The following is a 60,948-nucleotide window of genomic DNA, read 5'->3' on the forward strand; positions in this document are numbered from 1 at the left end:
AAACCGCCATGGTTCCACATTACTAATTGGTTATTTGATCATGTAGGGTGCACCGCTGGATGGTGAAGAGACAATTAGGACTCCAATCACTGGACATTACATAAAGGGAGTTTCTCAGGGGTTGAGAGTTAGAAACCCCCTTTTTGGTAATTAGCACCTGTACGAGTGTTTTTTGCACACAGATTGTTGAGTTATTTTATGATACTTTTTGATCAAATGTGTTTTTCGGGAAATTTGCAATACCTCAATAAATATTATGATTTTTTTTTGTAATGGCACAGTGATATGAACCGTATCACCCACACCTCCTGGAAATATGTATTTGAAAGAATAATGTGGTACATAAATAATATTTTAATAATATATGATTATTTGTGGTTTTAGAGACATTTAGACAGATAATTCTGAGAGAGAAACAATAAAAATATAGATATGATGGGGATCACAGTTCAGTTTCAGTTTGCTAAGCTCTATAATGCTGCAACCAATCACAAGGAAACACAGCTCAAGCCCGACAGCAGAATTACACCAATTAGTCGATTGACAGAAAATCAATTTGCAGCTTTTTTTTATGAGCAATTACACATTTCAATAATCTTTAAAGCAAAGATGAGAGATTGACTGGCTGCTGCGTCTGAAACGGGAGTTTTTAAATTGAACAAAATGTCACTTTGAGCTCCACAGAAACATGTTTCCCCCCATTTATTTTTGCATAGACAAAACATTCATTGTCATTTAATCACCCAATTATGTTTTCCAATTCATCTATAATGACATATTAATTGCAATATTGTAACAAGTGAAATCCTGCAGCTGATGTCTAATCTCATATCACCATATCAATATTTCCCTGATAGCCTTGAACAGGAGACCGTCACAGTGTGTGTGTGACAGATGCAAAGAGACATGACAGGACCCTGAGTGAGATGTTCTGAGCAGAAAAGAGACAACAATTGTGCGTTTTACAAGTCAAATGCATCCAAATCGTGTGTGTGTGCACGTGTGCGTGTCTGAGTGGTTTAAGCAAATATTTTTTCTTTTTTCCCCTCCTCCGTGGTTGATGTAAATGATCCCTACATAGAAACACACCTCTGTTTTCTCATTCCCATCTAACATGCACACGGTTCAGGCACACACACACACACACACACACACACACACACACACACACACACACACACACACACACACACACACACACACATCTAGGTGAGTCACCTTATTAATATAAATCAGTGCAAATCAATCATCCTTTTCACAAACGATACCTTCACACACTCTAGGTTACAAATCAGACGTTCCCTGATACAGAGGAGCGTGAGTCCTGTCGGCCACTGAGACGTTTCTTTCTCCTCTCATCCCTCCGTCCCTCTATCCCTCCAGCAACCTTCCACCACTTTTATGTGTCTCGTCTTCCTCATCTGCATCTCCCATTCGCTTACTCCTTCCTCCTGGCCTGGCCTCCTCCACTGACCCGGTCCTCCCATCCCCTCGCTTAAAATATTGAAAATGGATTCTCGCTCGGCCTTCGCTCTCCTCTTCTCCCTCTCTTTCCTCCTCATGTTCCCATCTGAGATGAATCAGCAATCCAAACCGGCAAACATTTATACCAAACCTGAGTGTGTGTGTGTGTGTGTGTGTGTGCATATTTACACCACTTTCCACTGCAGCACAGCAGACGCTGCAACGAAGCAGTGTGATGTGTGATGAGTGTAAGCCCACTTTAGACAGACCCCTCTGGTGGGCCAGCATGGGACACCCTGAGTCATCAGGCCACCTTCTCCCTCCACTCCTCTGAGGCCCAGAGGAGGCTAATCACGTGCACCATGAATATTTCACGGCACACACACACACGCCTCACACTCCCATACTACACTGACCCGGTCGTAAAAGGAAGGGAGCAGTTTAGGCCCCGCGTCACATCTCTGTCCCTCGGTGATCACATGGTCCTTGACAGCAGCGGCAGCACCAGTGAAGGAGCCGCTGCAGTCTTCCCATGCATTGGTCATTCAATTCAATTCAGTATATTTGTATAGCCCAATTTCACAAATTACAAATTAGTCTCGGAGTGCTTTACAATCTGTACACATAGACATCCCTGCCCCAAAACCTCACATCGGACCAGGAAAAACTCCCAAATAACCCTTCATGTATGTGCGCGTGTGAGAGAGAGTGCGAGAGAGAGAGTGAGAGAGAGAGAGAGAGAGAGAGAGTGGAGAGGGGCGGGGTGCATCCTCATAGCCTACATCCATATTTTACCTTCAATCCTCCGGTTTCCCTCCTCCTCCTCCTCCTCCTCCTCCACCACCTCCTCCTCCTCCTCGTTTACTGCGTCTTCCGCATTCCGTCTCTCCGCGCCCTCGTGCACCCACTGTACTCTCCTCCCTTTATCCCGCTCCGCTCTGCCCGATGCATGAACAAACAAACAAAAAATCAGTCTTGGAAACGTTGTTTGGGCGAATACTGCTGGATTATAGGTCAGTCATTACAGCGCGATGTGTCCGACAACAACTGGGCGTCCTCCTCCTCCTCCTCCTTCTCCTCCTCCTCCACCTCCTCCTCCTCCTCCTCCGATGATCGGTGTACCGTGCGAGGCTCTGCTCTGCTGGACCTCACGCCCTCCCTCCGGTCCTGTTGAGAGGCTCGATGTCTTCCCCGCTGTGCCGTGTGACTGTGCGTCACGTTGATTTCATAATTCCCACGGGTTTCATGGCCAGAGACGGTGCCGTGTAGCAGAGATGGGCCTTAACGCTCCCGGTGGACGAGGAGAGGACAAAAACGCACGTTCACACAATAATTAGGCGCAAATTCTACGCACAGACCCGATGCCGCTCCGTCTCCCTCCGTCGATTTCTGCCGATCATCAAGCCCCGTTTGTCATCGGTGATCACGCGCGTCCCATATTACATCCTTGCATTTAATGGGAAAGAGCGTCGACGCGATGACAGCCGCTTTGCATATCCTTGACGAATCGCGATGAGGCGCAGCAGCAGCACATCAGGACGGATGTTGATGGGATGGATCAGGATATCAAAATAACAGGGGGAAAAGAGGCAGGGATCGTGTTAGAAAATGTCGCCGTGATAAAAAAAAATGATTTCAAAACGACAACAGCTGGATGAACCAGGAGAGATCAGGTTTCCCGATCCTAGCATCGCCTTGCATCCGTCCTTTTTCTCGTCTTCCTCTCCTTCTTCTGACGCTCTCTCACTCTCTCACTCCCTCTCCCCCTCTCTCTCTCTCTGTCTCTCTCTCTCTCCCTCTCTCTCTCCATCCACTGGACCGCTTGTTGCGCGTTCTGCTCTCGAGAGCGCGCAACGTAAGTGTGTGCCTTTGTGTGCACATGTGTGTCTCTGTGTGTGTGTGTGTGTGTGTGTGTGTGTGTGTGTGTGTGTGTGTGTGTGTGTGTGTGTGTGTGTGTGTGTGTGTGTGTGTGTTATGTGTGCGCGTGTGTGCGCGTGTGTACGTGTGCAGAGACAGAGAGAGGCGGGGAGAGGCTATATATTACCAGGTTTGTCTGAGTGAGCAACAATAAGCTGCTGTGTGGGAACAAGGAGAGGACTAATATGGAATGAACCCTCGGTGTATCTATACAGGTCTGAGCCCGGATGTAGGTTTATTATTATACGATGCTCCCACGACAAGAATATGCAGAAATTGGAGCTATTGTGACCGTGCAACATCCAACACGCACATAAGCATGCGGTCCATTGCACTAAAGGGAGAGCGTTGCTTTGAGCAGCTCTGACAGAACATGTTTGTCAGTCTGTCTATAACACTGGGTGCTTTTTAAATGCATCTTCGTGTCACCGCCGTTTATCGAGCACGTCAAACGTCCCAAATCAACCTGTCACAGCTCGGTGACAGCAGGGTGTCATTCTGGTTTCATCAACTGTCTCTGCAGAATCATGTTTACCCAAGCATGTTCCCTGCTCCTGCACTGCCGTCACTGGCATTGCTCCTCATGCAAAAAGAAGGAAAGAAGAAGAAGAAGAAGAAGAAGAAAAAGCACTCTTGATTTGTGTATTTGCATTTCAGGAGTAATGACAGTACTCAGGGTAGAGGATGAAAGACAAGGTAATTATGTGTGCATATTATTTGGTTTTGGTTTTGGTTTTAAAACCTAAGCCTCTCTTGTGTCCACACCTGGCCTCAATTACTCACCTGTCCCTCAGCTGCCCTGCCCATTTGTATTCTCTCTGGTTTTCCCTGTTCCTCAACCCGATTCTCTCTCTTCGCCGCTGTGTGTTCGTGGCTGTTCTATTTGTTCCAAAGACGATAACCTCCCGTCTTGTAGTCCATCTAGCTCTTGACTAAAAGCCTCGTTTATGCAGTCGACACGTGCGAGGAATTGTGCGCAGACTAAACACAGTCCTTAGTCTGAAAAGAGGATGAGTCATGTCAAAAAAAAATCCCTGATTATGTAGAAAAGCCAGTTTCTCCATAATTTCCCTTGACTGCCTTTGAATGGGCCTGATTGCTTCTTGTGTCGCCTGTAAAGTGCAGCGAGACTTCATCAACACTCAAAGCACAACAGTCACTAACAACATTATTGTAATGACGCTGAATAATTCATTGATTTTTAGATTACACATGACGTGTTTTGATTGGATGGCACAAATGATGGAGTAAAAGTTCATCGCATTACGGATGCCGTGTCGCTGAAAATGGGGAAATGGTTGAAATAATCTCCTGGGTGTAATAAAACGAGCCATTGTGGTATTTCTTGGCTCAGACGTGACCTTGGCTTGACTGTACTTGGCAGCTTTCAAAGACATTAAAAACAGACACTTCTCAGCTGAGGTTAGCAGTATTTAGTGCTTCATTTTGAGAGATTTACATGACTTTTTATTGGTTGTTGGCATATCACACCATTTTTACAAAAGATATGTCTGCGGCAAGATCGAAGCCGTTGTCTCTGATATAGAAAAGCAAGTCGCCAACACTTCAGTTTGATGTGCGAGAGAAATGTGAGTAGTCTGAGAAGAGATTTTATTTAAAAAGGTTTTGTTTGGTTGAACTGAACCGTGTAATGTTGGCAGCATCCTCAATCAATCTAATCATGGCAACTTTTGAGAAAAAGCCCCCCTTGTATCCTCTTGTTGGTCTGTATCACCATGGCGACCGTCCTCCATCCACCTCTGTATCTTCCCTTCCACCTCGGCTCTTCCTTCTCCTCATCTTCCACCTTGTACTCCAGCCTCCTCACAGGGTCAGTCCGGCTGCGCATGGACTTCCGCATCAAGTCCTCGCTGATCATTAGGGGTGAGGATGGAGCAGGCGGGGCGCAGCACCACCACGGTGGGCAGCTCCCCCACATTAAACATGACCTCCAGCTCCCTGTGGATACACACGCACATGTTCATACAGCTAATGAATTTAAACAGCAAGCTATATTTACATTAGAATAATCCACCAGCAGGTTGTGGACACGACTAACTGGCCGAGCCCACACACCTCCTGTAGGGGTCCTCATAGGCCAGGAACAGGCACTTCTTGGGCAGCTCTTTAAGGAAGCTTTCTGGCTGTTCCTGTGACTGGTCCAAAGTGACAGATGGAGGAAAATCTAAGATCACGTTGCCGGGAGATGGAGGAAGATAGACTGGAAACCATCCAAATGTTTGTTTGAATTTATACACTACCGTTCCAAAGTTTGGGGTCACTTAGATCCTATCTGCCTGATGGATCATCGAGGTCTGGGTCGTGGAATTCCTGCTCCTGACTACGCCACTGTCCTGTTGAGACTCCGCCCAATGTTGAGACTCCGCCCACTCCTCCTCCCCACCGCCATCTGCCTGATGGATCGTGGAGGTCTCCATCGTGGAATATGCCTACTATGAACTATTCATACACTCTGTCATATTCATTGAATGTATTTTAACTCTAATCTGTCCTTCTGTACGCATGACATCTATTGCATCTGTTCATCCTGGAGAGGGATCCTCCTCTGTTGCTCTCCTGAAGGTTTCTTCCCTTTTTTTCCCCCTGAAGGGTTATTTGGGAGTTTTTCCTGGTCCGATGTGAGGTTTTGGGACAGGGATGTCTATGTGTACAGATTGTAAAGCACTCCGAGACAAATTTGTAATTTGTGAAATTGGGCTATACAAATAAACTGAATTGAACTGAATTGAATTGAATTAGAAACAAATTTGAAATGTCCTTATTTTTCAAAGAAAATCACTTTTTCTTCAATGAAGATAACATTAAATTAATCATAAATTCACTTTATACATTGTTAATGTGGTAAATTACTATTCTAGGTGGAAACATCTGGTTTATAAAGAAATATCTACATCGGTGTATAGAGGTCCATCTCCAGTGTTCTAATGGTACATTGTGTTGATCGCCTTAGAAGACCAACTGAGGGTTAGAAAACCCTTGTGCTATTATGTTAGCGCAGCTGAAAACAGTTAAGCTGGTGAGAGAAGCTATACAACGGGCCTTCCTTTGAGATAGAAGTTTGAAGAACAAAATGAATATTTCAAATAAAAATCATTATTTCTAACCATTTCAATGTCTTGACTATATTTTCAATTCATTTGATAAAAATAAAAGTGTGAGTTTTAATGAAAAAACACAAAATTGTCGGTGTATATTCCTGCCTTGTGAGGACATGTGGTTCTCACAAACATAGGAACACACGAGAAGGAAATACCTGAGAAAGAGTAAGAGAATGATATCCTTATCCTTAGCAAGCGATACGATGGGAATATTCCGTGTACATGATTACACATGCACGTGAAGAACTTGAGCAAACTAATGTTTACTTATTCCGATGCGAGTTTAAACAACTCATAATGTGTGTGAGCGTTGTAGCTACAGGAGAACCAGCTGAGCAGCTGCGGTCCACATAACATTCATCTGTCAGTCGTTTGAAGAAGTCGCAGAGCGTGGGAGAAAACCGCTGGCAGCTCTCGCATGCGGCAGATGCCAAGAAGAGCACGAGGGTGCGGTTCTGCTTCCAGAATCTCTGGTTCTGTGTCCATCTCATCCCGGTCCTTGAACAGGGTCCTACAAACAGGTCCACCTTTACATTACATGTCATTTAGCTGACATTTGTATCCAAAGCCACTTAAAATAATGTTATATTCATACACTGTAGACACAGCTACAGGGAGGATTTCAGGGTTAAATGTCTTGCTCAAGGACACATCAACTCGGGCGGGGATTGAACCACCAACCCCCTGATTGAAAGGCGGCCCTGCTAACCTGTGCTTCCTAAGCCTCTCCATCCTTCTTCCCCTATCCATTATGGCGACTACAGTCAGGAAGTGATGAACAAACAATGTATGCACATTAGTTTCACGGAAAATCATGAAGAAGACACCAGAAACATATTTATAGAGTGTAATGAAGAGATCGAATACAGGTTTTTAAAGGCATTCTTATATGAGAAAGCAGACTACCAACCAAAACACACATGAGAACTGTTTGAAAAAGTTGCAACTCTAGCATACAATTATTAGATGACTATAAATGAGCTAGTGCGTTCCCACTCAGTCAGAAATACAAACCTCCCATTAATCATATGGGCCATCTCGCTTGCTGTTAAATGGGATAATCCTCACAGTTGCTTACTTATCACAAATATGATCTCCCCTCGAGGCCACAAATCCACAACAAAAAAAAACAGCTTCACGAAATATCTTTTTTTTCCCTCTTCTTTTCAAACTCGGTCGCAATTGAATCGGGTCCCCAGCCTGACACTTTATATCATGTTCCCTCGTTGAGTGTCTCCTGTCTCCTTCACCTTGACGTCTGTAGCTGCTCACTCCCTCTTCCTTTGTGTGTCGGCGCTCCACCTCCCCTCCTCCGTCTGGGAGGGAGGGAAAGACAAGGTGACAGAGGGACAAGAGACATAGAGTGCTCACAGTGTGTGTGCGCGTGCAGGTGTGTGTGTGTGTGTGTGTGTGTGTGTGTGTGTGTGTGTGTGTGTGTGAAGGCATGCGACTGAGCATAGAAATTACAGCATGAGAGACTTAGTTGAAAAAATAACAGGGAGACCTTAATGAAGTGACCTTTAATATTCAGTAACTAATAGAGGAGCAGAACCACAGGGGATATCTGGTGAGTGTGTTTGGTGAATGTTTCATACACAGCAGAGACACACACACACACAGAAAGTTTGTATGAGCAGAATATTTACTTTATTTTATTGCTTTTTTTTAGATACAATACAACTCATATTTGACAACTGTATATGTATATTTGTAAGTAAAGATTTGCTTTAAGAGACACACCATAATTAACATGGCAAATAGAATGCTATAAATAACGGACACACGGTGCTTGGCAAAATATAGATTTTCATTTTAAATACCAGCAGGCGCCAGCGCCTACATTTATTTTATAGCTGCAATTAATATGAATTTTTTTGGGGGGCCATTTGGGGGAAAAAGAACACACATCCAGCAGACACGGAGCTCTAAGCCGGACTTATATGGGCTTATGGACGTATTCATGGGATAAACTGATCACGCTTAGTCACTGTAGCTTGTCATTACTTGACAAAGTAATATAAGACTGGATAAGAAAAATATAAATTAAAAAATATAAATATATATGTATATATATATATATGTATAGTTTGCAGTAACGGTCGTAGCATATTTCTTATGATGACTGAATCTTATTTAATTCCCTTTAAAGTTGTGTGTGATCTGTGCAGAACGGCACAGTTATGCTACATGCCAGCATCACAACACAGCAGCTCCTCTCAGTATGCATTTATTTAAGTTCCGCCCCACCATGCAGACAGAATGTTTTTCAAAGGGTCTGTCAAGAGGTTGGAGTATCAGTGACAAAGGATTAATTATTAATGAGGCTGGATTTAAAGGCTTAAGACAACAAACACAAGACTATAATCATACGTATTTAAACATGTGTTTTTGGTTCTTTGATCCCTTCGCTTCTTCATCTTCTCCGCCATGTTCCTTTATCTCCCTCCTTTCTCTTTCTATCGCATGTTGCATCTTTCACCTCCTCCTCCTCCTCCCCCTCCTCACGTGCCCTTCCCCCATAGCTTCCACCATTGCTTCTTCCTCTTGTCGTCCTCCGTCTTGTACTTGAGTCTCCTCAGGGGCTCGGTGGCAGTTCTCATATTGAGGTTGTCGAACTCCTCGTTGAGCATGAAGCTCCTCTCGATGAGCTCCGCCGATTCCTGCCAGTCTCTGAAACAGTCGCAGCCAAAACGACAGATGTCCCGCACAGCATCCGGAGCGACGACGGAGCCGTCGGGACGGAGGACCACCACCGTCGGTACGTCCTTCACCTTAAACTTGGCCCGCAGTTCTCTGACAAGCAGAACAACACACACGTATAGCGATTAACACGGTAAGAAAAACCCATTAAAAAAACGATGCAGACTCTCTGCTTCTCTTCACCTACTTCCTGTATGGATCATCAAAAGCCAAAAACAGAACCTTTTTGTGCAGCTCTTTGAGGAATCTATCCTGCTGAGCCTCCGATTGGTCCAAGCTGGAGAGAGAGGGAGATGGATGGAGATGTGGGAAATGTATGAATGATTAAGAACACTGTGAATGTGGCTCACGTGTGTGCATCAAGGAGATAAAGGGGAAAGAAAAGGTACGGATACCTGATGTAGACGAGTGCGAGCAGTTTGGGGTATTCAATGTACGCGGGATCTTTCAGCCTCTTAAAGAAGTCATTCAGAACAGGCAGGAAGTCCCGGCACCTCTCGCACTCCGCAGATGCGAAGAACAGCATCAAGATGCGGTTTTCCAGGATCCCGACGATCTCTCGCTCTGTGTTGAGTTCATCCTGGTCCCAGTTGTTCTCCACCAGAACCCGGTCTAGGAACAGGTCCACCATGACGGCCCGAGAAGAGTCAAGGCCCTCTGGCGGAGACGGGATGGTGAAATACAAGATGCATAATGTGTGTGTTACCATTTAAATGTGTTATCTTTATCACGCTTCAGTTTCATTGCGTGCACCCCATATGCCGACTGCATCCCGAGGACAAAAGCTACACTGCTGGATATTTTTTAAGAGATCATTTGAGACTTTTGTCGATGCAGCCACAGGAATTTATTTCTTCAGTGATTTCCCAGAATGACTTTCAATATTCCCACAGAGTGTGAAGTCACCGCACTCAGTGGAGATCTATATATGAGTTTGGGAAGAGAGGCAGCAAAAGCACTTTTGGAAAGAGTATGGATTTTTCTTCTTCTTTTCTTGAAATTGTGAATACGCACATTGTGGTCGCATTGTATTGTGGTGCACGTTCTGATTTTAAAGGTATTAAATATTCACGACTAAATGAGACAAACATCGAAGTTTGTAAAAAACATCTGTTGCTTATTAAAAGTTTTGGCATACAATAAATCTGCTTTATCTGTGCTGTGTGGGTGTGGTTGCGTCACATTTGATAGATTTTAGCAGCACAAGAACACATCATGACTCGCTCGTTCAAATACCACTGGCCGCAAACAAAGACATGTTTATACTGGACTGCTTATATTTCTTCTATGTTCATCCAGAACAACAACAACATACTTTTTCCCATAGAACACATCTGTTTTGTTGCAGCTGAAGCCCTTCATGGTTTTTAAGAACAAAAGCAGCTGTTATTATCAGCACATTTAGCAACTAGTGATTCATATCCATAAAAATACATGAAATTGCATTTAAAAGAAGGTTTCTGTCCCTTGGAGAGTAGAGAGGCTTGTAATTGATGAGCGACTGATAACAACATTTTGTTGTTTAATATTTTTTCTTTAAATGCAGAAAAAACATTTATTCATCTCATCATTGTGTCCTAAATTGCCTTCATGTGGACAGTTATTATGGTGGCAACATTTATACAAAGGGACAAAGTACTCAACAGGTTTTCAGATATATAATGAAATCTGGGCACTTGATCAACAGACTATTACGGTTTTAATTGTCTTTTGTTTTTTATTTAATAGAATACTCAATTACTGGTGGATCACTCTGGAGAAATAAAGCATATTGTTTGATTGGTTGAGTTTTTTGTAGCAATAGGAAGAAGGAAAAAACTTGCATTAAACGGAAAGAAAGGTTGAGAAATGTAAACAGCTATTTTAAAAAGGTTTAATATAACTACCTATTTTAATTAAAGGTTCCCTTGTAAAGGACAGTGTGTAGCCTTCTACTCATTCCTCCCTGTCCAAAAACCATGGTAACGCTATTCGTCATGCTCAGAGCCATGACTCCTTATTATATTCACACTATTTTAAGAGCAATGGAAGTCAGACGTTGTTTGGCGAAAGTTTTTGTATGAGGTGGAAAAAAAACGTGCAATATGGTGAAGAGTGTTCAGCATGTAGATATGAATGGCTCGATCCAAGGTAATGAAAACACCACAATGCTTAGTTTCAGGGGATTATACACCGAACAAAACATGCCTATGAATATCATATTATATTTATGCTGATATCTGAAGCTAAACACTGGCCCTTTAAGTGATGCTGCTCATTGACAGACTGATGATCATTTTTGTGTTGCAACCGACTGAAGGACATCCAGTCTATAAAGTATAATATAAAATATATATATATATATATAAAACAACAGCACAGCCAGGATGAATCAGCCCTTTGCGGGATGCTGACTTATGGCTCAGAACAAAAAGTAAATTTAGTATATAGAAGTTCAGGCCTAACCTCTCTAAAATGTGCTTTATCTGACTCGGCTGCAGCCTGTATTTCACTGTGGCAGCAGCAGTCGCTGCAGGCTGTGAATTGACAGCGATAACCTCACAAATTAGATTTGGCTCTCTGGCCATGAGCTGTGCCAGATCTATTTGAGACTACAACTCTCGACGGAAACTTCCAAGCCTGATGTAGGAGAATATGTTTGAAATTGAGCAGCGTTGCATCTTACGTGGAGAAAAAAAAAAGAGGATTTACTGAAAGACTCTAAAAAAGGTCAGATCTTAAATCCTACATTTAGAAAAGTTATTTCACATTAATCCCATCCACTTATTGGAGCTCAGTCGATCACACCTGATATACACTTGCGGCACTGCATTGCTTTGTTAGTTGCCAATTAAATAGACCATCAATCTTGGTATGAACGGTGTCAGCCGCATATATACCACAAGTAATTTACCTCACCTTGAAACTCCTCCACTCCTACAAGAAAGAAATGTGTCCAGTTCCTCCTCGCTTTCAAGCCATTGTTCCTATTTCTTTGATTTTGCTTTATTTCTTCCTTTATCCTGTGAAGTTTGTTCTGTTTTGTGCACCTTTCACTGCCTCCTCGCCCCGTCTTTACCCGGCACTCTGTGGTCTACAGAGAGAGATTACAGATAGCTGGAGGTGTGGCAGTGCTGTAATTCCGGGCCAAATGTTGCTCCTGTGTGTGCGTGTGCGTGTGTGTGTGTGTGTGTAGGTGTGTGTGCGTGTGCGTGCGTGTGTACTGTGGGCTTTTCAAACTCCAGCTCAACAGTAGCAATCTTATTACTTAAAGGGGAGGTGGGAAGCAAGGATGAAGTAAAGGACTAATTGGATCGCAAAAGGAGGACTGACATGCAGGTTAAATGGTGCAAAGAAAGACAGACAGGAGACAAATAAAAAATAATAAAAGATATGTTTTATGTCAGCATCCAAGTGACGCCTCCTAACCGCTGCTAGTTGTAGACTCACTAATTACAGACGTCACTCATTTACCCCTCGGAGCATTTACTGATTCTTTTGCATCCTGTCATCGAGATGATTTGACAGCCAGGATGCGGAGCTTCGAGGAAATGAACCGAGAAGGTCGATAGCTTGAGTTGAGTCTGGTTTAACTCAACGCCCCAGCAGGTCCTACTGTAGAAAAGTGGCTATTGATCTGCAGGGCACAAGCAGAAAATACCTGAGTTAATCTCAGAGAGGGGGGAGTAGAGAGAGAGAGAGAGTAATATAATAGGATTAGTCTGAGTCACAGACGTGTGTCACTACAAACCACACACACACACACATATATATATATATATATAGACAAATGCCCATCAGCCCCAGCGGTTCTTTGTGTTTATATAGAATAGAGTAATACTATTTCTAATTAGCTGAACAGCAGGCTGCCAGTGAAAGCTGTGCTTTAAGCTAAATGTTAACTCGGCATGTTAGCATACTTTAAGCTAAATGCTAACTCGGCATGTTAGCATGCTTTAAGCTAAATGCTCACTAGGCATGCTAATGCCGAGTTAGCATTTAGCTTAAAGCCCAGCTGTGCCCAAGAACAGCGTGACGGTGTTGCAAGTAAAGGGTAATTTCGCCAACTACGATCTCTTTTTCTAGTTCTATGACAACATATTTGTTGCGTCAGGTGTTAACAGTACATTATTATCTGTGTAAATACAGCGAAGGAGGAGGAGTAATGGCGGCCTGTTGCTGCCCAAACTGACCATTATGTACTGGCAGGGAAGGCAAACAGCAGCAGGCATTGATTAAAGAAACGTCCGTGACCCACAATGTGTGTCAGTTATAGTCCAACAAGCTACATCCAGTACAGAAACATCACAACCAATCCTTCTAAAAGTGTTTATTCATTCTTTGGTTGAAAATAAAAGACACGCGTGTTGAAAGAACTAAACATGGAAAGTTACAAAAAATATATATATTCATTTGTTTGTCTGATCATCAAAGAAAATGCAACAACAAGCTGAATTTGTTTAATTAAAAATGCATCTTGAACTATGGGGGAAAAACTGAAACACTAAACCAATATGTAGCTGTTATCAGTGTAAAAAAGGTTTGACGTTAAATTTATAAAAAACACATACGGAAAAGTTATTAATGTAACACTTACAGAAGACAGTCAATAGAAAGCCTTCCCATGTAATCAAGGGATGTGAAGTTGTCCTTTAGAGACGTCTTAGATTTCGGCTAAACTGCAACTGTTTCCAACTCATAATTGTATAAGAAATTTACTCTGGATGACTTTATACATAATATGATTTTGGATACAACTGGGCGAAATACTATTTAAAAACATGTAACTACTATTGGACCAGGCTGTGATCAACGGAGGAGCATCTTCGCCTCATCTCTGAAGAGAAAGATCAAAAAGATGGATATAGAAATATAGAAGGAGAAGCATTAGTCACCTAACCTGTGCCCATCTACTCTTCTCCTGTGTTCTGTTATATTCTCTCCATCTTTTCCATCCTCCTCACCATCACAGCTTTGTTCCATCTCCCTCGTCCTCATCTCGGTCTGTGTCTCGTCTTCATCACAGCTCGTCCCTCGCGCTCCAGTTCTCCAGTTCAGACTGCAGTACGTCAGAGTTCTGGGCCTCGAAGCTCAGCTCTCCCTGCTCCTGAGTTTTCCTCGACGTGGCTCGGTCCCAGTCCGTTTCGACGGTCTCGTTGTCCCAGACCACCGATGTTTCCGTGTCGCTGATGTAGCCCTGGTCTCCGGTGTAGTGGGTCGGGTACACCAGAAGCGGCTCGGCAGAAAACGCACGCAGGTCCCGACTCTCAAAGTGGTCCATGTACTCGGAACTGAGGAGTCGAGACGACGTGGTTAGACTAACAAGGGCGCGAGAGGACGGAATAAAAAAGACCGATAGAAGATGAAGGGGCAGACGGGTTGTACTCACACTGGATGCTTGTCGAACATGACGGGGAGGAACTCATCGACAGGAAGCAACTTGTCCAGAGGTTCTGCCCCGAGCAGCTTCTGGGCTCCTTGTAGAGACAGGAGGTAGCCGAGTGTCCAGTAGGAGTAGTCCGCCTCCACCAGATTGTGGATGTTTGGTACGGACTTCTCTTGGTGGTCCACCTGCATCCGCTTACGCCCAATGTAACTGTATTTAGAGTTTACGAGAAGAGGGACAATAAATATCACAAGCACTAAAGTAACACCAGAAAACAGAAACAAATTCAAATAATTTAAACAAAATGATGCGGTCAGTTAATGAGCAAAGCACTGCACCATAACTATTGAATTCATCCTAAATCTACATACAATTCACAACTGAACTGATTTAAGCATTTTGTAACATATTTTATATCATCTTTAGGCTTTAGATTTCCAATAGTGGTTAATGTGGCATAAATAAAAAACGGCAATTAGATGTTTCTAATAAAATAGAGACTGTCATGCCTATTCCCACTTTGTCGCTATGCAGACAATGAATGGTACTTTTACTCCGTGTAAATATCTCCTCCTAATTCGGGAATCTATGACAGTGATCAGTCTAACGTGAAAATGCCGCAGCATCTCCGTAGTGTGATGCTGAAATGCATAATTCCCACAAGTGCCTTCATCACGTGATCATGTGTGACAGATGGATGGATTTCGGGGAAGGGGGGGGGGGGGACGATAATCCTGTCTGTTTACAACACGGTGTTTTACATCACTCACATGAGATCCCAGTCCAGCTTGTGCGTCGTCAGCTCCTGCAGCAACGTCTGGAGACGCCGCTTGAAGAACACCTCGAAGCGAAGGTCGTCCTCGATGACCAGAGAGGTCTGCAGCCCGCGATCTGCTATCTGTCATCGGGATGGAAAAGAAACAAAATGTTGAATCTGCCGTAAGTGCGTGTGATTTTCTGATATGTTGTCGACTGCGGACGTGAAGACGTATCGCCGACTTCGGGGCTCTTTTCGCTCGTGCCGAGAAGCCTTACTCCGTGGACGGCGGTGCATTTATTGAAACATAAATAAAAAGGAGCTCATTACGCTCACCGAGCTGCCACTTCTCACACAAACTGAGTTACCGTGTTGTTCGGTAGTAAACGTTATCTACCGTGCACAGGTAGACCCCAGAGGCCCCCGGGCCTGCCCGAGCATCTCACCTCCTTCCAGATGTTGTAATGAGAGAGGAAACAACCCAGTTCACCCTTGGTGAGGGGCCGACCGTGATAAGGGTCTTTGTAACCCGGCAGCATCTTAATCCTCATTGACTCTATATCCGTCTGGTTCAGAGCTCTGAGGGAAAGAGAAGGGAAACAATAAATCATATGGATGTGATGAGTGTGTGTGCTTGTGTGTGTGTGTGAGTGTGTGTGTGTGTGTGAAAATGGGAAGCGATGGGACAAACGGAGCATAATGCATGCGTACCTTACGAAATGTTTTTTCTAATCTAATTCTCAACATTTTAAATGAAGATCACAATCAAATATGTAAAACTGTTATCTACCGACTGGAGAGCCAACACAGGGATCAGAGCCATATTATATTCACAGATGAGCTCAAACTATGTGGTTCACAGAATATCTAATTGACAACATGCACCCGCTACTTTCCACCTGGTTGTTTTTCTCAGCTCAGCCTCCCTACTTCAATCTACACCGCGTGTTGCAGAGGCACAAATCAGGAAGACACAGGCAGTGGGGGAGGAGGAGGAGGAGGAGAAACGTACTTGCCATCCACAGCAGCAACAACCTTACAGCTGAGCTCCTGCTCATACAGAGTTCTCAGCATACGCTCACGACGGTCAGATCTGCGCACCAGATTGATCATAAACACCTGGGTGCACAGAAAATGCAAAAAAAAACTCACACATATGCTTCGCTTACTGTGCGTGTTTCCGTGTGTGTGTGTGTGTGTGTGTATGCGACTGAGTGTGTGTACCTCATCAAAGCCCATCTTGTTAGGCTGCTTGGGAGGGAGAGACAGGAAGCTGGAGGGCTCCAATGGAGGGTGTTTCACTTTGAAAAAAGAAAAAAGGGGGAACGGTTACAAAGAGAATGTGAAATGTGGCGGGACAGGGGTTCACAAAATGTGGATCTGGGATCCGCGGGAGATGTTCTAAATCCACCATTCATTTTATACACGGCAATGCATCCACTAATGTCAAGTAAAGGGCAGTTACATTTACCTTTTACGATACAGTGAGATCTATTTTTTGAGTGCCTGAATTCTAGAGCCACAGTCAAACGTTAGCTATGGCTGTATTTTTTTCAATGGCACATTTTAGTGCCCACTCTGTCTCCTCTCCTGTGTACTGAAGGTCTCATCTGAACAGCTTTTTAATGCTGAACCTTCAACATCTTGAACAGAAAAAAAAATCTCTAGCGAGAGTCATCATCTCATTTAGTATGTAGCTTTAAAAGCAAAGGCGTGCGGTATATTGCGTTGCTATGGTAATAGCTCTTTACTTCATAACTTACTGTAACCTCGCAACTTCAAGCTTCTTCTGGAAAACATGTCTTAGTTTTTCATGATGGATGCAACAACAACAAAAACACTCACATCACTTCAAATTCAAATAAATGCAAAAGCCTGCAGAGCAGCGCAAGCATGTCGGTGTTAAAGATGAAATCAGAGGAACAGACGATCCGTACATTTGCAACCAACACAGACACAAGCAGGTGTAATCACAGCCCCGCCGCTAAGACTGTGGAACACAAAGAAATATTTCTGCTCTTTGACCTCTCGACTCACCCGTGATCTCAAGCAGAGTATGCACGAAGCTCTCCGCCTCATCCTCCAGCGTACCGGAGGAACGCATCGGCACTGGGAAATACCCATAAGTCTCTTTGTTGCACACATACATCTGCGCTTCTGAGAAGATAAAAGCGAGAAAATAAAAACACTCGCCGACAGACATCTCTAAAAAAGACATTGAGCAGCCCTCCAGATAACAAGCTCCATCTCTGTTGCCTTTGTGTCTCTCACCTGACATGCGAGCCGAGTAGGCAAAGACGATGACATCATCCAGGGCCCAGCGGTACTGTGGGTGTGGTGGATAAAAAGCCAGCCGACGAGAGGCTTCTTTCTGCAGGTCCACCAGGTAGGTGGAGTGGACCATCGGTACGGCGAAGCAGCCACGCCGCTCCTGCTTACGGATAGGAATGTAGGCCAGTGTGCGTTTGTAGTAACCCTGCAGGGAGTGCACACAAACACTGTACGGTTACACACAGGTCTCCTGACAACAAATCCTTTTTCCCGAATGAAACATCAAGCTGGGGAGGATTTGTCGGGGGGGGGGGGGGGGGGGCGCTTGAATTGAGATATTTGACTGAGAAAATGGTCTGCTGAAAGTCTACGTCTGTGTAACAGTTACAGGAAGAAGACTTAGCTGAAACGGCGTACTTTACTACTAAATTGCTGAGAAGAATATATTTTAATTGTGAAATGAGAGTGAATGAAGCTGGACAACACTGACGAATAGGAATAGACGGTGACGTTAGCCTTCAGGCTGCTTCAGGCTCATTAACTGCCGTTGAAGAACATGAGAGGCCGGCTCTCGGTGAGTTGGTTCGTTCTGTGCTGGAGGATAGACAACGTCCATGTGTCCTTATGTCCACTCTGATTTGAAAAGAAGCAAAGAGGAGTTCTCAAAGGCATCCTGTCTCCACAGATCACAGACAGCACCGTCTGTGGTCATGTGTGATGCCCGATACATCCGATGTGCCACAGCAGTGCGTCTGCATGTTAAAAACATCACGCTGTTGAATAATCTTTATTAAAAAAGGAGGCAATGTTCAAAAAAAGACACGGTGGCTTATAGTTCTGTAATATCTGGTGAAACCATGCACGAACTAACAGAGGTGGAGCAAATTGAACATAATGAGCTGTGTGGCCTGTGTGTGTGTGTGTGTGCACCATTCATATATTAATCTTTATGAGAGCTAAATACTAATATATCAGAAAAGTTTAATTTACCAGTGATACTAATCATTTACTTAAATTTACAAACTATATTCAGCAGAACATTCAGATCCGGCCCAGTAATCTGAGATGAAACATTTGAATGCAATAAGAAACTCTACTAAGCCTTCAAATTGACTCATCGAAAGTGTGACTTATTAGCACAAATTTGATTTCCTCCTGCATACGAAAAAATAATGAAGTGTGAAATTCCCACTAGATCATATTTATGTGTTAAGAAGGAGGCAGTCGCTCCATTATTCATCAGGACTGCATTAAAGACAATATGGAGACGATGACAATGTTGATTCATCTTTACGGTCTGTTGGTTGGGTTTGTGTGTTAAGAGTAAACGGGAGGAGGAACCTATGCCATGTGCTGTAAATATGTAAAGAATAAGAACAATAAGCTGTTAACACACCGTTCATCATTCTAGGCCCATGCAGAATATTTGTATAATTGTAAGACTATTATACAAATATTCTGTATGGGCGTTTGTAGGATTCAAATAAAAGGGGGGCTAAGCCCCAAGGGTAGTGGTATGATGGGGAATGTATGGATATTGTTTTGGGGGGGTCCAGATATCCATTATTAGAGACAGTTCATAGATTGGTTCAATCAGAAAGTGATTTTGCTCTGTAGTTTTCTTGCATTCAGTCTATGATAACACAAGGGACAGAATTTCAGGGTCTTAGTGATATTTTATGCTCATTTGGACACTATCACTGAGATAAAGATGAACTGGTTCAGTGTCAAATATACAATTCAATGGAAAAATATAATAATAATATATATTAATGCAATGAATAGAGAGATTTCGATAGTTATTTCTTGTATTTAGAATTTGCTTATTCACACTCTTGCTCAGTGGAGACTAAGACTAAGTTTCCCTTTCATTTGCCTCAAGTAAACCTAAATGTAAGCAGGTAACACACCTTAACAACTACCAATATATTATATATATATATATTATATATAGTCCGTGCATCATTTACTTTGAGCTAAACTCCTGTCTGTAATCTGGCTGTCATGTTACTTGGCAGAGTGAGAAAACCCGGCACAGCAGCCTCCCCAAGGTCCTAGTGCCCGTGGATTATATAGTTAAGTATGATGATCGGCCCCTAAAATAGGCCTAACGCCCCCCCTGTCTTAAAGAAAGTCATTCTCCATTTATAAATGTTTAATCTGGTCACCATGGTATTTCTAAATATTCTTGTCATCGCAGAGTATTCATACCACATATACACAGTGGATGTGAAGGTGTGTGTGTAGCATGAAGACTAAACCTCTCCGGTACCTGTGAAGTCATGCCGCACCAGAAGTTGGAGTACGCCGCTCTGGACTCCAGCATCGGCGCCACAATGGTCTTGTTCTCACTCATCAGCTTCCACAACGTGTCCGCATTGGTGAGCAGGTTGTCACAGTCGGCCACCTGCAGACGGAGGAGAAGGGCACAATATCGACACGACTTGCACACACACACAAAACGTGAACATGCAAGCACGGACCGAATGCCCACCTCCTTCCCCGCTGACACTGAATGATTGATCGGGCCGCGGCGACACGGCTCGATCACACAGGTCTGTGGACATAATGTGCCGCTTCCTAACCCGTTTCAACCCACAGCCCAGGATTTAAACCCAGCCTGGCAGACGAGAGGCACTTTCATTTGCTGATGTGTGTGGTTACCGCCACGTGTCCCAGCAGAGCAGACCAGTAAATGAAGGCCGCTCCCAGTCAACCTATATATTCTCTTCAGTCTTCATATTCATCAAGTTGAGTTTATTCTCTACATAAGATTATAAACTGTACTTATTGTCTTTTATCTTGACCACTCATCAGTGGGGCTGATGTATTGGCTGGTATTATCTTATCCCAGTATATTGGCCTACATGTCGGACAATAAATTTAAAAAAACTTGCCCGAGAGAATTGCCAAAAATATTTCTTGGGTAGTTTTTTTTAGAAGCATCCGTATTGCATACGCCTTCACCTGCTCAGTGCACATCTGGTTCGTAGTTTCTTTAATAGCCAAAATTTAAGGAATCCTAACAAAATGTTGGAAAAGACAGAAGAAGATATCAGTCATATGAAGTTTTTTTTAAACACTCAAATATGTTGGCATCAGCTATAAAACTCTGATATAACTTATATTATTTTTTTCACATTTTACATCATAGTTATGGAAAAAAAGAAATCACTGCTGACTGATTGACAGGTAGCGTTAAAATATATCAAAACACCTGACTGGGTTGAAATAAACATCGAGGTTTATTGGAAAATAAAAAAATTCTGGATCTTGAGGCGTGAGAAAACATGTTGCCGATCTCTAAATTAATGCCTGTGTTATATGAAAATGATTGTAACAATAGCAACATTACTCCATACGACATTACCAGTTAACTTAGTGGTAACAAAAATCTAATCATGGGTTTAACTGCATGCCTAAAAACAAATATTTGAACTCCACCCCTCTCCTTCCCATTGGGGCGTTTCCTGCCTCCATCTCCTCCATTACTTTATTACATCAGCACAGCTCATTATGCAGTATGTTGCATTATTCATAACACAAAGAAGCACTTGCACATATCACAGGAACAATCTCTGGGAGATTAAATTTAAAGACTAAGTAGAAATTCTGACATTATAAATAATAATGTGCATTAGTGAGTAGTCATTGAAAATGTATGCAAGTCTAAAACATGGCTTTACTCATTCCCCATACATGCTGTCTTTTCAATGCAGCTCCTTTTCTTTTCTATGTAAAAGATTGAGCTCTGCTCATTCGTCGACAGCCTTCACCGTGGAGTCGAAGGAAGCACACGTCTGACCCAGAGACGTCTGACCCAGAGAGCCTAATAGCAGGAGGCTTATGATGAAGCTGCTGAGTGGATGAGGACGTACCAGCAGGTAGTCGGCCCAGATCTCACGGGCGGTCTCCAGCGCTGCCTGGCGCAGCTTCATTACGTGTTCATACCGCAGATTATTCCAGTGCTTAGGCCCCGTCTCGTCTTCAAAGGCACTGATACATGCACAGAGAGACCCATTAAGTCACTTACGTCTCACACACACACACACACACACACACAGACCCATTAAGTCACTTACGTCTCACCCCCCCCCCCCACACACACACACAGACGCATTGTCACTTACGTCTCACACACACACACACACACACACATTAAGTAACTTACATCTCACCCACACAGACACACACACATTAAGTAACTTACATCTCACCCACAGACACACACACACACACACACACAGACCCATTAAGTAACACATCTCACCCACACATACATATATACACACACATACACAGACCCATTGAGTAACTTACATCTCACCCACAGACACACACACACACACACACACAGACACATTAAGTAACTTACACACACACACGTACACATTAAGTAACTTACACACACCCACCCACACACACACAGACACATTAAGTAATTTACACACACCCACACACACACACACACACACACACAGACACATTAAGTAACTTACACACACCCACACAGACACATTAAGTAACTTACACACACCCACACACACACACACAGACACATTAAGTAACTTAAACACACCCACACACACACACAAAGACACATTAAGTAATTTACACACACCCACACACACACACAGACACATCTTGGACCCCATCCCGACGAGGCTGCTTAAAGACGTTTTGCCTTTAATTGGCGGCTCTCTATTAGATATTATCAATGTGTCTCTGCTAACAGGCCACGTACCACACTCCTTCAAGGTGGCTGTTATTAAACCTCTCCTGAAGAAGCCCACTCTGGATCCAGAGGTGTTGGCTAACTACAGACCGATCTCTAACCTCCCCTTCCTCTCCAAGATCCTTGAGAAAGTGGTCGCAAATCAGTTGTGCGACTTTCTACATCATAATAGTTTATTTGAGAAATTTCAATCAGGATTTAGAAAACACCACAGCACCGAGACGGCACTGGTGAAAATTACAAATGACCTCTTAATGGCAGCAGATAAAGGACTCCTCTCTGTCCTGGTCTTGTTAGACCTTAGTGCTGCATTCGACACCATTGACCATGACATCCTGTTACAGAGACTGGAGCAGTCGATTGGCATTTCAGGCACGGCACTAATTTGGTTTAAATCCTATTTATCAGATCGATCTCAGTTTGTATTTGTAAACGATGACGCCGATAACCACCAACGTTAATCACGGAGTTCCACAAGGTTCTGTGCTTGGACCAATTTTATTTACCTTATACATGCTTCCTTTGGGCAATATTATCAGGAAACACTCCATAAACTTTCATTGTTATGCAGATGATACTCAACTATATCTATCGATAAAACCAGAGGAGAGCAACCAACTCGGTAAAATTCAAGCATGTCTTAAAGACATAAAAACATGGATGACCTGCAACTTCTTGATGTTAAACTCAGACAAAACCGAAGTAATTTTAATCGGCCCTGAGCACCTCAGAGATCAATTATCTGGTGATGTGGTTTCTGTAGACGGCATTGCCCTGGCATCCAACACCACTGTAAAGAATCTTGGCGTTATCTTTGATCGGGACTTGTCCTTTAACTCCCACGTAAAGCAAATCTCAAGGACTGCATTCTTTCATCTATGTAATATTTCAAAATCAGGCACATCTTGTCTCAAAAGATGCAGAAAAATTGGTTCACGTTCGTTACTTGAGACTGGATTACTGCAACTCCTTATTATCAGGCTGCTCTAATAAGTCTCTTAGGTCCCTCAGTTGATCCAGAATGCTGCAGCTCGTGTTCTCACTAAAACTAAGAAAAGAGATCACATCACTCCTGCACTAGCTGCTCTGCACTGGCTCCCAGTAAAATCAAGAATCACTTTTAAAATTCTTCTCTTAACGTACAAAGCCTTGATTGGTGATGCACCATCATATCTTAAGGAGCTTGTAGTACCATATTGCCCCACTAGAGAGCTACGCTCACTAAATGCGGGACTACTTGTAGTTCCTAGAGTCTTAAAAAGTAGAATGGGAGCCAGAGCCTTTAGTTATCAAGCTCCTCTTTTATGGAACCAGCTTCCAATTTCAGTCCGGGAGGCAGACACAGTCACCTCGTTTAAGAGTAGACTGAAGACCTTCCTCTTTGACAGAGCTTATAGTTAGGGCTGAATCAGGTTCACCTGGTCCAGCCCCTTGATATGCTGCTATAGGCTTATAGCTGCCGGGGGACGTTTTAGGATGCACTGAGCACTTATCTCCTCTTTTTATTCTTTTTTCTTTTTCTCTCCTTAGGGATGAATTTTCATCTCTCAATCACACGTTACTAACTCTGCTTTCTCCCCGGAGTCCTTTTGACTTCACGTCTCATGGGGTCATCGGACCCTATGAGACGGCATAGATCATATCTGCCTGATGGATCATCGAGGTCTGGGTCGTGGAATTCCTGCTCCTGACTACGCCACTGTCCTGTTGAGACTTCGCCCACTGTTGAGACTCCGCCCACTCCTCCTCTACCTCCATCTGCCTGATGGATCGTGGAGGTCTCCATCGTGGAATATGCCTACTATGAACTATTCATACACTCTGTCATATTCATTGAATGTATTTTAACTCTAAATCTGTCCTTCTGTACACATTACATCTATTGCATCTGTCCATCCTGGAGAGGGATCCTCCTCTGTTGCTCTCCTGAAGGTTTCTTCCCTTTTTTCCCCCTGAAGGGTTATTTGGGAGTTTTTCCTGGTCCGATGTGAGGTTTTGGGGCAGGGATGTCTATGTGTACAGATTGTAAAGCACTCCGAGACAAATTTGTGAAATTGGGCTATACAAATAAACTGAATTGAATTAAGTAACTTAAACACACCCACACACACACAAAGACACATTAAGTAACTTACACACACCCACACACACACACACAAAGACACATTAAGTAACTTACACACACACACACACACATTAAGTAACTTAAACACACCCACACACACACAAAGACACATTAAGTAACTTACACACACACACACAAAGACACATTAAGTAACACACACACACACAAAGACACATTAAGTAACTTACACACACACACACACACAGACACATTAAGTAACTTACACACACCCACACACAGACACATTAATCAACTTACACACACACACACACAGACACATTAAGTAACTTAAACACACACACACACACAGACACATTAAGTAACTTACACACACACACACACACAGACACATTAAGTAACTTACACACACACACACACACAGACACATTAAGTAACTTACACACACCCACACACACACACAGACACATTAAGTAACTTACACACACACACACACACAGACACATTAGGTAACTTACACACACACACACACACCCACACACATAGACACATTAAGTAACTTACACACACACACACACACACACGTACACACACACACCCACACACAGTACCTGGGTTCATCTTCAGGTCTCCACTGCACAAAGTGATAGTCATTCTGCACCTTGGTAAGCCAGTCTCTCAGGATGGCCGTGGTGTTGTCTATATTGTGATCTGTCGCCACCCTGTGGGAGAGAGAGAGAGAGAGAGAGAACAGGGCTTTGTTATGGCTGCACAGTTCTCATACACTAGCGCTGTGTTCGTCTCCATACTGACTTATTATCACGTCTTGGCTGCTCCTCATAAAAACACTTTCCTGAACACTGTCATTAAAATTCAGCGATTCCACCTTTATTCCTTTGCATTGCCCTATATTTAAAACTTTATATCGACATGTAAAGAAAATTAAAAGGCGGGGACTATCACTATTGGTGCCTTAGAAAACACTCAAAACCATCTGCAATGTGAACACTGTGCACGGTAATGCCTTATTCATAATTATCTGACAGCAGTTATTCTGTACGTCACTCAAACGGCACTCTCACAACGGGGGCTCGATGGGTTTCCCGATCTCTATTCATTTATTGCAGTGAGCTAATGCCTCTGAATGAATAATGCTTCCACTTACGGTAAGATGTGATAGTTACATGCTGATGTTCCCTGAAAGACCCCAATCAGTTGGAGGTATGCAGGTCTGACATCAGCTGGTGAAAAACCCTCAAATGGTGGTTGCATCTCGTTGGTAGTAAAAATACTTCCAGTGAAGGTTATCGGAATCTGTGTTTCGATTAATGTATTCTGATATAGCACATGTTTCTAGTAGTTCAAGTCCTTATCCATTTTTTGTTTAAATAACATTAAATATGGAATAGTTATCAGTGTGCAATATTGACAAACTTACATTTTATGACATTTAAAACTACGCCTGAAATGTTCACTCATTAAATTGATTAGTCGATCGACATCATTATTAAAATCAAAACGACAACAGTTTTCAGTTGAAAGTCATTAATTTGTCAAAGGTGTAATTGTAAAGTCAGTAGTTTTAGGTTTTGGACAATTTAGACGAAACAAGCTACTTTTCCATCATATCTTGGTCATTGTATTATTGTAATTGAATTGCCGTGTTTCACTTCCCACTGACTTAATTATTATTATAATATAATTATTAATTAATAAATCAAGAACATAATCAAGAAATTAATCAATGATGATTTATTTTGTTTATTGCCGCCCTATTTAAAAACAATAACTTGATATCAACATGTGAAGATAATAAAACAACAACAATTGCTGCCTTAGAAAACACTCAAAACAATCAGTAGTGTGAATATGATGATTAAAACGATTGACTGTGCAAATATCAGAGCTACTACACTCCAATAAGCTCATGAAGATTTTGCACTTTACAGTAACACAAACGTAAAGCTGGAATTAATACCATTTTTGGGGCTCTTTGAGGGCCAGAGAACAAGCTCAAATCAGGATATTGACAAATACATACTATTATATATGAAAATACAGATTATCTCTGCTTCAAGGATAAAACCAAAACCTGGATGATGACATATTGATTCATCATCCATGTCTACTGTCGACCCTGTGATTGTCTTGTTGTCTAGAGCAGAGCTGCACATCACTGATGTCAGACGTGGACAAAGAAGAGGAGCACAGGCCGACAACAGAGGCTGATGAAGAGGAGTGTCGGTGTCCGTCTGTCGCTGTGTTTTCACAACAGATCTCAGTTGGTGCCAGGGAGGGGCAGCGACAACGACGAAGCCAGAGAGAGAAAGAACGTGTAAATATGAGAGGAATTGATTTTCTTGCAGCTCCGGCATGCAGTGAGTGACAGTCGGCGTGCTGCAGGTGTTAGTTTCTCATCTGGCTGCGGTGCTTTAACACAGCAGTGCCGTCCAAACGCCTACATGTGACCATCTCGCCAATCCATCCCCCTCCTCCTCCCCCTCCTCTCCAGTCTCTCTACCGTTCCCTCTCTGACTTGCTGTGATGTTTTGAATGAGCAGAAGGTAGCTAATCAAAAAAGGATTTATTCAGTATGTGCTCGCATGCCAGCAATGAACCATGCCTGAAGGATAAGGAGAGAGAGAGAGTCGACAGATAAAAACGGATTTATATATTGATAATATCCATCCTGTATGGCCCTGCAGAAAATACACACGCACACACATCATTAGGCAGTGTGAGTGTGAGTGTGTGTGTGTGTGTGTGTGTCTATGCTGCTGCTTGTCAAATACTCCATCTTCACCCGTCAGGGTGATAACTGCAGGTATCGACAGGCTAGACGCTCGGTTTAAGACTTTCATGCATTATTTCAAAAATATGTTGTATCTGTTCCACTGAGGCAAGAGATGTGTCCTGAGCTCACGCTGCTACATGGCCATAGTGAGATGCAAGCCCCAAGGCTGTGATACAAGGGAAGAAAGCTCCAACATCCAAAGCTGGTATGTTTAAACACACACAGACACTTGAATCCCTCATTCGAGCACCAACTGAATACATTAGACTTCGACATGTCCTCTCAGAAGAGGCCCACCGCCCATGGATCAAACAGTAAAGCCATCGGAGTGAACATGTTTGGTTTGAATCCAAACACAGTCCCATGAAACACTATTCTGCTTGAGGCTCTTACTTGCCTTTATCGGGTAACTTGGTTTCCAATAAATAAAATGTGACCTGTAAGGCCTGAATGCTCATTGAAAGATTAAAGAATAATAATATTAATAATAACTTTATTTATATAGCACCTTTAAAAACAAAGTTTACAAAGTGCTCTACAGAGAATCAAAGCAAAACAAATAGAATGGTAAGATACAAATATAAAATAAAAAATAGACAAACTAAATTAGGGGAAGCAAATAACTGCATAAAAGGACAACATCACTTAAAAGCTGTTCTTTAAAGATGTGTTTTAAGAAGTGATTTAAACGAAGTTACTGATTCTGCGAGCCTTATCCCCTCCGGCAAATGTATCTTTAATAACACGAGACCTATAAAACATTTTTTTTTAAAGCTGGAGAGAAGGATCTGGAAGGCTGGGTGCTGGGTGACTATCGACCTGATGTTAAGGAATTGAAAAAATATTTACATAGACACAGAGCTGCCAACTTTTCAAAAAACCTTGGAGTGTGATTTTGTCGGAGGTGACCAAAATGTTGCCGCGCACGCAACCACACACGTTGGTGGCTCAAATATCAGGAAATTTGAATTAATGTGGCGTTGTACCCATGTTGTACCCATGTTGTCCCCATGTTGTACCCATGTTGTACCCTGCATTCTGGCCTGGCAAAGGTCTTTTACGAGGCATCTTTGCTACCTTAAATAATTAAAATGTTTTTTAATAACTACTCTCATTTACAAAAACATGCCTAATTCTATTGCACAAATGTCCTGTCTTTATGTTAAATTCTTTATAATACATTTTACTTGTTCAAAGAGCTGTTATGAAAATTTTTGAGAGGGTCCTGCAAATAAAGTGATACATGATGTGTTGAGCATGCAGTATACCAAGAGGTTAACACGATGCTCTCCTGCTGCTTGTTATGACAGCTGAGTTTACATCACCACACAAAATCACACGCACAAACACAACACATTATTTCAAGATTTAAAGTTTAAGAGAGTGAGTTGAACCACATGTCATTAACAGGGCTCTTAAGTTTTGAAGACAGGCAAGAGTGACATATCTATCCAGGATGCTTTATTTTCATTGGTTGCTGGAATAAATCTTACCCAGATACAACAGATACGTTTTTTTCTGATTGGCTATTGTGTATCCCATTTCTTTTTTTGGATTGGCTGATAAGTGGCTCCTCACAGCAGAACTCCAGGGGAGCGCTTGATTCCTCCACGGTGAGGGCACATTAAAATATTAAATAGCCGAGAGTTTTTTCAGCGTGAGAAATACGATGTGTGGCGGGAGTGCGTGACGTAAGACCGAAATGCGTGACTGTCACGCTCAATGCGTGACACTTGAGAGCCCTGCATTAACATACCGTAGTCTCTGCTCGTTGTGTCTGTTTGAAAATCTTCTTCTGTTGCTAACTTCGGGACTCTTTGGGGTAAATAGGATGTCTATGCAGCGAATAGGTTTATAGATGCGCTCCTTAGCGCCATCTATCGTCATGAGTTTGAAAAGAAACCAACGCGCCTCGGCCCAAAATCAGAATTTCTTTTGCCGTGAGATATTGGTTGTGTGGCGTGAGAGCGTGTGAAAACATGCAAAAGCGTGTGTCACACGGCGAAACCGTGAGAGTTGGTAGCTCTGCAGACACCTTTACTGACATGGTTTATTCATTTGCTGCACACGATTTATATTTTTATTTTTTGTACAACACGTTTTTTTTCAGTCTGTAAGACGCAGATGTGGGACGGGAAGAGGGAGGGGACATACAATGGGAGGGTTGGGTAGAGGACACGAGAGAGACCGTCTGTGAATCAATGGAACTTTTCTGGTGCAACCCGCAGAACACTGTTACTCGTCTCACCGCTGATTTGATTTGTAAAGTGTGGTGAGGTACAGCGCTCGTGCGTTTCCCTACATCTTGGTATTAATTGCACAGCGGCACCACCTGGCCAACACTCAAAAGCGCACGCGCAAAAGGCAGCAGAGTTGTCCCAATGTGTCTAAAAAAGGGCCCGACGTGTCTCTGCTGCTGCCTTGCGTGAGCTCACTCACACTCACGTCCAATAACACTGTCGAATTTTACTGCCAGTTAAATTGTATTAAAAACACTGTTAAAACTTTTGACACGATCATTAACGTTAACAACGAAAGCTTATTTCTAACGGCTTGCAGCGACGACACTCACCAAAGCGCAATGCGATCCTTCGGGTAGTTGAGGCGCTCGACGGCTCCGAGGAACAGCGGCAGAGAGTGCGCCGAGTTGCGGCAGACGAGCGCGACGACAACCCGGGGAGCGAGGAGCGGAGACTCGGGGCTCCAGCGCTCCTCGGGGAAATACCCCCGGCTCGAGCCCGGCAGGAGGACGAACAGCAGGGCGGGCAGCAGACAGGTGACCCGGGGCATGGCAGGGGAGAGACACTCGCTGGAGACGCGGCGGACAGAGGAGGACGCGGAGGATGTGGAGGCTGAGGGTCTCGCTGTTGTGTTGTGCCGACAGCGGCGACATGGCGGAGGAGCCGACTGAATTAAAGGGCATGTCTGGACTGGTTGAAGCATACCTGCAAACTTGTCACCTTTCGGTGAAATTCACCGTTTTGAACTCAAAATAGGTCATCCACGTGAATCGTGGAGATCCGAAGAGTTTTTTGGGGGGGGGGGGTCACCTGGCCCGCTGCCGTTGAGATTGCAGTGAGACGCGGAGAAAAATGTGAAGTGGTGCTCCTCACAATAGAACATCTTTGATGGGACGTGTCGCGTCTCGGCCAATCAGCGTTCAGATGTCCACATCGTTTGGGGGTTCAGGTTAGCTTGAATGTTAGCCCGCTACATCTGCTGCTGTCACGCTGCACGGTGTAGCGATGCTAACAAAGTACCCGTACGTTAAACACGATGTCATTTAGCAAATTTTTAGTGTCGATACTTAATTAAGAGAGCGATCAGAGCCCACGCGCTGCTCCGTGTCGAGCTGTCTGCGCACACTGCGCTGCGCAGCTCACAGCGAGAGAAGTGGCGCAGCTTTAGAGACTTCGGCTTAAAAAATAAAAAGATGCCAGAAGTGAAATGTTTCAGTCTGTAAAGTTCTGTAACTCTACAGCTGCTCATCCTGATGAACTGTGGATCATCTGGTCAGAGACTAACGGCCTCATAGTGTATAATCAATGCTATGATGGAACCATGTAGTTTCATTCATATCTGGCTGTATGAATACTCATATTACTGTCATTTGTTAAGTGTTGAAAAGTTGGTAAAAAGTGAACCATACAGATGTTTTATTTATTACTATTATAGATAAATATACCAGTCTCGTATTTATGGTACCATATTGTTTTTATGGTATTGTATTGAATTCTGGTATCGGGTATCATGATATTTATGGCAGGTATGTAATATGTATAGAAGTTATAATATGAGTATCGTGACAAACAGGTAGAGACAGAACAGATTCAGGGAGAAGTCTATGAGTACTGTTCAGGCAAAAAAAAGGAAGTTGGTTCATGAATGACTTTAACCATATTATATATAATGACAATGTATATTTGTTATTACTCATTATAGGGCTGAGTCAGAGCGGAGAACCTATTGTTCTTAAACTGTTTATTATCATTATTTAGATTTGTGGTCAGAACAATAAAATGACTGTAGTTGTGGTTCTAAAAGCTTTGAGGCTTCAAACAACGTGGATGTGGTGTGGTGACAACAAAACAAAAAGTCACCTGCACCCCCCGTTGTCACCTTTTTCACCCCTCATGAGTTTGCAGGTATGTTGAAGGGGAACTTTGTGTCCTCACCATAAAGTCGTTGGTGCACATTACGGTGCCTCTTGAGGTTGTAAAAATGAATCATATCGGGGAGTCCCTGTCCGTTTAATTGTATTTCATATAAATAACTTCGTGCATCCTTTGAGGCCAAGAAGGGATGTTGGGTAATATGATGCCCTCCCCTTTAAGAACAGATCCAGCTGTAGGACAGATAGAAAGCAACGTGGGCGTGTCCATGTGTTCAAAATCCTGCAGGCTTGTATCATCAGCCCACTTCTAGCTGGAGGAACTCAGAAACTGTTGTACTGGACCTATAAATAACTGCAATGGATCCACGTTTAATTGTCCAGAGGAACCCGTAACATGAAGCAACACTGTCTATTTGAGACCCTTCATGAGTTGTGAGCAGCTAATTCTCAGATGGTTTTATTGTGCAGGATTGTAGAGGCCTTGAAATAAGTATATTGCAGGAAGAAAAGCAAAAATGTATTTGTAAAACAATTAATGGAATTCCTAGGTTGGGAATCACTCTTTTGCTCTGATCTCAGGGTTCAATGCTCTGACCTCAGGGTGCTATGCTCTGACCTCAGGGTGCTGTGCTCCGACCTCAGTCTGAGTGACATGAATAAAAGAAGTGTGTTGGTCCCGAGGCCACCCTGCTGCAAACCTCAACCGCCCTCCTCTTGATCCTCCACAGCACCGCCGTGAGCTGAGAAGAGTCAAATATCGATACGGCAACCTCACAGCACACATACCCCTGAAAGAGAAAGAAGAAGAGTGGAGTAATGAGAAAGACAGCATGGTGCGTTTATTTTAAGAACACTATCCTCTAATAAAGGATTATCTTATCTTATCTCTACCGAACACATCAACAGGTGGTTTACATTATTTTGTCGAGAGCGTTCTGACCTCCAGGTTTCTCTGTGGACTCTCAATGTCTCCTGCAGGCACGCTCGCCCCTCGCCACATCCTGGCATCGTCTGGCATCGTCTGGTCCAAGGCCACTCGGAGGCGTCAGCAGCTACGATCTCAAAAAGCATCAACTTGAAGTCTCCAGCACGATCTGTGAATGAGCTGCGGCTTTCATTCAGTTCACTTTGGAGTGTGTAGCTCGATGTACAAGCTTTTGATTTTTGTTTGAGAAAATGCTCACTAGATCACACAGGGTTTAACAATCCACATGTATTCCATACATTAAACGTAATAAAGAATTATTCATATTTTAGGAAGTCAATGTCACAAGTTTCCACTAGCCTCAGGCCGCACTATTCATCTTCGTTTCACATTCCATCGCATAGTTACACAACTGCATAGCTGCCAGTCAAATGAAGAAGTGTTCTAAAGAAACTACAGACAACATACCTCCTGTCGCCTGAGGGAAGCTTTTTTTCAAAGCTCCTCTGTCTCTCGTTACTTTTTTCGAGACAAAAAAACCTCTTCAAGCTGCCACCGTGGAGTCCAGAACAGAGATTCAGACAAAGTGAAGGAAAGCTATTTGTGAGAACTAATCACAGATTACGACCTCAGTGCCCGAGTGTGAACACGTGTTGCCAGCAGAGAGGGATTTCCTTTCTTTTCACACTATTTTATTTGAATAATGTATAAGGCCTGAACAGCTGGAAGCATCAGGTTTTAAAGAAGCAAAAGTTTCTTTCTCATCTCGTTAACCGACTTGGGACCCGTCAGATTTTAATTAGGGTCTGTGCATGGGTCCTGATGCCAGGCAACTGGTTACCTTCGCATTGAAAATGCGGAAGGTTATGTTTTGATCGCCGTGTATTTATTTATTTATTTATTTGTATGCGTGTTATTCGTAGAACTCAAAAAGTATTGAACTGAATCGCATGAAATTTGGTGGGATGATTGGTTATTATCCGGGGACCAGTTGATTAGATTTTGGGATCGATCGGGTCAAAGGTCAAGGTCAAAGGTCATGAACAGGTCAAAATCTTCTTGAATCGCATGAAATTTGGTGGGATGATTGGTTATTATCCGGGGACCATTTGATTAGATTTTGGGATCAATCGGGTCAAAGGTCAAGGTCAAGGTCATGGAAAGGTCTAAATCTTTTTTTTTACCATAGCACGATACATTTTTGTCCAATTGGCATGTAACTAAAAAAAAATTCATAATTCAATGCCCAATCTTGTGATATGCGAAGGTATGCGCTCTACCGAGTGCCCATTCTAGTTTAGAATATTTCAATGCAGAGCAACATTTTTTTAAAGCGTCGTAAAAACATTTGATGGGGGGGGGGAGTCGTATGACAATTTTGCCCAACGCACCTCTTTTTTTGACATCTTTCCCTGCTTTGCTTTCTGCAGGTCGAGGATGTTGTCGCATGCCTCAAGGAAGAGTACGGTCGAGGCACCGTAACATCGGCTCGCACATGTCCTCTGAGGTGAGAAGCAGTAACAAAAGGACCAAGATGCTGAACGCAGTCATATTTGACATCCTCTGACTTCACAAACGCACACCTGTGATCGCGTGAGCGATGTGGTCCTCCACATCACAACGGTTAGCGTGAGAGGTCCTCCCTCAAGGCGGCCATGGCAGCTTTCACCTGACGCTTTGCTGTCCCGTGGACCTCAGACAGCAACTTACAGCCATGTCAAATATACATACATGTTTTACATGTCTGCTTGAACCCGTTGGACATCACTGCTTTCATCACCATCCTCACCAACACCTAAAGGGCAAAGTGAGACTGAAGAAGAACCTTAATTAAAGCTGGGAGATATTAGAAAGGCAACATGGCTAACATGATTAAAAAAGAAGAAGATAGTAATCAACAACCCACACAGTTAGTTGATAAAATCAACAGATCTGATAAACTGAATTTCTCCACAAAGAATCACACAGGAGCATCACTTTAAATATTGTGTTTACTAGAGATGTGCTTATAAGTTCCTTGAAAATGACTAAAGAAACCAAATTGAGAACAACGACTGATTAGTCGACTAAAAGGGGGCAGCCCGTACACACTAACACATTACATCATGCAATATAAAGAGGTGCAAATACCAAATCTTACATTAATCTTTTACAAATACAAATTGTGATCTGATAAGTAGGATCTAAATGAACTTAGTGTGGTGCCTGAAATGCCAATCGACTGATCCAGTCTCTGAAATAGGATGTCATGGTCAATATGTCGAACGCAGCACGAAGGTCTAACAAGACCAGTACAGAGAGGAGTCCTTTATCTGATGCCATTAGGAGGTCATTTGTAATTTCCACCAGTGCTGTCTCTGTGCTGTGATGTTTTCTAAATCCTGACTGAAACTCCTCTAATAAACTATTATGATGTAGAAAGTCACACAACAGCTTTGCGACCACTTTCTCAAGGATCTCGGAGAGGAACCGGAGGTTAGAGATCGGTCTGTCGTTAGCCAACACCTCTGGATCCAGAGTGGGCTTCTTCAGGAGAGGTTTAATGACAGCTACTTTGAAGGAATGTGGTACGTGGCCTGTTAGCAGAGACACATTGATCACATCTAATAGAGAGCTGCCAATTAAAGGCAAAACATCTTTAAGCAGCTTCGTCAGGATGGGGTCTAAAAGACAGGTTGATGGTTTAGAAGTAGAAACTGTTGAAGACAGTCGGTCAAGGTCGATGAGAGAAAAGCCATCCAAATATACACCAGGGCATACAGCCTGAAATGACAGAAAGTACTGTGCAAACAAAACATGCAGAGATGGCGAAGGGGGATGTGTCTCATCTTGTCCCCGCCAGTATGAGACCAAGACTGCATACAATGGGGGGGGGGGGGCTGCTGCTCAGGTGAGTGACAAAATCTGTCGCAGAAATCGTGTCTGATGATGGAGGTTTGTAGGTCCGTATGCACACAATCCTGCTTGTGTAAAGTAGCACCCGTATAAACAATGTCGAGATGGATATGTCATGACAGTTCAACCTGCATGAGACGGTGAAAGAAGCCATTGAAGCCAGGATCACACGCTTATCACATATTTCATTAACTCTTAAATCGTCCAACTCAGGGCAAAGAAACAATGGCATTTTTAAATGTATTTCTAAGTTATTCAGAATTTTTTAAAATAAGTATTTAAGTAATTAAAATGGAATATAAAAAATATAAAAAAGAATGAATCTGTTTTGGGCAGTAGAGCGTGATTTAGAAAAAAATACTATAAATATAAATAAATAATAAACTATAATAAACTTCACTACAAACAAATTATCAAATAATTTCCTGGAAGGAAGTCACCGTAAAGGCCATCTTTTGAAAACAGAGTGCACCCCCGGGGCCTGATGTACTTCACCAAGACATCACGGCTCAAAATGTTCCACAATAATGAACATATTAGATGTCATTCATGTCCCTTTAGAGCTTATAATTCAATGAATTATGATTCGCCTGTCAGAGCTGATATACATGTTCTCTGGATCTGAGCAGCTCACATTGTTTAAGGCCAGTGAAACTGGATCCATTCAACATAGCTCAGGCCTGGCATACAGTACATGAAGTACTATTGTACATCTCCAAAATACACAATCATTTAATACTACGTGTTAAACTAAAAAATAAATTTAAAAATCTGACTGTTGGACAAGTAAATAACATCCAGTCACACCTTGTCATTTGCAAGCAAAGCATATAATTTAGTGAAAGAAGTGCTATGCCTCTCTTGGGGGGAAAGTAGTTAAAGTAAAAGCACAAGGTTGTGAAAGTCCGACTGACATTACAGAGTGATATATGGCTAAATCTGGTGTGGGCACGTTGGCCTCGCTTCAAATTTGAGAAGGAGTGTGTAAGCAGATCTAAGTAACTTCAGTGCCTCTCATGTTGTACACACTCAAATCAACACGACAATGTGGAAACACACAAACACTGCACATTTAACACTAATATAGAAACACACAACTCCTCCCCCTTTTTAAGACCTCCAGGTTTTTATCTGTTTCACACTAACTTGCTGCTCCAGTCTGGAGAGCACCAGCAGTCCCTATATGAGCTTCCTACCCCCCCCCCCCCCCCCCCCCCATCACCGGGCAGAGGCAGACGTTCTCGAGCAGTGTAAGGAACATGAAGAGAGACTGTCCATGTTCTGCTTGGATGACCTGGAGCCTTCATGTGAACTGTGTGCCGTTGTGGGACCCCAGGTGTACTTCCTGTCTGAGGCTGCAGTTGACAGCAAGGTAGGAATCAGGTGGCAGGCTCTGCAGCTGACGTGTTGGATCCCTTGAGAGAAGATTGGCTTGCGTGAAACACGTTGTTTTGTTTTTGCAAAGTTACACTATGTGTGGTGCATTCTAATGAGCCGGCATGTGATGTGAGTAAGGGGAGCCACATCTAAATGAGTTGAAAAAGCACACGTTTTCTGATATAGACTTTTTTTTTTTTTTTTCAAAGAGCTAGGAAAAATATGAATGTTTCTGTAGAAAGGAACATGTTTTTTGATTCTCTCATTTCACACATCATCTTGGGGTTTATTTTATGATGGAGTCGCTGAAGTAAAAAAAAAAAGGCCTAAAATCAGCCTCCTTATTCCTCCAAGTGAAGCAATGAGGCATCACGCTGAAGGGTGGATACACTGCAGCTGGCAGAGATTCACTGCTGACCTCGAGGACACTTCAGCGGGGAAGATGATTGCCAACGAGAGTGCTCGAATGCTGGTTTTCTCGTGACAGCGTCCCTGCTGCCACAAAGCCAAACAAAACCACGGGCACAAAGACATCAAATAACAGCAGAGTTCTTCACAGATTTGAACCCTGTTTTTTGTGCACCCCCTAATGAAAGTTTACATACTTTTTTTATTAACATACCTTCTGCGACCTCAGCAAGTGGATGCTTCACCAAGGAGGCAGTCAGGCTTTATTCTTCTTTTCTTCATCTCCTGTAAATATTGATGTTCCTGCCCAAACAGATGGCTCCCGTTAATCCAAGATTAGTTTGCGCAGGCAAAATTTATAGTGAGGTTTAAAGAGGCGCAGAGTTGAAAACTAAGCTGGTAATTAATGTTGCTATCATCGGGCCTCAAATGCAGGTTTAGATCTCATTTGACATGCCGTATTGACACACTCACCAAAACGCTTCGAATAACCTGAAGAGTTGGTGGATTATGTTAATCAGTGGTGTATATTCCTTTCAAATATTCAAGATGTATTAATACCGATATTTTGAAGTATAAGCAGCATGTTTTAGCTGGTTGAAGTAGAACAAATCGTGTTACACCATTTGGTGGTTTGATTAATGAAATTCAGATGCCACCATCAGTCCGCCCACACAGGTGTTTCCACTTACGTGGCCTGATTAGGACTCTTCTCAGCTTCTCAGGGCCTGTTACTTTAACCTGCTGGAAATTCACTTTGGTCACTGCCTTTTTGTCTTAATATGTTGTTTCCTCTGTATATTTAGTATTTTAGTATGAGTATTTAGTATTTAGTATTGAGTATTGTTATTGTGTTTTATTTTTATCTTTTATATTTTTATTAATGCTCTTATTTTTATTTATTTTTTTGCTCTAATGTGCATCCACTGCTGTGATCCTGAAATATCTCCACTGTGGGACTAATAAAGGATTATCTTCTCTTATCTTATCCTTTTTTAGTCATCACATGAACATGGAATCTACCGTTTTAGCCAATGTCATATTAATACAGCAGACAATTCAATTTAATACGTTTGTCATTGTCATATCGATACAGAAATAATACACACGGACATAAAGCGTACAATACATTTTTTTATGAATGAATTTATCGACCTTCATATTGCATGTGTGTCAGTTAAAGTACTTGTGATCCAGAATGGGCCATGTCAGTGTGATTTTATCATAAATCATATAACTTGATTATAATGATTGATGTAATGATAATAAAGATCAAGTACGCATCATGTTAATGTTGTAGTTTTTATAGCTGGTGCTTATGATATCAGTAAATATCGTTCCTTTTTATTTATTATCAATAACTGTAGGTGTGTTGTTTACTCAATTAAACTAGAAGGCTTCGGTAGAGCCCTTGAGATAATCTGCTTTCTAATACTTACTATATCCTGTGATATGGTTAAAACATCTTGTATTTTCAAAGTAATGGTCCTCTTGGCCACTAGGAGGCGCTCAGGACATCACTAAAGGGACTGATGAAGAAGATGGCTCTCTATGAGAAGGTCTCACAGACCTGTGAAGATGCATCCAAACATAACCAGGTTGAAGAACAACAAAATACAGTCCCAAAAAGTTAGATGCATTGCTAACTTTATAATTGTGTTCACTCGTCTTTCCTCACATGTCTGTTGCTTTTTTTTCCTACTCTTCATAGGCTGAGGCCAAATTCACAGAGAGAGCAGATGAAAAAGGATTTTGAAAGTCTTCACCGGTTTCTGAGAGAGGAGGAAGCGGCCATGCTGCTGGCGCCCCGGGAGGAGCAGGAGGAGTAGAGCGGAGATGAAGAGGAACAGATAGAGAGAATGAATCAGTTGATTAAATCTCTGGAAGTGGGGATGCCTCAGAAGGGGTGCACACCTCTGATAGATGTTGCCAGACACCTGGTAACCTCCAGTATGCCGAGTGGGAGAAGATGAGACGCATCGCGCCCGCTCAGTCAGTCAGTCTTTGCATTCCTGCACTTCCTGTTCCCTCCCTCCTTCAGTGCCCTCTGACCCCCCTCCTATATCTTCTAGCTCCAGTGACCCTGGACCCCAGGACAGCTAGCCGATCTCTGAGGGTGTCTACTGGGTTAACCGGTGTCCATATCACCCCTGGAGCCTCACGTGGGCTGCTGCTGGGATATTGAGGTATCCAGAGCAGTATAACAATACGCTAGAATAACTCATATTATTACAAAGTATTGAACCGAATCGGGACCAGTTTTTATTAAGGTCAAAGGTCATAAACAGGTCAAAATCTTCAGAACTCAAAAGTATTGAAAAATTTGGTGGGATGATTGTTTATGGTCAAAGGTCATAAACAGGTCAAAATCAATCTTGTGATATACGGTGTATGCGCCCCACCAGTGCCATAGTCTTAAATTGTTTCAGTACACCTGACTCATAGGCTGTTTTTTTCATAGGCTATATATATATATATATATATATATATATATATACATGAAATTGAATGTGTAGTCTGTCACAGTTAATCCAAGATTATATTTTTGGGGATCCTGGAAAAAAGAAGAAAAAGAACCTTAATGTGTGTTTGTGTAAACACAGATATCCCATAGATGGATTTCATTTACTTTCATATATTGGTCATGGTTCCGGCCTCAAGAATCCAATATCGGTTATTGGACTCTCATTGACAATTAGCTTGATGAACTTTTAATTTCTGAGCTATTATCTGTGCTATCCGCCCTGTTTTTCTAATCTTTCTATTCATGTATTCCAACAGATATCTGACACCAACAATTGGACAGTCGCTGTGGCTCATTAGTCAGTCTCCAAAAGGTCCGGGTTTGTCCAGAGGCGGGACTTTGGTGTACTAGCCTGTGAGAAGGCGAGTACTTGGCTCTCACAGCTCCCGCTCAGGCCCTAGAGACTCACAGCGCATCCGGAGGGTCCGCCTGAGGCTGGACTGGAACGGAGGGACGCTGGAATTCACAAATGCCGATACCGACACACATCTTCTCAAGTTCAGACATCGTTTTACGGAAAAGGTATACCCATACTTTGAGAGTGTGTCGTTGTGCGGAGGCTTTACTGTGTTGGCACAGAGGGTGAAGGTCAGCGTGGGGTCACATGTGGAGGACGCTGCTATCGCTGAGGCGAGTCGGACGATGACGAGTGACTCTGACATTAACGCTGCAATGAACAAAAGCAACGGGAAGACGTCGAGCGCGGGCGTCCGACTGAGGACAAAAACTGGCCGATTTCTTCTACGAGAGAGGAGAAGAAAACCAAACCTCAGAGATGAACCTCAAAGGAAAGGAAAAGACAACAGGCAACAAACCTGCTGCCAAACCCCGGAGCAACAAGCCCAGGTTTAGTCTGACTTACCATGTTTCGCTGAGCAGAGCTCGGCAACAATGAATCTCACACATCCAAAACAAATCATGTTGATTATACGGTTCATAGTCGCTGCTTTAAATAACAAGAGCCTGCAGCCTGAATGAATGAATGCTAATGCCGTCTTTCAAATCCACACGTGTGATCAGGCCCGGGGTGGGTAATCGGGAGAATCGGGAGAGTTCCCGGTGGGCCGCTTCACTTCTGGGCCGGTCGAGAATTTTATTTGTTGACATTTGTCACGTTAGTCCATCTTCTCTTAAAGTGGGGCTACACGTTCAACATTCTGACCAGCCTCTGCATGGGTTGTACCACCCGGAAGTTCACCCTCCAAAATAGAGTTGGTTCGGCCTCGCCTTTTCTTTCCAAAGTTTTCTCAGCTACGGCGGGCTGGGCCGGCCGATATCAGCGCGCCATCAGGCAGGAAGATGATTAGCAACATAACTATTCGGCTAACGTTGTAGCCTTGATTAATATCATTGCAGCGTTGTCAACCTATTCCCAAGCAAAATATTAAATTGAATTAAAATATTAGCCTTTTTATATCACCCAAAATATGGTCTATGAAAAATATTATGCAAATATTGATATATACTATTGATATTGAAGTATGCAGTAATATGACTTAATTTTTCTTTGTAGCAGCAGATAAGACAGTCTCCTGCTGAAAATGATGAGCCCGACATTTGCAATGAGGAGGCCATGACTACAGGGACAGGTAGAGAGGATAACAGAGGAAACAATATGAATTAAAGTTATATATTCTAAGAAAGAGCAGTATATGACAGTACTTGATGAACCAATATGCATTGTTTGCTCAGAAGTGGGTGTAGTAAAGGAGTAAATCACCACTATATAATAATCATGCAGAAAAATGATAATGACAATGACCATGACCATGATGGCCCCCATGAGGTCTCCTAATCTGAGTCTGACACCCTGCTACGCCTTCTTCCTTTTTTTTTTGTTATTATTTTTTTGTTAACTTCTCATTTTAAGTGGATTATTATTGTTGTATTTAACCGTTACATTATTTGTTGGACCATGGTATTAATAAAAGAACTACAGGATAGTCAATTTCCACTACCATGAAAAAGTCCAGGCTGAAAAGTGGCCCCACTCCGGCCCTGCGTGTGATACTCTTAGTTTGTAGTAATGACATGGCTCTAGAGATGGCAATGTCTAGCCTGAAATATCTTAACCTTATCAGATGGATTGCCATGAACTGTTAGACATTCGTGGTCCCCAGAGGATCAACCCTGAGGACGTTGGCGATCCCCTGACTTCATCTAGCGCAACCATGAAGTGGACGTTTGTAGTTTTGTCGTACGGTTGGATTTTATTGCCATGACATTTGCTACAGACGTCCATGTTCCTTTCAATAATTAATTTGGTTATATTTTGAATTTGCAGGATCATGTGATCAAGTATTTTTCTCCAGTACTTTGGTTTGTGTCTAAATGCCAGCGAAGCCAATAAACTGAATGTTCCCATCAGCCTCAGCTGTACTTTGTGATGTCTGGTTTTACATTTAAAAAAATTAGATTGGATATTTTTAAAGAGTGTGATGACAATATATATATTTTTTGTGCTCATCAGTATTTAAATCCTCTAAAATGGTAGTATATCCCAACAACACAAGCTAATAACATGAGTTTTACTTTCAATTGAAAGTTTCAGCTCCATTTATCCTGTTTTTATTTATGTCAAACTATTTATATTGTCTTCTGTTCCAACGCCACACAGTAAAATGTGCATTAAATCTGTTAAAAAAGTTTATTTGATGAAAGAAAAAACAGTGCCACAATCAAATTTACAAAACTGTTTTCCTTCTCTCTCTTTCTCCTTTTGAATATACGCTCCTCCGGTCAGTTTCTTCTCCTCCTCGTCCTGTCTCACAGACGCACCCTCCCCTCCACGATGGCTTCATACAGTTCATCAGTAACAGCCTCGTAACGGCCAGCGCGACTGTTCAGGAAATAAATCTCCTCCCTCGAGTCTCGCGACTTGTATCCTTCCCTCTGCAGCCGAGTCTTCTGGATTTTAAAGGTACCTGGGAACAAAAGTGGGAACTTTAGTTCACCTGCGACTTTGTGAACGTGTGTGTGTGTGTGTGCGTGCCCTTGCATCGGCGTCTCACCTGTAGTGTCAACAGATGGCATGAGTCTCAGGAAGACGGGGCGTGCGTAGGAAGGCAGAGCTTTCTGTACGGCGATCAAGAACGCATCGAGGTCAAACCGGCCTCCCGCGTGAGCTATTGCTGCCATGCCAGCCTTCCCCTCCACACCTGCACACACACACACACACACACACACACACACACACAGACAGACAGACAGGTGAGGCAATGAACCGCAGACGATTGGCTCTAACCACACATCAAGCGCGTCATCTTTTGTCCTTCATTCACACATCGACCCATTCCGTCTCGTCTCGTCTCTACCTGGGACGGACGCTCCGTAGACGGCTACGACTGTGTGTCCCAGCAGGCGGCTGAGGACCCCCTCCACCTCCGTGGTGGAAACGTTTTCCCCTCGCCAACGAAACGTGTCGCCGCTACGGTCCCTGAAATAAATGTAGCCGTAATCATCCATCACCAGCAGGTCACCTGAGAGACAGAGACGGACAGACGGAGACAGAATAATAACAATCATTGTCATCGTGCCCGGAGGGGATAACAGAGTAGAGGACAAAGACGAGTCTGTAGTGGTGATGACTCACAAGTACAGTTTTGACTTTAATCTGATGACTGTTTGCTTATCTATGTGGCAAGGTGGTAAACACAAGGGGCAGGTTCCCAATCCGCGATCACAGTGAATCACAGACGTACACATTTATATTTAAAGCCTCAGCTGTCTTATATTGTGTATTTCTAAACATCATTATTGTTCTGACCGTGCTCTAGACTGTAACTGACTCTCTTTTATTAAAAGTATTTCCCTCATCTTTTATTAAACCTCACTGAGTACGTCACCATCTTTTATTAAATTGAACCAAGAAAACTTATGCATACCTGAGACGTACGCAGAGTCCCCCATCTTGAAGACATTGTGCGCTATTTTGTCATTGGTAGAGTCCTTATCAGCGTAGCCGTCAAATCTCCTGAGTGGATCCGTGAGGTTGATGCGTCCTACCAACATGCCCGGCTCACCTGCAAAGACAGACATATTCACTGTATTAAATGTGACCGTGTGTGTGTGTGTGTGTGTTTGTGTGCTCTCACCAGGCATACAGGGTATACAGAGGCCCTGTGGATCCCTGAGCAGCTCTTTGTTCCCCTCCTGCACCCTGACCAGTCTGATGGGGTAGAAGCTGGGCAGGATGCGGCTGTTGAAGCCACACGCCCCCACCTGGACGTACATGTAGGACGCACAGGTATGTGAGACACGTTTAGAAAAACACTCTCCTCCTATCCCTTGAATAGGTCTGAGACGTCACACACCTTTCCGTCTATGTTGAGCATGCTGCAGTTGCACTCTGTGGCGCCATAAAATTCCCCGATTCGCAGGATTCTGAATCTCTGGACGAACTCTTCCCACGCAGACGGACGGAGGCCGTTGCCAATGGCAACACGCACCCGGTGACGTGCCTCGGATGAACGGACCGGCTGGGCCAACAGGTAGCGGCAAATCTCGCCGATGTATTGAATTACCTTGACAAAAAAAATAGGAGATCAGCCGGTCAAGCGGCCTGCAGCCGGGCGCTGGTCGGTACCCGGGCTGAACTCACAGTGCAGTTGTGTTTGACGCAGTCGTCCCAGAAGCGACTGGCCGAGAACTTCCTTCTGACCACGACGGTCACACCGAAGAGCAAACACTGGCCGACACCCATGATGGTACCTGGTAACACATTCATGTGTTCACACGAATACACATATACTCTGTACCAGTGGGTCTCAACCTTTTTTCAGTGATGTACCCCCTGTGAAATATTTTTTCAGCCAAGTACCCCCTAACTAACCATTTATACCCCATAACTAGCCATTTGTACCCCCTAAATAGCCATTTGTACCCCCTAACTAGTCATTTGTACCCCATAACTAGCCATTTTGACCCCCTAACTAGACATTTTTACACTCTTACCAGCCATTTTTTCTTAAATACACAGCGCTGTGCCATCAGTGTCTGATTTAATATAGAATATATACAATTCTGTTGATGAACTTACCCTTACATTCTATTGTTGAATGATTTTTTTTAATGGATGCTAATTTTAAATATTTTCTTTTTACAAATCTCACGTAGCCCCTGGAGTGCCTTCACATGCCCCCAGGGGTACACATACTCTCATCTGAACCACTGCTCTACACTGTACATACAGAAAGGCACAATGACAATGGTTCAGCTTGTTCTTATTCTTTTTTTGCCAGAAGCTTAACAGATTCTGGTCTGATATTTGTCAATAAACCAGATGTAACCACTGATCTGAGTCAGTGGAAGCAGAATATTAAAAAGGAAACCTACCGGTTTGTTTCATTAAGAAAGGAATCGTCTCCAACCTCTACGACAACATTAAATGAAGCATTTAAGAAAGACACGATGATATAATGTGGGAAGTGACAGTAAAAAACGAGTATGGCTGGGAGAGAGTGATGCCTACCTGCTGAATGATACAAGGGAAGACAGTTGTAGATGACGTCATCACGACGCAAACCAAAGGAGTGGAAACCAAAGGCAGCGATGCGAAAATACCTGAGAAGAAAGATGGAATAAAGCGACTGATATCCATCGTCACCAGACAATCACCAGAAATCCTCATGGCCCTCATTTTAATTAAAACACTTGTAACTGCAATAAGATCTGCAAATTACAAAATTCCCCCCTTGGGATGAATAAATTAATATCCTATTCTATCCTAACCAGACAATGACAAATGAGATACATAAATGCAGATGTGTGTGGGGAAATCATCAGAGTTGATGCCATATGGGCTCGGTTGTAAGACCGCGTTTCCTCCTACGACTTGCTACTTGTAAAAAAATGTGCGTTCCACATTCTTTAAACTTATGAGATCACAGTGAAGCTCACCGACTGTGCACCACCACGGCCGCCTTCGGCATGCCCGTCGTTCCAGAAGTGTAAATGTAGAAGAGTCTGTCTGCATGGAGAGAGAGAGAGAGAGGGAGAGAGAGAGATGGAGAGAGAGAGAGAGAGAGAGTGGACAGGGGGGGGGGAAGGGAGTCGTTACTTTAAGTGAGTTTTAGATTATTTTGTGGCCCTTTGGCCCTCATCAGAAGGGCCAAAGGGCAACACATTTTACAGGGAAAGTTTACTACTTATTTATTCACCTTCATACAATGTCTTTTGTTTGTTTGCCAGAGTTCCAGGTGTGTGGAATGCACCCGGACCCCCGCCCCCCCACACCCCTTCATTCCTTAACATGTTTCTGTCTCCCCTTCCATATTCCCTGTTTCTCTGACAGCCTGCACACGCCAAGACTTGAAGAGTATTAACTTAGGAATGCCGTGAAATAACAAAGACAAAAACAATACGGATGATAAGCAAGTCGATAAGAGGAGTGAATGAACAGATGTATCACCTAATATATCACTTCAAAAGGAATGGAAGTGTATCATACCAAATAAAAAGCAAAGTAAGTTTCAAGCTGCATTTGAATGTTGGATGATTTTCAGTGTTTCTTTGGAATTAATGAGTTGATGATTTGTTCGACGTGTGTGTGTGTGTACGTGTGTGTTCATGCACACTTCCCTCCGGCAAGCAAATACTTGCTAAGAAAAAGATGTTGTTGCAATCACAACTGATATCATGTAACATGAGGACTTGTTATGGCTCATGCCCAAACTCATGCCGGCAACAGTCCGCAGAGCCTCACCGTTGAAGCCCTTCTTGAGGGTGTATCGCGGTGGGTGTTTGGGCGAGCGCTCCAGCAGGGCGTCCAGGTTCTGGGCGTCCAGGTTCTGGGCATCCAGGTTCTGGGCGTCCAGGTTCTGGGCCTGGAGGCTGCAGAGCTCCTCTTCACGGTCCGGCTCACCACTGCTGAACCAAACCATGTGGGGCTGCAGAGAGCCACTCACCTCTGACACCGCTGGGACACAATCAAAAGCTGTGTGTTACAGATATGACCGTAAACCGCCGTCTGCGTATACCCGGCATACCGATCAGCCCCTTCAGCTGCCTCACTGCAGCCACATGTTCCTACCATCTCTCATCTCCGCCCCGAAGACCATCGCCCGAGCACCAGACACGCCGACACAGTGCACGAGTGAATGCTGTCGAAGGTTGTGGTTTATGTGCGCAGCCTCTACGCCGATCATAGCCAGACCCAACCATAGAGCCACCACCATGGGATGGCTCTCCATGTACAGGGCCACCACATCTCCCTCGGCCCACCCCTGGGCCAGCGCCCAGTGAGCCACAGCGTGGCATCGATCCTGCAGCTCCTTGAAACTCCAAACCTGGATTCAAATGAAGATGGAAATGTGGCGAGTCCATCCAGCTCAGTCACACTGCATTCATTTGTCATCCTCCTTTGAGTCCTCACCTCTCCTGTAGCCTCGTAGATCAAAGCAGCTTTGTGCGGGTGCAGTGACACCGTCTGGGCAAACAGGGCAGGGATGGTGCTTCTGTTTCTCAGATGTCGGCGAATGGAAAGCCTCACCTTCAGGATAGCAACCAGGCACCTTGTAGGTAGAGAAGAGTTGAACATTGGGCGATGAAAGAAAGTTTGACATAGGAATGGGGTGGACACATGCACAAACATGCACATTACACACACACACAAGAATACTTTATTCTTAAATCCTTACATTAAGTCTCTTTTGATGGTGCATAGAGCGACATGCAGGAACTTCCAGGAACCCGTCCAGAACATGAGGAGCCCCAGCCCCGCCAACAGGCTGCAGAGCCCGGGGAGAGAGAGCAGGCTGTCCGCCCCGAGCCCAGCGAGGCCCGTTGTGACGCCACCCATCGGCACCGACAGTCACGGTGCAAAGGGAGTGTGCTTCTGGGAGAGAAGAGGCTCACCTGGCCGAGAGTTTCAGTCAATAAAGGCAACAGCAGCAAAGTCCAGACTTGTGTTAGTTAACTCTCAAGTCGAGCTGTCAGAAGATCCGATAGACGTGAGGGCGGCCTCGCGCGCGCGCACTGGATCTGGAAACAGCGCAGGACACAACTCATAAACTCCTGCGTCAGCAGTTTATGGTTCATCCTCCCAGGAGAACGACATGTAGAGTCGGAGTTATTACATCACGAATGTCTGATTTGATTAAGGGGAGGGGGGGGGGGTATAGATATAAAGTTCGTTTCATGAGTAGGCCTATATCTCTGAGAATGACACCGCGGGGAATGAATGTATACACATACAAGCAGAATTTTAGGATGTTTTCCATGCACATTTTTAGAAGTTCATCTTATTTTATGAGCTATATAGGCAACATGTTCGCTATTCTAATGTTTAGTAGTCTGAGTGAATTATTGCCTGGGCTGCATCCACCAAAGATCTATTGAAGGGTTTTAGAGTTTCACAATCATGCAGTTTTATGAACGATGGTCATTAAACACTGATATACTATATTTGATGCAATAGTGGGCGTAGCTAATACACTTTTTTTGCAGTTTCAGAACTGAAGAAGTTACTGCAGGAAAATGTTAGTCTTTTATTCTGAAGGGTACACAGTGTGACTCATTGACTCATTTTCATTGGTCTACATTGAAATATCTGTCTGTGTGTCTGTCATGTCTTTCTGTCTGTATATATATCTATCAGTTGTGGACTAATGCTAATAAACCACTCTACAGTTTTTTGCAGATGATCTAAAAGCTTTATTAAAGATTGTGGTGCATATTCTTGAAAGGAAATAGTACCAAACGACATAAAACAAAACAAAGTAGAAAAATAAGTTCATACACCTTCGAACTAGAACACCTAGGATATCTAAAAAATAAGAGTCTTACATTCACAAAATGCTGCATAATGTACGTATAGCTTTTTCTTCATAGAAATACATTTTGCAATGCATGGATCAAAGTTATCGCTGGACACAAAAAGAGGGCAGCCCCACCTGAGAACAGTTTAGTTGTTAAACCAACACATATATGGTCTGAATCAGGCTCGTAGATGAGAAAGGGAGAAGTAATTAAAATACAAACAAAAGGTGCAGGGACAACACCGGCACATAAAAATAGAAAATATCAAAATATATGACTGATAGCTTTGAACAAGTAAACTATTCAGGTTCTGTGAGTGAGACTGGCTCTCAAGTTGATTGTTGCACCATGTGAGTGAAGATGTGCTGGGTTATCATTGTTTACAATGGAAAAGTGCAATAACATAAACAAACCGCGGTCTGTACAACTCCCATTAGACTTCATCAAAACGGTTGAAGTTCAGGGATGCGATAATTTACAGTCACTAACAATGTGTGGAGACATTGTCAAACAGCTGTAATAAGAAAACATGACAACAACATGGAATTGTATTACATAAACACAGTGTGATTGCAGGAAGCTGCAGGCTTATCAGAAGGGTGGGTCTGTTTTTGTGAATTTCCAAAGCAGCTATTTGGTGATGGATTTGTTTTCTGATGAAAATAAAAAAGATGTGTCCTCACAAACACCGGTGACAAAAGGCACAGCTCAATTGCAAATCGATTGCAAGAAAATATTATCTGACAAATAGCCACAAGTGATGAAAAAATATCACTTATTTTGTTAAAGATCACGAACATCAAATCCTTGCAGCACCTGTCGGATTTGCAGGACCATGAAGGCAACTTCAGAGGCACTCCATGGGGCATAATCATTATTTCCCAAATACAGTACATGGAATTTGTTTTTCTGTGAAGACTCAATAAACAAAAAACAAACCCACCCTTATTTTCACCATAACACATTTATACAAAATACAGCACAAACTGTTTGCTCATGCTTTAAGCTTAAAAACACTCAAATTTTCTTGTAGCCTACATAATGTAGACGTTATAGTCTCTTGAAATTAAATAGTTTATGTCAGTGTGCGTGTTCACTTTTAAGCCTTTGAAAGGCAACACAGCTTATATTAGGATTATGATATGTTTTTGATGAACCGATAAAATACTGAAATATCTTTCACTTTCTGAATAAACACTTCTACATCCAGCCGTGACAATAATGACACTAAATAACTAATTCAGTCGTCATCAATACAACTTGATCCACCATTTACAGCAAAACTGAGCACTAAATTGCAGACTTTCTGACCCACAATGCAATTGATAAGCAGGCGGTGCTACTGGTGTTTTTTTGGGATTGTAAAAAAAGTCTTATTAACACCTCAGATTTAACTTGTGACCTGTTGGGGGCCCTGAGTACCGGTACCATTAAGCAGTTGGTATAGTGATACAAACAAAACTGAAATGGTTTCAATTTACATCATGTAAGAAAATAAAGACAGAATTTTTCATTTGAGTCTTAAACCTTTAAAATCAGGGCTAAGTTAACCGGATAAGTTCAAATCGTGACAGTCGGTCTTCGGGTTACAATCAATGATAGAGCGCTTCATATTTGGGATTCTCCTGTGTGCTGCCCACTCCGAGAACCCTGAATGAACATAAACAAAGTTCAGAATAATGTTAGACAACGTACTGTGAAGAAGTATGCTTTTATTAAAGTAAAAGTAGCAATACCACAATGTTAGAATACTCCATAACCAGTAATTATCTGGCATTCAAAAGTATACGTATAAACACAATTACCAACTTAATGTTCAGTATTAATTAATAATGAATAATTCAAAATAAATGCTATTGCTATTCATATTATACGACTAAAATAAAATGTTTGATATATTATCACGGTGGAGCTAATGCATTATACTTAGACAAATGAGAATTAAAAGTACAACATATCTACTTGGATGTTGTGGTATTAGGTAGTATACATATGGTGGAGCTAAAGCATTATATTAATGCATTATACTTGTAAAATATGTTTCGGACTTTTTTCAAATATTCCTTTTTTATTATAGTTTATATATGTACTGGCTCTGTGGCACTCTGAGATTCTTGGATGAAGAGTGCCTTACAAATGGAATCCATTATTATTAGTATTATTATTAGTAGTAGTAGTAGTAGTAGGCTAGTAGTAGTCGTAGTATGTGTTGTATGTACATTGTCATCTGCAAAGTAACATGTTAGTGTGAATGTCAGCTCTAGGCAAATGAGAATTAAAAGTACAACATATCTACTTCGACGTTTTGGAGCTGAAGTATTAGGTAGTATAAATATAAAATACTTAAAGTGTGATACCGTGTTTGTGATATAAGGGAGGTGCCATTCCACTTACTTGTGACTGACTACTGGAGGGATTGGTAGTGCTGAAGTCGGAGTACCTCTTCTTCTGTGTTGTGCAGACACAGGAGAGGAAATGGGCGTACTCATCTCTCACCTGCAGGGGGCAGCAGAACATCAGAACAAATATCCGCTGCTTTAAAACCCGACATTGTTTAGTCGCTCCGCTTTCTCTTGTAGTTTCATCTGATAGGTCGATATACTATCTGCATGTAGTTACATACACACGCACACGCACACACACACACACACACACACACACACACACACACACACACACACACACACACACACACACACACACACACACACACACACACACACACACACACACACACACACACACACACACACACACACAGTTTCCTACCTGTTTAGACAGTAGGCAGTGCATGAGGAACACCAGCGCCCCCTGCAGGCTGTTGAGGATAGTGAAGATGTATGCTTCCACTGTGGTGCCCTCTTGAAACAGGAAGGCCCCAAACACCCACATCAGACCCAGTATGCACATCTGGGCGATGGCTGTCACTGTGAAAGCTCTGCAGAACAAAACAAAGGAGGATGGGGGAGGGAGGATTCGGAGAAAAGAAAACAGTTAGAGAAAGAAGAAGATCAGCATGAGTCCAGACACCTGGATGACTCCGATACCACTGCAGCATCTGGAAAATCCCTAAACACTGGAACGGATGAGTTCGAGAGATGAATATAAAAGATTAGTTTGATGCAAAACATCCTTGCAGAGGAACATTATTTCAGCGCTGCATTGGCCCTTGGTAATATTTGTCACTCTTATTCCCATTAATAGCAATACAATCAACATTGAGATAAAGAGGAGATTAATAGCATGTAAAAGTTTAACCAACATGGAAAAGCATGGATCTTGTTCTTTCTGTAGCCGCACATGTTTATGCAGAGCTGTCAGTGGAGTACAAAAATGAGCATGCATACGTTGAGTGAGGAGGGGGGAGAGCAGAGTCGGTACTAAAAAAACATTAGCAGCTTTTTTTTTCCTCCATGCAAAACTCCCACATTCTTTCCATCCATGTATTTTTCAGGTCCCGACGCGGCTCCATTCGGCCGACATGCGTGTGGACGTGCGCGGCGTTTTAGGTGAGGTCACATGAATCACAACAGACACACACACACAAAGAGACACTGTTACACAGACAGTAATTGCTTATAATAGTAGTGATAATAATAATACCTAATTTTATGCAGTTTGGAGAGGTCCGGGTTGAGGCTGGTGAACTTCTCGGCCAGCCTCCAGACGGTGACGATGAAAAAGATGACATTGAGGATGATGATGAAGCACACGGGACCGTAGAAACTCCAGATGAGGCCGTCTTGAGACAGCCAGCAGCTAGAGGAGGAAGAAGGAAACACATGGTCACCGAGATGGATAACAGCAGGTCTGTGTCATGCACTGATGTCATCGCCATCGCACATGTTGTGTATTCAAACGCACACGTACTATTTGTCAGTGCCGTAGCCTTCTGGTCGAATGATGGCAGATATGACGACGATAAGGAGGGGAGCTCCGTAACCCGTGAGGAACAAGTAGAGGGGCCGAATGCTGGCATTGAACACCAGGACCACCATGCGGTACAGCTGCACCCCTTCTAACAGCATCCAGGTGAACACTCCCAAGAAGAAGTAGTGGAGCATCGCGGCAACGAACCGGCAGCCGCCCTGTAAAGATGTGAGCGCACGAAGGAAGAGATTAGAGAGGAAGGAGAGAGGACGGAAATATGTAGCAGCACTAATCAGATCAAGAAGTGTAAGAAGTGAAGATATTTTTGAGGAAATAAAGACCATAAATGTGCACACTGTGAATTGTAAGTTAAAGCCCTGCACTCAAGTTGTTAGTAAAGGTATTATCAGTAAATATCAACTTATGTATTAAAAGTAAAGTACTCAAAACCTGTAATAATTGTATTTTGTAGTGGGTCAGGGTGCTAAATTTGACTATTTCATATACTATTGAAGGGTTTAGTCAATAGCAATCTCGTTCACATTGACCGTGCATGTTGTGTATGTTGTGTTAAATCCGAGTAAAAATACCATTGCTGTCCAAAAATATGTGTTTGAGTAAAAGATTGAATATATTCTCCTAAAAAATGTGAAGGGCATAAAATGGAAAATGCAAGATCCTAAAAAAATTATTTAAATACATCAACTACGATTGAGACAAGTGTGACAGTTCTGTCATTTAGAAGTGCTCTGTACTCTGTCTCTCGAGTATGAGTCACTTATTTACCAAACGTACCACAGGTTTAGTTTGTGAGATGCCGGCTAGAAAGATGAGGTCAGCCACGAAGAGGCAGATGCACAGGTGCAGGTGGATGGTGGTGCGGGTTCCATGTATGGAGCGGCAGAACTTGAACGTCAGGATGCAGAGTACGAGGCACACGAGGGAGACGGCCAGCCCGATCTTAGTCACTACCTGGAGCCCAAAGGTGTGCTGGAAGAGAAGATGCATTAGTTATTTACAAAAAACACTTTGCTTTATTTGATAAGGGACAGTGCACATTAAATGTGCCAGAGTTAGCTAAGGGGTTATTTTTCATCTGTAGTCCCGAGATCATTTACAACAGTGTGTGTGTAAGTGTGTATGTGCATGCATGCGTGAATGCGTGTGTGTGTGTGTGTGTATGTCTGTGTGTGTTACTCTGACATTTAGGTGAATGAGGAGGAGAAAAGAGAAAAGTAAACGTATTAGCCGTAAGCATTAATTCATCTTTTGGCCACTTGGAGGTGAAATAAACGAGCTGTAAACACAACATTGATATATTATCACTCTGATAAAGTTGATGTGACAAATTTGTGAGCAATCACCTGCTTATTTACACATTGAACGGATACATTATCATTCATTTGGAGTGGTGTTTCTGTAAGTCCACTATAAACGCCCCATAGGGAAACATCTGCTGATGTAGTTGCTGAATGGTCGACCGGCTAATTCCTAACTTCTCCATTTGCTGCTGGTCAGGTTATTCCTGAGAGCTTCTTTACTAACACAGCTGTCTGCTGTGGCCAAAAACTGCATTAAACGGTGAAGTTATTATTTTTTTAATGAATTATATAATATCTATATAATATATAGTGTATATTGTGTACATCCTGGGAGAGGACTGAAGACGGGCTGTGTGCTTCTTACCTCCATGTCGTAGAGCGCCATGAGCACCGCGAAGCTGCTCAGATGTTTACATGTGCACACGGTGTGTGTGGCGTTGGAGCACAGCTGATAGCAACCATCTGTGGACCAGGCGCCGTTCTCGTTCCAGTACGCGCAGATGTAGCTCAGCTGAGCCGACTCCTCGTTGTCCTACGAACCGAACAATTCCAAAAAGCAGTCAAGCAAAAAGCAGTCTGCTTTTCTTTTTTTTTTAAATCACCAAAAGCTAAAAATAAAATCTACGTCTCCTACCTGGAGATGTCTGAGGGTGATGTTGACGTGGCGACTCAGGTTCTGAGTGGATGGGTTCGAGACCACAACAGACACGACTCTAGAGGAGATCTGAAAGGACGGATTCACGCCATCCTTTTCGTGTCCCGTGAGCTTCTCGAAGGACCGGTTCACAGATGACTCGAGGTTCTTGTAGCTCAACAACGCAGCCAAAGCAAAACCTGTGAAAGAAAATCTGAAATATGAGAATATTCATCGATGAACCATAGAATGTTGGCGTGGTTGCCAAAGAGAGGAGACGTTTACCCTGGTAGGCTCCCATCCCAGCTGCTGTTGTCCAGTCAGTGTCCAGTGTAGCATTCGCATTGGTCAGATGGATTGGTCCAATGGGGGGAGTCGTCCCCCTTTGCACTGCAATCTCCGCATCTATTTGAGAAGATCATTAGTTTCAAATATCTCAATCTTCCCAGCGTCATGTATTGTACGCATGATATTTTTTACAGTATGATGCACAATGCAAATCACCCCTGAGCTCATGGCCACCGTTACCTGTCTCATTGGTCACTGTCTTGGTGCGGCCGTCTTTCAGCCGCGGGCCGATGAGCATGATGGCGTCCTCCACCACACCGAGCAGTCTGCTCACGTCTTCACTGCTGGCCACGGGACCGGGGGACAAGATGGCCTCGGTCCCCTTGAAAAGTTTCTGGACACGGTGAGAGGGACAGTTTGAGAATAGCGTTCCGGCTGTAAGAATGTTTGCGATTGTGTTTTTTTTGTATCCGCTGCTCTGACCTTCAGTAGCACGTCTCCATCAGCGATCCCTTCACCAGCGGTGCTCGGGTCCGACAGAGCCAAGCAGCTTTTTCTCATCATGAACAAAATGTCTGCCAGGCCTCCGAGGGACTGAGAGAGGATAATAAGAATTTTCCGTTTTACCTGCTAAAGCTTGTGTATGCCAAAAGCTACAGGGCTGCAGGGAGGTCTTGTAAATTGAGGAAATTGGTTGAAATGTTCTTAAGAAAAACCCACAGTGCTTGATTATATCCCGGACCCTGAACTTAATGCACTGTTGCAGCGTGCTCATCATGCCATATTTAAACATGCAGCTCACCGGTGTAGGCCTCCCGTCTCCACTGAAGCTGTCACAGTGGAGCTCTGGATGGTAACGGGAAAAGAAAACGGAGAATCATCTCACCGGCCAGACTGGAGGAGTGCGACACAATCTAGGCAACAAAACAGCAGCCCTGAACTGAAACTCATCCTCATCATCACGTGAGACTTAGGCCACGGGTTATCGTGGATTAGATGAGTCAACCCAGAAAGTACCACAATGACATCTGGGTTGGGAAGTTTATTCAGGGAGGGGGGAGGGGAGAGGGGGGGGGGGGTGAACCACTAGAAGCCTCCGATGAGGAAATGGACGTCGGTGGTGGTAGAGGAGTTGTGTGTGCGTTCACTCACCCGAGCATGTTGTCCTTTGGTTGCCATAATTGGTGAATCCTTTTGAGCACATGCACCAGTAACTCCCATTAGTGTTTTGACAAGTCCCTTTCACTCCACAGAGGTCTTCTTTCTTATCGTCCGCTTCTTTGCATTCGTCAATGTCTGCGAAGGAAGAGCGAGACAAAAGGACAAAGTGTTCAGAGAGACCAGTCGGAGAGACATCGAGCAGGTTTTTTTTGCAAATGGAACAAACATTTCTGCATTAGAGTGCAGGAACAGCCATGTGAGTCATTTGTTGTTGACAAACGGAGCTCAGACAGTTCTTCACTGTGGCGTGAGAGGTTGTTGAGAGCTGCAATTTGCACCCGCGGGAGGCAGGAGAGGCTTCGGGGCTCATGTCAGAGTACATGGAGTTACAATGTGTGAACAATGAGGAAGTAAAAGCACGTAAGACCTTTTCAAGGTCAAACTATGAAATTACAAAGTTTCTAATTTTGAAAATGTTCCCGCAGCTGCAGTGAAGCTATGAATTTGTCTCCATTCTTCCATAATTGTTCAGGGTCGTATTTAAATGTGAGAAATGTGTAAATTGTTGTAAGAGGAGTCGTTTTCTGTTTCTTTACTGAAGAAAAAAAAAGATGACGATATCGCTACAATCTCTTTCAAACTATTGACACATTCTTCTCCTCTTGCGGAATATTATTTCTGTTTAAGTGCAACAATACTTTACTTTCTACTTCAACCTCGTCTGGTTTGACCAATAGGTTGTGGTGGCTACTGTTAGCCGGTGTTAGCAAACCTAATAAGTAGATACTGCTGCATAACAGAGATTACTGAGTCAGTTTGCTTTATTGTGTTTCATAATGAAGGCCCCAGTATACTAAGTATATGTTTTTCCATGTGATTGTTGTCACGTTGTGGTGACCCTGCAGAGCAGAGAACCTAATGACACAGCAGGTATGTTGATTACAATCAAATAGCAGCAAGTAGCTGAAGTTCTTTGGTTACCTTTAACAATGTCACTGCTGTTTTCATTTGGATTCAGCCACACAACAAGTCACATGAACTATGTGTTTATGAGTTTACAATGTTTACAGCATTGCCGATATGTGTGGTTTTTCTGTGTGTCACACAAGCCATTGATTGAAGTCAGCTGAAGCAGCACTGAGCCTGCTTTTGATTTTAGAGTGTAATAGTTACTGTCGTGGCCATTTGTCCAAATAACTCAAATAGAACTATAAATCAAATTGCCACTGACGCACCGTGTTTTTTTTGTTGAGTTGGCCCAGCCCAAAAGAAAATAATGTCCATCTCCGTATGTCATTATTCGTATTTACTAAACAAACAAAAAGAACAAACAAAATGTTGACGCTGCCTCTCGTGTGCTGGTAAAAAAAACCAGAGGCCACCTGCTGGTCCTGAAGCTACCCACACCTACATGTAACCACAGGTGCCCAGTGTTACCCAATCAGTGAACCAATCCTCAAACTAAATATATTCAAACAACAATCACAATGAGCTAAACTAAAATTATCATAAGAAAAAGCTCTTCTAACATATCAAAATATAACCTAAATGAACAATAAATAATCAATATTACTTTCCAATAATAATAATAATAATACAAATGTCAAAATAAATAGCTCCAACAGTTACGCTTGAGGTAGTTCGCTTGCACTCTCATCTACTCTGTCAATACGTTTAACAATTAACTCTTTAAAAAAAAAAAAAGTCAGCCACCACCGATTCATAACTCGGCAGAGATGATCTAACAAGAAGTACGACACACCAACGGGAGTTTTCGGGACTGTGCAGGGGAGAACGGATCCAAACTTTGATCGACGTCTCACTCACTCACCTTTGTTTGTTTTATGGGCAACTGTTTGGACAGGTCAACGTTCACCTTTATGATTCTATTGCGCATGTCGCACAGCACCAGTCTCACAAGTGTCGGCACACACCGAGTAAGGACTTCAGTCACCTTGGCAGTGTCCTTGGCTGCTGGCAGCGGCGCTGTACCCAAATTGGCAGGTGCACTCGTAGCTCCCAATCCGGTTGGAACAATTGGCAGAATGACTGCAGATATTTTCGCCGTCTGTGCACTCGTTGATATCTGATGGAAGAACGAGTGTGAATGGGGTCAGATCGGTTTGACGCGAGAGAGATGCTGATCACACACACACACACCTCACACACTCGCTCACCTTGGCAATGCCCGCCGAGCGCGAAGTCACCGTACCCGTTGTTTTCTTTGTAGCCCGGCAGGCACTGGCAGTAGAAGCTGCCATTCGTGTTGAAGCAGAGTGTGTTATTGCCACATAGTGGTTCCATGCACTCGTCCACATCTGTATTTAGATACAAATACAAAGAGTACCATTATATAATTAAATCTCATAGGTCATCCATGAATAAAATCCTTAGATCACCACGACTCGCTTGTTTGAGGCTAATCGTGGTGATCTAAGAATTTTAAAAATCTCCTCTTGTTGTTTTCATTGCAATCCACTGTGGATATAAACAGGGCTTAAATGCCTAAAATGGAAAAACACTGTAGAACGTCACCAAAAAAGGCTTCTTTTCTAACTTCAGTAAGAGGTATTGCATTAGGAACCCCACTTATTTCTGGGAGCTCTCGTCTTTATCAGAAGTCACAATGGAATAATTGGTGGGCAGAAACAGTGGAGAGGGATGGTTGAGGTTAGAGGTCATGGCAGGTTATTACCAAAACAGTCACGGCCTTCTGACCTGTAGCCCAGGTCACACTCAGGAAAACATTCCCCCAGCGTACACAACAGGCCTGTGAAGGAGTAGAAAGAGGTCATTTAGTTTCAATTCACAGTTAAGGAAACATCTTACAATAACAAGGAAGACCCAATAAAGAGCAACCACACTTCTGCATTGTGCCCTGAACTCTGGAATGTTATCACTATGTTCAGTCTTACTTTACATTACATGTCATTCAGCTGACACTTTTATCCAAAGCAACTTACAATCATGTTGCATTCATACACAGCTACAGGGTTGAGCTTTAAGCAAAGGGTTTTTAAGTAATTCTGCTCATTTTAGTAGAGGTAACGTAATATTTTGAATTATTTAAACTGAGAGGGTAAATAAGCTTTGTACTTTTCAAAAAGTAAATTCTTATTCCCTTTCATTCCAGATACTTGTCTGGGGTCAACTATTTAAAATAGTCATAGTCAACTCGAAGAGATACTGCTTAGATCAATATTTTCTTTGTTTCGTGGTCAGGCATTTTAAGTTTTTGCCCCAAACCTTTGTGGAAACCAAACCCAAAAGCAGACCATGCTTTACCGCCTATTTTACTCTAAATGGGACACAAATTAACATCATTACACATTGGAGAAGACTTTAAACTAGCAATTTAGACCATACATGTTTACAATGTTTCCTGAGGTAATATACAATCAGACATCTTTTTGCACCCAGATGAGTAGGACCCTGCACTTCCATATTCGTCTCAATTAGCAGACCCCTTGCTGGTCAGATTATTTACAAACCACAACAGACACATCGCAGTCACATTTTCTGACTTCTGATTCACAGTTAAAATAGAAAACAGCGCCCACCCCCCTCACATGGCAACAACTAATAAATCCCTCCTGATTTCCCCTCCCTACAATGAGCCCTCTGTAGTTCTCTGGTGAAGCTGGAGCTCCAGCAGCAACACCGCTGTGGGAAAACCAGCCGAGGTTGACGGAGACAGTGAGTTTAACTGATTCTTACTTTCTGACCACATAATTGTAGACAGAAACAGAGCCTGAACATAAACAAAGAGGCACTTTATGCTCAGCTCGCAGCAGATTTCCATTCACCAGGAAGCCTGAGAGAGTTGTGTGTCTTCATACGCTGTCTGTTGCATATTATTCTCTCTTCCTGTTGCATTACCTTTGGGCCTGATTGAAAGGGGAAGTCATAAGCATAGCCTATGTCTGTTTTGTGAATTGCTTATGAAAGCACCTTCAATTTGTTTATCGCCCATGAAATGAATAATAAACTTTAAAAAGACAGTAGGCTACTGAAAGACTTTAAAATAAATTCTTGTCTCTAGCAGTAAACATACACAATTACGATAATGATTTTATTGATTACCAATTAAAAAACTGTGGACTGGTTCAAGTTTAGCATATTAGGCATTGATCATGACTGACCTGTTGGGTCATGTATATGATGTAATACTGCATTAATATTTTAGTTTATTTGTTTAGTTTTTTTACCTCTTTTGGACAGCAAGTTGTAAACGTTGAATTAGTTTTGCTTTAAAAAGTGATCGGGCTAACATGTTGCTTGCTGGCATCCAGCAGACACAGGGAAACACCAGCATTCATACAACTTTAAATTATCAAATAATAACTCTCAGCTCTGTTTTTGGTCTCCACCAACTTCCTATGGAAATATTTGCTGCTGCTGCAGGAAACCAGGTTGATGAGAGGGAAATAATCAAAACCATCTAACTGTGGGCCAGAAAACCTCTCGTGCCTCTAGTAAAGAAACCAAAGTGTGATTAAATAAAATAGATAAAGAAATAAACAGAATGTTTTACATACTTGTTTTCAGAGCCAAGTTCATGCATTATACTTATATATGATAATTATGAACTATTAGTTGTAGTATAATGGTAGTTACATGAGTCATTGTGTGCCATCAGACCTCTGCACGCTGCCACAACTCATCCAGGCTCTGGGTTTATTTACTCTGACAGTCTGAGGAGCTGCTACTACAACTTTTCTAAACTTCCCCGTATTTTTGTATTACTTTTACTTTTTCTCAACCTTCACCCACCCAGTCACCCACACGCCTACACACACAAACACACACACACACACACACACACACACTCACACACACATGCTTTCAATTATGGACTTACCCAGAAGAAGTAGCTCCTTCCAATACTCCATGTTGAAAGCAAACCAATACCCCCCACACAGCTGATGACTTGATCAGAAGAACTATGAATTAGTTGTAAATCGTGTGCATCTGGTTGATATCCTGAAATAAAAAGATCCTGCAGGAGAGATTTGCCTATTTTTCAGTCTTTTTTCCGTGGTCCAAGGTCCATTAAATCCAGTTTGAGAGAGATAAATCCTTTCTGGAGAGGATAATTGTATGGCAGGGGAAATAACTTTGAACCTTCCCCAGCTTCCCTGCTCTTTCAAATTCAGACTTTCAGTGTGACCACACCATGCTCTCTGCCTGATTCCCCACCCCCTTTCTCTCTCTCTTTCTCTCTCTCCTCCTCCCTTTCACGTATTTGAGTGGCCTTGCCTCTTTTGCGTCACTCTTTCTTGCTCTTTTCTTTCATTCCTATCTTGCCCTGTGAACACATTTCTCACACTGGCACCCTATCAAATTGCTTGCACAAACCCCCCTTCTGTCCACGCCGACTTTCACATTTCCCTTTTTGCTCCAGCGAGCTCTATTTCAGGAGCTATTCACAACACTCTCAAGAGAGAGAGAGAGAGAGAAAGAGAGAG

At 42.9% G+C, this 60,948-nt stretch overlaps 4 protein-coding genes, 1 long non-coding RNA gene and 1 pseudogene across 8 annotated transcripts; 1 reads left to right on the top strand and 5 right to left on the bottom strand.

Annotated features, from left to right (window-relative positions):
- Positions 1–5,056: 5,056 nt before the first annotated feature.
- LOC130190272 (nucleoredoxin-like protein 1) lies at positions 5,057–7,250 on the bottom strand (annotated as a pseudogene).
- A 1,726-nt stretch (positions 7,251–8,976) lies between these two features.
- Positions 8,977–12,208, bottom strand: nxnl1 (nucleoredoxin like 1). Of its 2 annotated transcripts, XM_056408300.1 has the most exons (4): positions 12,099–12,208; positions 9,596–9,857; positions 9,388–9,477; positions 8,977–9,293 (listed from the first exon to the last, which is right to left on the bottom strand). In XM_056408300.1, the coding sequence occupies exons 2-4, from the start codon at positions 9,829–9,831 to the stop codon at positions 9,002–9,004; spliced, it is 618 nt and encodes a 205-aa protein (XP_056264275.1). In that variant the 5' UTR covers positions 9,832–9,857; positions 12,099–12,208; the 3' UTR covers positions 8,977–9,001. The 2 variants fall into 2 exon arrangements, with proteins under 2 accessions (XP_056264275.1, XP_056264273.1); XM_056408298.1 differs by lacking the exon at positions 12,099–12,208 and having other exon boundaries at positions 9,596–10,600.
- Positions 12,209–12,653: 445 nt separating this feature from the next.
- LOC130189477 (procollagen galactosyltransferase 1-like) lies at positions 12,654–30,194 on the bottom strand. 3 transcript variants are annotated; one of them, XR_008830804.1, is made up of 13 exons: positions 29,778–30,194; positions 25,023–25,133; positions 21,472–21,589; positions 19,866–20,000; positions 17,594–17,798; positions 17,360–17,479; positions 16,547–16,623; positions 16,335–16,441; positions 15,769–15,901; positions 15,336–15,463; positions 14,569–14,775; positions 14,144–14,470; positions 12,654–12,816 (listed from the first exon to the last, which is right to left on the bottom strand). XR_008830804.1 is itself a non-coding variant. In XM_056408282.1 (12 exons), exons 1-12 carry the CDS (start codon positions 30,146–30,148, stop codon positions 14,200–14,202), a joined length of 1,983 nt encoding a protein of 660 aa, XP_056264257.1. In that variant the 5' UTR covers positions 30,149–30,193; the 3' UTR covers positions 13,495–14,199. The 3 variants fall into 3 exon arrangements, 1 of the variants encoding a protein (XP_056264257.1); XR_008830803.1 differs by lacking the exon at positions 12,654–12,816 and adding an exon at positions 13,495–14,016; XM_056408282.1 differs by lacking the exon at positions 12,654–12,816 and having other exon boundaries at positions 13,495–14,470; positions 29,778–30,193.
- Positions 30,195–30,264: 70 nt separating this feature from the next.
- LOC130189491 (uncharacterized) lies at positions 30,265–32,491 on the top strand. The gene is made up of 3 exons (XR_008830806.1): positions 30,265–30,394; positions 32,048–32,152; positions 32,298–32,491. It is a non-coding gene; the product is annotated as an uncharacterized LOC130189491 (long non-coding RNA).
- A 9,608-nt stretch (positions 32,492–42,099) lies between these two features.
- On the bottom strand, positions 42,100–47,258 carry LOC130189489 (long-chain fatty acid transport protein 1-like). Its single transcript, XM_056408302.1, has 13 exons — positions 47,086–47,258; positions 46,821–46,959; positions 46,479–46,734; positions 46,152–46,364; positions 45,347–45,416; positions 44,919–45,010; positions 44,049–44,158; positions 43,762–43,971; positions 43,543–43,669; positions 43,333–43,470; positions 42,763–42,927; positions 42,460–42,606; positions 42,100–42,372 (listed from the first exon to the last, which is right to left on the bottom strand). The coding sequence occupies exons 1-13, from the start codon at positions 47,244–47,246 to the stop codon at positions 42,215–42,217; spliced, it is 1,986 nt and encodes a 661-aa protein (XP_056264277.1). The 5' UTR covers positions 47,247–47,258; the 3' UTR covers positions 42,100–42,214.
- Positions 47,259–47,921: 663 nt separating this feature from the next.
- Positions 47,922–60,644, bottom strand: LOC130189476 (adhesion G protein-coupled receptor E5). The gene is made up of 17 exons (XM_056408281.1): positions 60,342–60,644; positions 58,176–58,250; positions 57,658–57,798; positions 57,435–57,566; positions 55,472–55,615; positions 55,122–55,165; positions 54,803–54,913; positions 54,560–54,713; positions 54,317–54,436; positions 54,032–54,231; positions 53,762–53,929; positions 52,871–53,065; positions 52,076–52,293; positions 51,809–51,964; positions 50,975–51,143; positions 50,600–50,701; positions 47,922–49,855 (listed from the first exon to the last, which is right to left on the bottom strand). The coding sequence occupies exons 1-17, from the start codon at positions 60,370–60,372 to the stop codon at positions 49,814–49,816; spliced, it is 2,202 nt and encodes a 733-aa protein (XP_056264256.1). The 5' UTR covers positions 60,373–60,644; the 3' UTR covers positions 47,922–49,813.
- Positions 60,645–60,948: the final 304 nt, after the last annotated feature.

This window comes from Pseudoliparis swirei, chromosome 24 (genome assembly GCF_029220125.1).
Source record: "Pseudoliparis swirei isolate HS2019 ecotype Mariana Trench chromosome 24, NWPU_hadal_v1, whole genome shotgun sequence".
NCBI classification, from domain to species: domain Eukaryota; kingdom Metazoa; phylum Chordata; class Actinopteri; order Perciformes; family Liparidae; genus Pseudoliparis; species Pseudoliparis swirei.

Coding starts and splice junctions, on each gene's coding strand:
- nxnl1 (XM_056408298.1), bottom strand. CDS start 9,909: ATGGTAACACACACATTATGCATCTTGTATTTCACCATCCCGTCTCCG. Junction 9,478..9,595: donor CTCGCACTCGTCTACATCAG/GTATCCGTACCT, acceptor CTCTCTCTCCAG/CTTGGACCAATCGGAGGCTC. Junction 9,294..9,387: donor TTTGATGATCCATACAGGAA/GTAGGTGAAGAG, acceptor TCTGCTTGTCAG/AGAACTGCGGGCCAAGTTTA.
- LOC130189476 (XM_056408281.1), bottom strand. CDS start 60,372: ATGGAGTATTGGAAGGAGCTACTTCTTCTGG. Junction 54,914..55,121: donor GAGACGGGAGGCCTACACCG/GTGAGCTGCATG, acceptor ATCCTCTCTCAG/TCCCTCGGAGGCCTGGCAGA. Junction 51,144..51,808: donor TCCAAACTGCATAAAATTAG/GTATTATTATTA, acceptor TTTGTTCTGCAG/AGCTTTCACAGTGACAGCCA.
- LOC130189477 (XM_056408282.1), bottom strand. CDS start 30,148: ATGCTTCAACCAGTCCAGACATGCCCTTTAATTCAGTCGGCTCCTCCG. Junction 21,590..25,022: donor AGACCTGAAGATGAACCCAG/GTACTGTGTGTG, acceptor TGCATGTATCAG/TGCCTTTGAAGACGAGACGG. Junction 14,776..15,335: donor AAGCTGGACTGGGATCTCAT/GTGAGTGATGTA, acceptor CTCTAAATACAG/TTACATTGGGCGTAAGCGGA.
- LOC130189489 (XM_056408302.1), bottom strand. CDS start 47,246: ATGGGTGGCGTCACAACGGGCCTCGCTGGGCTCGGGGCGGACAGCCTG. Junction 46,735..46,820: donor TCTACGAGGCTACAGGAGAG/GTGAGGACTCAA, acceptor ATTTGAATCCAG/GTTTGGAGTTTCAAGGAGCT. Junction 43,471..43,542: donor CTGTATACCCTGTATGCCTG/GTGAGAGCACAC, acceptor CTGTCTTTGCAG/GTGAGCCGGGCATGTTGGTA.